The sequence below is a fragment of the Protopterus annectens genome, chromosome 1.part0, assembly GCF_019279795.1.
Source record: "Protopterus annectens isolate FY-2018-M chromosome 1.part0, PAN1.0, whole genome shotgun sequence".
Classification (NCBI taxonomy): Eukaryota; Metazoa; Chordata; order Ceratodontiformes; family Protopteridae; genus Protopterus; species Protopterus annectens.
In genome coordinates this window covers 1,210,531,349-1,210,603,437 of record NC_056725.1, presented here as the reverse complement: position 1 = coordinate 1,210,603,437, position 72,089 = coordinate 1,210,531,349, and positions in this window count along the sequence as shown.

The window sequence follows — 72,089 nt, the reverse complement described above, 5'->3', positions numbered from 1 at the left end:
GGTTCTGTGATGTTAAGACCTCCTGTTCAAGATCCCATTCCTCCCTGGGATCTAAATCTAGTCCTTTCTAAACTTACTTTGCCACCTTTTGAACCAGCCCATAGCTGTCAATTAAAATTTCTGTCGTGGAAGATTCTTTTTTTGGTGGTGATAACTTCAGCCAGACGAGTTTCCGAACTGCAAGCCCTATCAGTTAAACCTCCATACTTAATTTTTCACAAAGATAGGGTCTCTCTCCGGATGAATCCTTCCTTTATCCCCAAGGTCTGCTCCCATTTTCACTTGAATCAAACTATCGAATTGACAGTATTCTTCCCCAATCACACCAATAAAGCAGAGTATAGATTTCACCAATTAAATGTGCATAGGCAATTGCATTTCTATATCCACAGAACTAAAGGATTTAGAAAATCAGACCAGCTATTCATTTCCTTTGCTGAAACAAGAATGGGTTTGCCAGTTTCTAAGGTCACACTATCAAACTGGATCTCTAACTGCATCTCTTTCATTTATACTTCTGAGGGAAGAGAGTTACCCCTTAAAGTCAGAGCACATTCTACCAGATGATTTTCTACTTCTGCTGCCTTCCAAGCCAGGACACATATTGATAATATATGTGCAGCAGCAACATGGGCTACCCTCATATCTTCATTACCCATTACAAATTGGACCTAACTTCCAGGGGTAGGGCCTCATTTGGTTCCACGGTGCTCAGGAGTATTTTCCAGTGAGCCACCCATACAAGATGCTAGGGACGCTGTCCCACACATAATAATGGAGGCGAGATAGGACTACATAACATAAAGAAGTTATGTACTCACCATAATGTTCCATGTATGTAGTCCATCTTGCCGAACATTATTACGGACCCACCCACCAGCCCCCTTCCTGGAGGATCTGGAAACAGTTTTCTACGGTGGTTTATATCATAAAGGACACTTTTATTAGGGTTTATTTTTCCGAACCTTTGTTCTCATTTCTCCTTTTTCTCCTTATATAGACTAGGAGCAAACAAGATCTGGGGAGTGTGCTCATGCACCATGGGATACCTCCTAGCCACGAGCCAATCAGAAGTTTTCAGGCTTTCTAAAAGCGGCCGAGTTGGAGCCGAGGATTGGCTCCGAACCCACACGTAATAATGTTCGGCAAGATGGACTACATACATGGAACATTATGGTGAGTACATAACTTCTTTTTATGCCTGTTCTACATTTCTCGCCTTCTCATCTAATCGTTCACCTTATAATCTTTCTTTTTTTTTGTGGTACATCAGTTGCTGCCTGATTTTTGTGTGTTTTCTGCTTTGATTTGCATTCCCACTTGACACCAATATGCTTCTACTAAACTGAGCATGAAAGTCATCTTAGACTTGTTCTCCTCATGTTTTAAAACTTTCACTATGTTTGAATTTTGTGAGGTCAACAGATATGTATGCAGTCCAATGATTGCAGATCTGTATATGTAATCAGTTTCGAGGAAGCCCATACCTCCTTCAGAATGGGGAATGTATAATTTTGGAATACACTGATTTTTATAAATCATTTGATAAGTGTGAAGCAGTTCTCTTGTTTTCATGTCCAACTGATCCAGTACCTTTTGGGGCCAGTCAGCCACCCCAAAGCTGTAAGCTAGAACAGGAAGACCAAATTGGTTTACAGTTTGGACTTTGCTACTAGATGTCAGGGCTGTTTTCAGTATTAATTTTAGTCTTCTGAAATATTCCTTACTAAGTTTTGTTTGCATTTGTTCATGTTTCATTCCTTCATCAATTCCCAAATATTAATGCACTCTCTCCTGCTCCCTGTTACTTCATATCACATTCCTGTCCCAGACTGATATTTTCTTGGTGATGCAGCTTTCCTGCTTTAAAGGTTGCTTTTGCATATTTATTAAGACCAAATGGCAGTCTTATATCATCTGAGAAACTTTTGACCACTTGCAGTTGTGCTTTCAACTCCTCATCTGATGAACTATACAGTTTTGAATCATCCACAAAAAGAAGATGAGAAGTCTTTACACTTTGCTGTTGTCTGGGAGCTACATTGTAACTATGATCTCATCTGTTAAGTAGACAGTTTAATGGGTTAAGGGCAAGACAAAAGAGCAGCAGTGACAAAAGAGTCATTCTGGAATATCCCCCTTTGGATATTTATCTCTGGGATAAGAATTTGTCCTTAATCATGGCTCTGCTGCAGAATAGTTTGCCAGTATTTCATGGTCACTGTAATTAATCCAGGTAGATTATATTTTACACAACTGTTACCACTCCTTTATCCATGGATGTCAGATATTGTCAAATGCTTTTTTGTAATCTATACATGCCATACTTAGATTCTTTCCCTTTTTACAAATCTGCATTATGACTTTATTTAACAACAAATGATCCTTTGTTCCATATGACTTTCTTTTGTTACCATTTTATTCCATTGTCATGATTGAATTTTCTTCGAAATGATTATAAATTCTGTCAGTATTAATTCCAGTGTAGAGTTTATACATTGTCAGAAGGCAAGTTATTGGTCTATAGTTTTTTAGGATAGCTTGCAGGTTCACTGTTAAGGAGGAGTATTGTTTTTCCTGTTGTTAACCAGTTTGTGTTCATGGTGTGCTTATAATTAGTTCTTACTCAGTGCTGAAGCTTCATGTAACAATGTTAATATTTTTAGCCAGAAGTTAGGTATGGCATCTGGGCCTGGGGTTTTCGAGTTAGGAGCTTTTCTTAATTATGTTTCAGTTTCTCTGGCTGTTACTTCAACCAATTTCATATCCTGCACTTTTGACTTATTACAATTTATTTTGCTTCTTCTAGCCATTCAGCATCTTTGCTGTGTTACACAGGGTCTTCATAGATATTTCTCCAAAATGTGCCTAGTTCTTTTTTTGGTGTTGTTTCTATTCATTTTGCTTAGTTTCCCATGTTTTTGATCATTAATGAATTGCTTATTTTGTACTTTTGCTTTATATTTATCTACATATCTTTTAAGTTTTTCTGCCTGTACTGATGTCCTTAGTTTATTATTTGCAACAGTGCACAATAGTTACTGCTCTGTTCTAATACTGTGCATTGCTTTTACCATGTCTATCTTTCTAAGTATTTTTGTTGATCTGTTGCCTCTTCTATACTCTTCTAACAGTGACACTTCTTGTCTTAATTGTTTTATAGTTTTTTTCTGTTTGCTACTTCCATGGTGGCCTTTTATTTCTTCCCTTCCTTTCCCTTATTGCCCTGTGTTTTTGTGGTAAGACTTTATCTGTTATTAATTTTGCTGCACAGTAATACATCTTATTTACTTCTGTTATATCTCATGGATTTCTGTTAATAGTCTTGATTACTATTTTCATTTGTTTTATCAGACTTCTAACATTGTTGGGTCTTATTGACTTTCTGTAATCTATTTCTTTCATTGATCTTAATATATTTATCCATCTCTACTAAATCAAGCAACTCTTCCCTTAGATCTTTTCTAAACTGAGAGCATATTCTTTATTTTCTGTTTTCTGCGAGCATTCTACAGAAAGTTCCAAAACATCTTCCTGTGACATATTCTCTTCAGCTGCATCATGAGTCATCCGTTGCTCTTTCATATGGGAACTCACTGGCTTATCACTCCACAACATTGATTGCATCAGAGTTGCCACTATTTCCTGTTCCTTTCCTTACAGTGCAACTCCAACTGAACATTTGCACTTGTATCCTACTGAAGGCTACATATTTTCATGTAGCAGCTGAACAGAGGTTTCCCTTTCCACCTGTAGTATTACAGTGCAGTTATTTTGCAAAGTACAGTTATTTCAAAGAATATTTCACAAAGTACAGTTATTTCAAAGCATATTTCTCAGAGTACAGTATTTTCCCTTAATTTGGGGATTCACTATTCCATCATGCTGTGATGTTACCAGAGTTGGATTTTCTACACTAAATACTTCACTTCACTTCATAGGTAATCCATAACTTCAGATCTGATGATGTCAATTTTCATTCTGTCCTCAACTGATGGGTTCGAATCCGGGCCCTCAGATCTGACTTGGCCTCTGTAAAAGCTAGTGTCAATCTTGAACTGTCGAGTTTCTCCCTTACCCAGAATGCACCAGCCCTTATTACCTCAAATCTCTTTTGCCGTTTCCAGTGAAAAGGCGTGGTCCTTCGTTCTCTCGGGCTTGAAGTGATAAGTAGCTTTAAAACTTAATTTTTTACCTTTAATAACTTATAAAATCTCTTAACAAAAGTTTTTTTGTTAATTAATTATTTTTCTCCCTTACTCTTTTTCATCAAAATCTCTGTTTTCTCCTTTTTACCATTAGTGGTACTTCTAGTTACTATTGTTAGTAACTTCTCTCTTCCTTTCTGTTCTACAATTTGTCGTAATTTTGAGTACCATTGTTGGTACTTACTTTCCCTTTCTTTCCTTTTCTGCATTAAAAAAAAAAACTTTTTATTTGTTTAAAGTTGGAATTTTGATACTGAGTACGAAAAACCCAAAAAGAAAATACACCAAAAACACTAGGTGACCGGAAATAAGCAGCCCAAAAGCGATAGATAACTTTTTATTCTTTAATAAATTCTGGTACCTCGGCCTTTGCCTTCACAAGGAATGTTTACCATAAAAAAATCCAATGCTTATAAACCAACAGCCATAGTCAATTAAACAATTAAGTAATTAAACAATATATATTCATTTAGAAAAAATATACAATCATTTAAAGGAACCTAGTAATCATACATTACCTAACATTTTATTTCAAATACAAAATAAATTATATATTTTTTTATTAAATATTATAATTACTAAAAATACTTAATACAATATACCCCTAACATACCTACAAATATTAACAAATACATGCTTTAATTGATAAATATTAAATTTCTAAATTCAAACCATTGGGATATAAAGTATTAAATTTGATAATACATTCAGACTCCAAATTCAACAAACTCCTAGTAAAATTAATACTATTGGAATCTAACCCCCAGGGTTTGCCCAAAACACTAAAAATCAAACCATTATCTACTCCCCCATGTACTTCGTGAAAATGCCTGGCCACTGGGCTTTCTAATCTACCCCTCCTTATGTCACCAATGTGTTCAAGAATTCTTGATTTCACTCTTCTCCTGGTCTGGCCAATATACCATTTTTTTGGTGCACAATTACATCCCAGTATGTAAACAACACCCAAAGAGAGGCTGTTGGTTTATAAGCGTTGGATTTTTTTATGGTAAACATTCCTTGTGAAGGCGAAGGCCAAGGGACCAGAATTTTGATACTGATTTATCATCGTTGTTTTTGTTCTTGGTCTTTTGCTTTTGTGATGGCTGACAAGGAAAAGAGCCCGGCGGGATTCAGAAAATGTGGAAAATATGGTCAGAGTATTCCTGTCTGACTCGCACACTTTGTGTGTTTTTTGCTTAGGTCCTGTTCACCTCCAGGAGAACTGCACAATCTGCCATGCTTTTAACTCTAGAGCATTGGTTGACCACAGAAATAAGCTTATTCTAAAGGGACTTTTGCCTTCCTCCTTTGCTGAAGCTATATCTGGACCATCCAAGGAAAAAACAAAGAAGACATCTCTTACTTGATCAAGCACCTCTTCTGCATCCTCCAGGCCATTGGAAAAATCCATGAAAAGAACTTCTTCGGATCCAATAGTTCTTTCACATCCTATGAAGAAGAAACAAAAATTATCAGATTCAGCCCCTTCTTTGGATTTGTCGAAGTCCAAATACAAGTCCTTGGATCCAATGGCTTCTTTGGATCTGAAGTTTCTGAAGAGTAAAGATTTGTCAGATCCGAAGACCTTGGTCAAATATCTACCTTACTGACTGTGTCTAGAACAAGGTAATCTCCTTCACTGGACCCAGTTTCATCAAGAGTGCCTTCTCCCTTTTTGGAAAGACCAAAATCTCCATCAGCCATATCCACCTGGTCATCTAGAAGTCTCACTGAAGAAGCTGTAGAAAGGGTAGTGAGAAATATCCTCTTGCTGCAGACCCAGACAGCCTTTTTCTCGGCTCTTATCCCACCGGGTCAGGAGGCCCATGCATCCACAACTCCTTCACTACCAATTCCTCCTTTGACTCCTATCCAGGTTTCAGAGCCCTCGGATACGAGTTGTCCAGAGCCATCTACTTCGGAATGGAGGATCCCTATATCCTCAGATCCAAAACTTGCTCTGAGCTCTTTGGTCCAGTCGGATCTGGAGACCTCTCTGAGCCAATTCTTTCCAGTCAGGTCTGAGGTGCTGCATTTGACTCCAAGGGTTTTGGAGCAGCCAGTGCATCTCAGAGCCTCGGCAACGGTTAGCTGTGTTCCGACTTTGGCCTTGGTGGCTGTCCTCAGAGCAGGGTGAGATTAGGGATCAGAGGCTTGGCCTCTCAGATCCAGGTCCTTCACCCTCTCCAGGACAGTCTACCTTTAGGGTTTTGGAAACAACTCTGTCTCCACCTCATACCCAGGCAGTTCTTACTCCCTCAGATCCTATGTTGACTTCTGTTCCCCCTCTGTGCTTTGAGTCTCAACTACTCTCTTTACAGGAACAGACGATACCAGAACCACAGGCTTCCCTCCAGGGTATTTCCTCCTCTTCTGATACATCCCCAGAATATCCCACTGAGGAGCTCCCTAAGAAGAGGACATGCAAGAGGAAGCATATAGATTCCTCTGAATCGGTCACTGAGGACACAGATTTTGATGAGGGTGAGGAGTCCCCATGGTCAGCTGCTGAAGATGTCTCATTCAGAGGCATCCTTGAGATCCTGAAAGAGAGAGGTGGCTGAAAGCCAAGCAACCCTTTGTTGGAGGAATCTGTGCTACTGGAGGCTTTTGGTACTGACCCATCTACTTCCTCCGTGACCCTGCCCACCAACGAACTCCTGGAACTGGTCTTGCAGTGGGTATGGAAGGAACCTGACACCACTGAGCCCATTCCCAGGAAGCCAGAGAATATTATGACTCCCCTGCAGGGCAAACAGTTTCGCTCAAAAGGGTCCCCTGTTGATGCCATGTTAAGTGTTAATTATTAGTTTGTGTTTGTTTTAGTTAATTGACTAATGATATGATATTTGTTATTTAAATGTAGCTTGTGCTGCTGTGATGTTAACTCTGTGAAAGGCTTGCTAGCCAAAGCGCTGGAGTATTAAACAGTTTTGGATTTTATGCTTCTGCAGTTGGTGTTCTTCGCTTTCTCTGTGTTTTTTTATTTTTATTTTTTATTTTGTTGTTTAGTGAATATGGCCAGTGATTCACTTCTGCAGTTGCCTCGTTTATTTTGGGGATGATATTACTGATTCTGCACAGTCTTCTGCTCAGTCTTTCCTGAGGAATACTGTACAACCAGGTGCAGTGCTGGAAGGCACTTCAGCTCAGCTTGCAGAGCCTCCTGTGTCCTGGGAAAGATTTCTGGAGGAAGGTAGATCCAGGAGAGGTGACAGTCTATTTCAAAATGTTGGTGGACTTATGGCTGGTAATAATTTTTCCACTGAGGTTTGTAATAATATTAATTCCCTTGAGAGGCTGCTTAACAAAGAAAATGTTGAGATATTTAGATCTTGATATTACACCCAGGGGTCTGTGTTTTGCTAAATGCCCCACTACTCCTTTTAACTCTACTGATCCTGCTGATAAACAGTTTGAAAATAGATGTGTAGTGGCTGCCTATCATTGTGTTAAATAATGGATCCAAATTTTACTTGAAAGAGATGTTCTTAATGAAGAGTAAGGGAAGAAATTTCTGTCTCTTGTTCTACCCTTTCTGCACAAATTGGTACAGCTCGTTTTGAGCAATTGTTATGCTCAATGAATGCTTCACTTGAGGAGAATTCTGGTGACATCATTAAAAGGAATATTTACAAATTAGAAAGGGACCTCCTAGATTACAGCTCGGGGAACATTTTCAAGAAGACAGTTAAACAAAACACATATGGAGGCTCTGGAGCTACATCTGCTAAGTGGAAATAGCAAGTAAATGTTTCTTTTGCCTCTTCTGAAGTCAACAGTAGTGCTGTGGAATCTGACAATGAAACTAAGGCTTTTCCTCCCCTTCCACAGCCCCAACAGCCCAATTTATATGCAGAACAACTTTCAGAGTTGCAACAGACCAGGAACCAACAATAATAATCAAAAACGAGGATATTTCCAGAACAATAAGGAGGGACAGTACTTTAACAGTAAGAAAAGAAGATATTGACTATACTAATGTTCGTAATGTAGTAAAATCAATCAGTGTTACCAGTGGTGACAACTTGATTGTAAACTTTGCAGGTAATCCCTTGTCTTGTACAGAATTATCAATATTACAGTGTGGGTTAAAATTTATTCCCACATCTCTGCCATGATTATGTCTGTAAAATTGAATTGTTTAAGCTGTCTAGGAAACTACATTTGTTGGATTATTTTGAAAATAGTAAGATTGTGTCTCAGGATGCCCCCTTCATTGACACAGATGGAGAGGATGGGGAATGTGATTTTTTTCTGATGTAATTCATCAATGGATTCATATGATGACATTAATGCCTACTGTCTTTTAGATACTTCTAAGGTACCACATATTAGTAATTTCATTCCCCTTTTTGTCAATAATACCATCCAAGAGTTTTTATCTATGGTAAATTATGCTTTTGAGGTTAGTCTGAATACCTTTAAAAAAGAAAAAGCTAAAGTATGTTATAATTTGACTAAAGCTGAATAGAATGCACTGCAATGTCTTAGTACTAGGAGGGATATTGTTAACAAGCTCTCAAAGGTCAAACAATAGTTGTGTTGCACTGTATGCAATATTTTAATATGTGTATGGATCATCTTTCTGACAGTAATGTATATCGTGTGGCTAATGAACATGAATATTATGCAGCTATAGATAGCTTTAAAGATTTGCTACATAAGGGTTACAGACTTGATTACTTTTCCAAGCAAGATGTGGCAGTTAAATTTAAAGTGGAAGGCAGTTGTTTAGCAAAATTTTACTGCCTGCCAAAAATCCATAAGAAAGTTTTCCCCCTCCTGGAAGGCCAATTGTGTCAGCTGAGAATTATTTTTTACACGATATGGGTCTATTTCTTCATACTTATTTGTTTAGGTATGTTGTTGGTTTAGACTCTTATATAAGAGATTCTTTTCATTTTCTAAAAAATATTGAGTCCATCACTTGTCAAGAGTTACACATCAGGTGGGAGGTTTTTCCCAGGCACTAGCCCGGTTAGTACTTTTGTTATAGAATTGTTATATTTTAGTTTAACCCATAACTTTTTTAAATATAACAACTGCATCTATCAACATATGCAAGGTACAGCAACCGGTGCATCTTTTGCACCTGTGTATGCTAATTTGGTAATGGGTTTATTTGAGTTAGTTTCTTTATAAGTGTTGTAATAAGTATGTTGTTTTTTATGGGTCTGTATTATATTTTAGAAAGTTTCAAACATCGAACACCATATGGTCGACACCATATGAGCGATGTTTGAAATTTCGAAAATATAGTAAAAAAATAAAAATAAAAAACTATGCTTACCTAAACGCTGTAGACAGGGGGGCAAGCCCCCCTGCACCCCCACACCCCCGCTACTTAAATATTCCTACTCCGAGATTGCACTGCATTGAAGTAAAGGGAAAATATTCCCTATAGCGATTTCCGTGTTACCCACGCGATGTTTCGACTTTTCGACCAATCGGGTTCGCTCAATACGCGTTCGCCGTTTACAATTTTCGATCATGCGATAGGAACCCTTTTTTTATAATAGATTTATTGATTATTTCATTCTTTTATGTAAGGGTGGTGCATGGCTAGTGGATTCTTTTGTAGCTTCTCTCCAGGAAAACTGTTTTGGCTTACAATTTGATGGTGTACAAAAAGGCATTTCTGTTGTTTTTTTTTTTAGATTTGGAACTAAATATTGTTGATAATATGATTATTACAAAGATTCACAAAAAATTGATGATGGTACTCGTTTTTTAGATAGTAACAGCTGCCACCCCACCCCCTCCCATATTTTAAAGGCTTTGCCTTATAATGAGTTACTATGAGTTACTTAAATAGGCTGTGTAATAACATTCAGTCTGTCAAGGAAGAGATTTTGCATTCTTATACAGCCTTTAAACAAAAGGGATATAGTAATGAATTAATTATTAATTCTTTGAATAAATTGTGTTTGAGAAGGGATACCACTAGTATGGTTAATGTTCCAGATGATATGAAGTCTGTGAATAGATATAGGAGTCAGCAGGGAATATTAGTGATGAAAAGATATATTTTGTCACTACTTATAATATTTATAGTGTTGAGTTAGTAAAAATCTTAAGGTACTACTGGCCATTTTTACATAAGGGGAAGTCTGGGATTAAGAATTTACTTGACTCCTTCACTGTCTCCTATAAGAGAGCCAGAAATATAAAAGACATGGTTGTTCATAATTTGTTCTTTATGCCTACTGAAATTTTAACTATTCCTTTACAAAATTCTGGTACATTTCATTGTGGTAAATGCCCGATTTGTATTCACGTGGTTAGGACCTTTGACAAAATAAATGGCATTTTCTTTCAAGCTAGGGCTATTTTCTCCTGTGTGTCTAAGGGGAGTGGTTTACTGCCTCTTATGTGGTTTCTTCTTTATAGGAGAAACCAAAAGAATGTTTAAAGTCAGAGTACAAGAGCATGTTAGAGATATTAAGAATCAACATTTGGATAGCCCCGTGGCATCACATTTTCATGCAGTACACTTGGGATCTTGTACCAGTTTAAAAGCATGTATTTTAGAACACGTTTTGATCAAGGATGATGTTGCACTTAAAAACAAACTGTTATATAAAGAAGCAGTCTGTATTTTAAAATTTGGCACTTTGGTGCCTTATGGTTTAAACAAAGAACTTGAGTGGAAGGCTTTTCTGCATTAATTGTTAATCATTAGTTTGTGTTTAATTGTTTTAGTTAATTGATTAATGAAGTGATATGTGTTATTTAAGTGTAGAAAGATTCAGGAAGCATGTCTCTGCTTCAGCGACCTTTGCCTTACGGTCTCTGAATTATACGGCACATTTTACCAGACTACAGAGGGATCTGATTAAGAAACTTTCAGGTACCCTTACAGAAACTGTGTCTGAAGAGGTGAAAGATTCCGTCACTTCTCAGCTGGCGACCCTACAATCAATATCCAACTCATCCATGATGCTTATTTCTAATGTGGCCGAAGGAACCTCAAGGGCAGTGGGTTCAGGTGTAGCTATTAGAAGACACACCTGGATATGCTTGTGTGATTTTCTGGAGCCTTGTAAGTCTACGTTTGTCAATGCTCCTTTTGACAGCACCCCCCTTTTTGGCCCCAAAGTAAAAGATACATTGTACAGGTGTGAGAAGGATGAGAAGACCCTTTCTGCAGTGGGCATATGTTTTTCCACCCCCCCCAGAGATCCTTTTTGAGGAGTCACCGAGGTGGTGGAAAGATGTGGTTCAAGAAATCACAAGGATCTTTCCAGAACACTCGTGGAAGATCTTCCCCCAGAGGCAGAGGGGGAAGTTCAAATGGTAGACATCACCATCGCAGCAGAGGAGGCCTCAACATCAAAGGTCCAGAGAATCTTTCTTTGGCAAACCCTTCCAGCGCTCCTGAAAGGAAATCCAATTGTCCCCCTCTGGAGGCAATTTTGGATCATTTGTCCCTGCACTACAGAGCCTGGCTAGAAATAATAAAAGATACTTGGGTGCAGAGGATCGTATCCAGAGAATATATAATTCCATTTTGCCTTCTTCCTCTCAATTCCGGGAAAATCCTCAATGTTCCACCCAGTCAGAGGGAACAAGCAGGTATTCAAATGCAAAAGCTGCTAAACAAAAGAGTCATCCAAGAGGTCCCCCAGACCAGAAAGGATCTGTAACTTACTCAAGATTCTTTTTATTGCCAAAGAAAACTGGGGACTGGAGGCCAATTCTGGATCTCAGCAATTTGAACAACTTTGTTCAGAAGACAAAGTTCCAGATAGTCATGGTTCAATCCATTCTTCCAATTTTGGAAAAGGATAATGGGATGTGCTCAATAGAGCTCCAGGATGCATACTGTCATATAAAAGTGAACAGATGATCCAGGAAATTCTTACACTTCTGGGTGAGAGATGGTAATTACCAGTTCAGAGCACTGCCCTTTGGTCTCGCCACAGCCTCCAGGGTGGTCACCAAATGCATGGTAGTGGCAGCAGCTCACTTGAGACTGCAGAGATTCTAGGTGTTTCCTTACTTAGATAACTGGCTATTTTCCACCCCAGCCAGGCATAAACTCATCATAGCAAGAGAAGAAGTAATTCACACTTGTGCATGGTTAGGCATAACTATAAATTTTGAAAAATCACATCTTCAACCAACTCAAACTATAGAGTGCATAGGAGCACTACTCAACACAAGGTCAACAATAGCCTCCCTTCCTCTCTCCAGACATTGAACTTTAAGATTGCAAGTCAAACAAGATACTTTGCAGTACCACAGTCCCAGCTCGCCCAGTCCTACAGGCACTAGGTTTGATGGTGGCAGCAATAACCCTTGTTCTGCTGGCCAGATTCCACATGAGGATTCTTTATTGGATGCTAGCATCTCAATGGTCAATACTTCAGCTACCCTTATCTGCTTGAATAAGAATCACCAACTCATGCAAGAAAAATATAATGTGGTGGACCCAGTCAGAACAACTGCTACAGGGCCATTTATTTGTTTCTTCTCAACCCATGGCCATAGTGACCACTGATGCTTCCCAGCCAGGGCAGGGGGGGCATTACCTGGGAAAGACAGTCCAAGGCATTTGGTCCCCCAAAGGGGCACATTTGCATATAAACCTTCTGGAATTGAAAGCAGTGCTTTTAGCATTGCAAACCTTTCAGGATGCTGTCCCGCAAGGAACAATTGCAATACAAACAGACAATATGTCAGTGGAATGGCACATCAACAAACAAGGAGGAACCAAATCATGCCCCCTATATCAAGAAGCACCAAGGCTGTGGCAATGAGCAATCTCTTCCAACTGCTTTATCTTAGCAATGCACATTCTGGGGAAGTCCAACATCCTAGCAGACAAACTGAGCAGGTACATTCTGTTATCTCATGAATGGTCTGTCAACCAAAAAGTAGTGGAAATCATTTTCTGCAAGTGGGGCCAGCCTTGTGGTGATCTGTTTGCATCTCCCCTAAACAAGTGCAGAAGCTACTTTGCCCTCATCCTCCACAAAGGGAGTCACGACGGATGTTCTTCTCCGTGATTGGCCCCAGGTTGAAGAGCAAGATCATTCTCATTGCACCCTTTTGGCCTCAACAAATTTGGTTCCCCATCCTTTGGCCTCATTTGATCCGTCAACCCTGGATTCTGGATGCATCTTCAGACCTGCTGTCTCACCCGACAGATATGACTCATCCAGACCATCCAACTCTCAGGCTGACTGCTTGGTTTTTCCATTTCTAGTAATAGCCAGACAACCTATGCTCTTTTCCCCTGTCTGTCAGATTCTATTATCTTCACTCAAATTATCTACAAGGAAAGTTTATGCTAGAAAATGGAAAAGATTTGTACACTGGGCACTTCAAAATAACGTGAAACCCTTTTCTGCTCCAGGTCACACTATCCCAGAATTTTTGTTGTTGCTTTTTAATCAGGGGGCCAGTTCTTCCACAGTAAAGGTCCAATTAGCAGCGATTTCTAAATTCCATGTTGGTCTTGATGACTTTTCCCTTACTTCCCATAAACTTTGTAAGGCCTTTCTATGAAGAACACTTCTGTTGAGTCCCCCTGTTAAAGATCCTACTCCACCTTGGAACATAACATTAGTACTGCAAGCTTTGGTTCTTCTGCCCTTCGAACCCGCACATACTTGAGATCTAAAATTTCTGTCTTGGAAGACTTTGTTTCTGGTAGCCATTACCTCTGCCAGATGGATTTCAGAAATTCAGGCCCTATCAGTAAAACCACTATACCTAATTTTTTATATGGATAGAGTTACATTTCCAACAAATACATCCTTTTTGCCCAAAGTGATATCAGATTCCAACATTAACTAATTTATCAGTCTACCAGTTTTCTTCCAAAATTACACAAACAAAGGTGAATATTTGTTGCATTGTGCATAAGCAATTGCATTTCTATTTATACAGGACAAAAGACTTCAGAAATTTGGTTATTTGTTTCCTTTGCTGAAAGGAGATTGGACAAGTCTGTATTTAGAGTGTCCCTAGCCAAATGGCATCCTAATTGCATTTCCTTTATTTATGATAAGTTGAATTTGCCTTTAACTAAGCAGCTGCATGCTCATTCAGCAAGATTGATAGCTACTTATATGTTCATAGGTGTTTGCTAGGCTAACAACCACAAGGGTCTTTTTAAGCCTAGTCATGCATCTCAAATCTCTGACAAGTTCTGATACCCTTGATAAGTGTAAGCAGGGGTTTGGGAGATGAACCATTTACAGGTTACCTGTGTCCATTAGAGACATAGGTGCCAAACCTGGGATGAATCTCCGGTTTCCCATTCAGTTGTCCAAGTTGCACTTGAATTGGGTTAGGGAGGAACTCTGCTTCACATGAATGGGGAGTCTGTTCCATAGACGGGATAGTCTCTGGGGTACATACCTATCTCTCCAGCAGGATCTATTTATATCACAGGCAAGGTTTAAGTCTTTAGAATGGATAATTCTGGTGCTGTTTGTTTTGTGGATGTGCAGGAGGTCCATCAGAGTGGGATATGATAATACATTGTATGCCAGGCATAGATCTCCCCTCAAAAGCCTATGGGATACAGAATACAGAGATAGGGCTTTGAGGCGGTCTGCATAGGACATTTTACTTATGCCCTGTATTCTTTTAGTGAGAAGCCTCTGTGGACGTTCCAATTGTTGGATATGCCTGGTTAGGTACATACCAAATGGGGCATTGTACTCAATGATAGGTCTGATGAATGCCAAATACAGTGGAGCAATGACGTCCATGGCCTTAGATGCCATACCTTTGTTTATAAGTTGTGCAATATAGAATGTGTTCCTCATCACTGAAGACACATGATGGTCAAAGGCTAGATTACTATCTATGTGTGTCCCTAAATCACTGACTGCTGGGTCACCTGTGAAGGTTGTGTTGTCAGTGTGATAGTTACCAGGGATGGATGACTTCCCAAAGGATACTATTATGCATTTCTTGGCATTTAGTTTTAGTCCATGGTTCTGACACAAGTAGTTTGTCTGTGTCAACCCCTCCTGGAGAACATTTGTGTCACTGTGAGATGCAATGGCAGCTCCTAATTTGCAATCATCTGCAAATTTAGTCAGTCAGAAACCACTAACATTGGCCTTGACTTCTGAGAAGTAAATGACAAAAAGGAGCAGTCCAAGGACTGATCCCTGAGGGACTCCACTTGTGACTGCCCTCTTCATACAGGTGGACTCCCCAGTTCTAACTTCCTGAGTCATTTATGTGAGCCAGTTGGCTATCCACCAAGGGACATACGGGTTTGTACCTAACCTCTTGAGTTTGTCAACAATGTCAGAGTGGGGTATTGTGTCAAATGCCTTGGCCATGTCAAGGTAGGCAGTGTGAATGATTTTGCCCTCATCCATTGCTTTGGGTGACTTTTTAAAAGAAGTTCACCAGGTTGAGTAGGCATGATTTGCCCTTGACAAACCAAACTGGGTTGAAAGTTTACTATATCTCTATTGATCATCCCCATGATAATTCTTTTCATGGCTTTACATATAAGACTAGTGAGACTTATGGGTCTGCAGTTTCCAGGATCTGTAGATGGCCCATCTTTGTACAGAGGGATGACTGTTGCCTTTCTCCATTCATGAGGCACGAAACCTGTTTGGAGGCTATAGTTAAAAGAGTAATTCCAGAAGCCCTGATAGGTCATGTTTCATGCTATTTAGAAGGCATCCTGGGATATTGTCTGGGTCCATTGATGCAGCATACTTGATCTTAGAGAGAACGTTAAGGACCTTTTCCCTAGTGATAGCAGGGGGAGTTATATTTGATGATATTTCCTGAGGTAAGGTTAAGGGAAGAGGGGTAAAGTTGGAGCTGAATTTATCAGCCAGGAGGTTTGCTATGTCTTCTGGCTCAGTATAGGTGGCTCCATTTGCAACGACCTCTGCACACAATTGTGTATTGCCTTTGATGATGTGGACATAGCTAAAGAATGCTTTTTGGTTGTCCTTGGCCTGGGAGGCCAAACTTACCTCAAATTTGGGTTTGGTAGACTTTATTTATCCTCTGAGTTGTTTGTTTAGTTTGATGAGAGTGCTTTTATCCTGCTGGGTGCTGCACCTCCTAACTTTTGCCATGATTTCCTTCCTCCTGTTATACAGCCTATTGATTTTGTGATTTCACCAGGGTGGCTTGTTTTTTTGAGTTAGTTCTGTACTTCTTCCTGGTGAACTGCCTCTATGCATAGCCGGCCTTAGGCATAGGCCAACTAGGCAGCCGCCTAGGGCGCCGCTCTAGCAGGGGCACTTTTCCAGTATTTATTTGGTGTAGGTAGACCAGGATGGGGGCACCAGGTGGTGTGGGGGAGCGCCATGTAGCTCTTTTGCCTAGGGCACCAGTTGAACTAAGGCCGCTCCTGCCTCTATGCAGCTATTAACATGCTTGTACAGGGTTTCTGTGAACAGTTCTGTATAGGCATCAGTGTTCTCAGAGTTTATGAGGGGCTTGAAATTTTGCCAGGTTCTCACTTAATAGCAGGAGGTTAGCCTTAGAATAGTTCCTGAATATTCCAGGTTTATCTCAGGGTCCAGGTTTTATTTGTACTTCAAAGGAGACCATTTTGTGGTCTGACCTTATTAGGGAAGGCATTACAGTAGGGGGGTGTGTAACACTCTCCCATATTAGTGAGGACCAGATCCAGTATGGTTGCATCCCTGGTGGGTGTATGCATTATCTGATTCAGGGAGTTTGTGTTTACAAAATTCATAGGTTCAAAGGTTCATAGATTGGTACTAGACTATTGGCCCTAGGGCCTATACAAGCCTAGCCATAACCATTCCCTGGATATTTCTTCCCACAATATTTACTTCCCTGGACCCCTGTCTAGCAGGGTGACTGATGTGATCCCTGGGGTGAATTTCCTATCTCCCATCCAGTCAGGGTTCCTTTTGAAGAGGGCCAAGGAGGCACTCTGCTTGACATGTATAGGCAGTCTATTCCAGAGTATGGAGAGTCTCTGGGTCAGGAACTTTTCTCTCCAGTATGTTTTGTTCATTGTGATGACACGGTTTAGATCCCTGGAGGGTGTAGCTCTGAGGAATTGGGATTTCTTTAAGTGGAGCATGTCCAACAGCTCAAGGTTTGACATGGCCTTGTATGTTAAGCAGAGAGTGCCTCTGAGTAGACGATATGCCACAGAGTATAGCTGGAGTTTTTTTAGACGGTCAGCATAGGGTATCTGCTTTAGGCCTGTGATTCTTTTAGTGAGATATTTCTGCGGCCTTTCCAGCTGTTGCAGTTGTCTTGTGAGGTACATACCAAACAGGGCATTGTACTCTATAATGGGTCTAATGACTAATGAGTACAGTGGGACAATGACCTCCTTTTTTTCTGGATGAAAAGCCCTTAGTGATGAGGTGTGCCACATAGAAGGATTTCCTGACTGTTCTGGCGATGTGGTTAGCGAAGGTGAGACCACTGTCCACCTGTGTCCCTAAGTCTCTCATCACACTTTCAGTGTTTAGTGTACTGTCACCTATGTGGTAATACATGGTTTTCCCAAAGGGGATAACTACATTTCTTGGCATTAAGCTTGAGCCCATGGCTCTGGCACCAAGCATCTGTTTCTGTAAGGCCCTTTTGTAGAATATCCACATCATTTGGGGATTCAGTAATGGCTCCCAGTTTGCAGTCATCTGCAAACTTTGTTAGCCAGAGTCCCTTAGCGTTGGCTTGTACTTCAGAGAAGTAGATGCCAAACAGGAGCGGTCCCAGGACTGAACCCTGAGGTACTCCACTTGTCACTTGTCTGGACCTGGATTTGGATTCGGCTACTTTTTACAGTCTGGATTCTGTCAATAAGTCAGCTGGCAACCCATCGAGTGACATAGGGATGTATGCCCAACTCAGTAAGTTTATCAATGATTCCTGAGTGGGGGGTGGTGTTGAAGGCCTTGGCAAGGTCCAGATAGGCTGTGTGGACCACCTTACCCTCGTCCACAGCTCTGAAAATTCAGGAATCTTCACCCATGAATATGGTATTGGGTTGGATGGATAGTGTTCCTAATAAGTTTAAATACATGATATGGGTTTCCTGGGTCATACAGGGGGACCTATAGCTTGCATGGAAGTGGTATTCCATTTTGCCTATGGTGATTTGAACATGGAGCAGCTCAAGCACATTGTCCTGTTTGACCAGCCTTGAAGTATATTTTTCTTTGATGTAAATAGAGTCACGTCCACCTTTAGTCCCTGCCTGTGAAGTAGCTCACCTAAATGTGTGGAAGGCATTATAACCTAGCACTGCTGGTGTGCTCTCATCAGCTTTAAACCATGTCTCAGTGACTGCAGATATCAGCATTCTCTAGGGTAAAGAGAGCTTCTAAGGAGTGGAGTTTTTTGTTTAGACTCCTAGCACTGAGCAGTAATACTTTCTTGGTTCTGATTTGCTATGTCAGAAGTACTTTCAGTTTGGCATTGCCTAAAAAAGGCACTATGGAAAAAGACCATGTTTTAGCTAATATTCGAAAGCCTAGAGGGGAGAGCTGCAGGCCATCCCAGGCAAAGCAGCATGGTCTGTTGACCATCTCCTTCCATGCTGACAAATATTGCACCCCCTTAGAATGACACCAGAAACTAAGCCAATTATTAAAGTCAATCATTTTTTGTTCATATTGTGGCATCATCCTTGAAGAAGGCAAAATGCTGCTCAGTGCTAGGCTCATACCATCCTGAGAAACATATTCCGAGAGCTCCATGATGTCTCTCTTCATATAGTCTAGGGAGGTACATCTCAGGTCATTTACTCCCACATGGACTATGACTGAATCATATTGGTAATTGTGGTCCAATGATCTGAGTGCCTGCGTAATGTGGTGGATCCTAGCCTCTGATAAGCAATTGACTGTGACTTTCTCCAGCCTGGTGAGAAGGACATCAGTGTGCCTCATGATGAAGTCTGCAATGACTACAATGTTGGATTGTGTGGTGGCTTGCCTTATGGGCTTAGAGGTAGAGGCTCCATGAGATGTAGCTGTATGTGTTGATGTGGGTGTTCTTTTGAAAGAGTGCATTTGCAGCTGCTGAGGGTATTTGTTACATGTACTTCATCTAGGAGATCTTTGTGGTTTAGGAAGGTTACAGTTAAGTGCCTCAACATATGTGGGTTGATGTGTCTAATTTGAATTGTGCATGATGGGTGCAGCGTGTGTGCTACTGATAACCTTATTGACATTAGTACTTTTATGTGAGAGCTTTGCCTCCAGTGAGATTGTGTAAATACATCTCTCACATACCATATCAGTTTGTTTGAGAATTAACTGGTTGTCAGTAAACATGAGGCAATTTCTACATTGCCTCAGGATGCCCATATCCACCAAGCTGGTAACGGAGACAGTAGAAAAATTCATATGCATGGCAACAGACCCTTTTTTTTTGATTAGACAGTTGGATTGAGAATATCAGTCACTGTCAGGAGTATCCAATTTGCAACTCTTGGGACAGTGCTTGTCAGTGCAAACTAGTTGTCCTGTGTGCAACTAGGTATTGGAGAAATTTCAGTTGTGCTTTTTTACGAAAAATGTCACTCAAGGTGTCTGAGTCTATACAGAACATTGACAACCACATGAGGGTGAGGGGAAACTAATACGTAGACCCTGAAATTTAAGGATGAAGTATTTAGGCAGATATTCTGAAGTTAGAAACAAATCAAGCAGTACTTACTGAAAACAATAATTAATTTGTCAAGAATGATGAAAAGAGGGTAGCTGCATGAATGGCTACTGCCTGGATACTACTAACGCTGGTCTCTCCACAGCTTCACTCTGTTGGGATACAATGCTCCTTTGATTCTTCTCTCACCAGAAGCAAAATGTTAGCACCAGTCCCAAGATGAAAAGCAGGCCACAGCCTGTTTAGTGATCCACAGTCCTGTACCCAGATGATGCAAGGGTCTTTAGGCTTGTAGCCTTTTTGGTAGATGCCTTGAATAGCAACCAGACCAATCAGGAACTTTATGCACAGACACTCATTCTCCAACCAGAAACAGTCAGGAATCAATGCACTCTGCTTCTTCTGTCACCAGGACCTGAATATAAGCATAGATTCCAAGTTGTCATCTATAAAGCAGCTATTAGGCTTTTTGGTATTCAGCAGTCTCCAGGAAATAATGTCCCTGCCAGGCTAATACCACATAAGCCCACATCAAATTTCATCCCCTAAATTTTATAGTCTCCACATATACCCCACTCCCACTTGTTAACAACCTTCAGCTACCTACAATGAGTATAATTTGATAATTCCTTTTGTTTTCTAAGGGTATACACATGTACATGTATTAAAGTATACTCAAATGATCAACTAAAGATGGACCCCTGTCCTCAAAAAATATATATATATATTGTAATAACTTTCTCCTTTTCACTAAAGTGCCTATTGTATATTGTACTTTCTTTGTTGTCTCTAAATATTTCTGTTAAATTCTATGTAAAACTGACACTGTACCTGTCAATGTTGTTCTTGTTTTATTGGAGCTTTTCTCCCTGGGCCACCACTGAAAATGGGCTCACATCCAAAAGGACTACCCTGATCAACAAATGTAAAATAAATAAATAAATAAATCTACAGACCCTGGAAACTACAGACCCATAAGTCTCACTAGTCATATGTAAAGCCATTGAAAGAATTATCATGAAAATGATCAGTAGTGATATAGTAAACCTCCAGACACTGAACCCAGTTTGGTTTCATCAGGGGCAGATCATGCCTACCTGGTGGACTTCTTTGAGAAGGTTACCAAAGCAATGAATGAGGGCAAAATGGTTCACACTGCCTACCTTGACCTGGATAAGGCATTTGACACAATACCCCACTTGGGCATTGTTGACAACCTCAAGAGGTTAGATACAAACTCGCATGTCACCCGGTGGATAGCCAGTTGGATCACAGACAGGACCCAGGAATTTAGAACTGGAGAGTCCACCAGTACAAAGAGGTCTCACAAGTGGAGTCCCTCAAGGATCAGTCCTTGGACCATTTCTTTTTGGTATTAACTTCTCTGAACTCAAGGCCAATGTCACTGGTCTATGGCTGACTAAATTTGAAGATGATTGCAAATTAGGAGCTGTCATTGAATCCCACACTGACACAAATGTTCTTCAATATGGTCTGACACAGAGAAACAACTGGTGACAGAGCCTTGGACTAAAACTAAATGCCAGGAAATGCATAATAGTATCCTTCGGGAAGTCATCCACCCCCCTGGTGACTGTCATATTGACAACACACCCCTTAGAGTTGACCCAGTAGTCAGGGACTTAGGGACACACATAGATAGCAATCTAGCCTTGGACCATCATGTGTCTGTAGTAGCGAGGAAATCATTCTATGCATAAGGTATGGCATCTAAGTCCAAGGAAGTCATTGTTCTATTGTATTCTGCATTCATCAGACCTATCATTGAGTACAGCGCCCCTTTGGTATGTACCTAACCAGGCATATCCAACAATTGGAACATCCACAGAGGTTTCTCACTAAAAGAACAGAAGGCTTAAGTAAAATGTCCTGTTTAGACCACCTCAAGGCTCTATCCCTGTATTCTGTCTCTTACAGGCTTTTGAGGAGAGATCTATGCCTGACATACAGGATATTGTCAGACCCCACTATGATGGACCTCCTGCATATCCACAAAACAAACAGCACCAGAATTACCAATCCTAAGGCCTTGAACCTTGCCTGTGATATAAATAAGATCTGCTGGAGAGACAGGTACGTATTCCAGACATTACCCTGTCTCTGGAACATCCTCCCCATCCATGTAAAGCAGAGTTCCTCCCTATCCCGATTTGTAATAACAAAGTCCAGGAATCTTGTGCATTAGTGGTGGCATAGATTTCCAAGTCTATAGTTGGCTAGTTTAGATCACCTAGGAGAATGGAATTGGTTTTACTACTGAGAGATTCTAGATCCTGTTGATGAGTGTTGTGGCTTTCTTGTGTCATAGATGGGGGTCTGTGGCTATCTAATATAAGGTACTGGACCTTTCTGATTTTTTTTTGGACATGAGGTTTCTTTCTGGGGATAAACTCTTGGCTAGGCTTGTAAGGGCCCTAGGGCCATTAGCCTAGTAACCTCCTATAATACTATAAAGTGCAATTTGGACAAACTGGATGGGGAACAGGAAATTCATTCCTGGTTTGGCAATTATGTCTCTAATGGATATGGGCAATCTGTAAATGTTTCATCTCCTAAGCCCCTGTTTACACTTATCAAGGGTATCAGAACTTGTCAGAGATTTGGGATGCATGGCTAGCCTTAAAAAAGGTCCTTGTCGTTGTTAACTTAGTAAACACCTATGAACCATGGAATACTTTACCCTTAGATATCAAAACTACCTCCAAACTCAAGAATTTCAAAATTAAACTAAAAGATTTCCTTTACAGCTCTCGCTTATCTCCCTGTTCTAAATCAAGCTGATTGATACCCCATTCTACTCTACCCTAATTCTACTTCTCCACTGTTACTCTCTCCCCACCTTTTTCTTCTACATTTCCCTGAATAATGACAACCTCCTGTGCCTATTTCACCCACCCTCTCCCATCCTAGATCTCTTTCCTACCCTAATTAACTACCAACTCCCTATTCTGCTAAACCACACTATCTTCCTTATTGAATTTATATCCTAACTCCTCTATTCCTCCCCTCTCTTTCATCCTTACCTCCTTTATCTCCTACTGTAACCTTTTTCTGCTGCTTCCACTAACATGTAAAAATTTTCAACTTTTATACAAATATCCTGTCCTACTACACAGGCTCTCTTTTATTGTCTTTTACACCTATCTCTTCAACTTTCACATAATACTATCTTTCCCCTTTCTGTAACTTATCTGCCATGTTGGATCAAACGCCCTAAAATATATGCCCACAAATATAATTATTTAAACTTCTCTGCAAAATGTTATGTATGTTACTCTTTCTCAGATGTGCTCATTTATCTTCCATATAAAAATTGTATGTATATGCCTTTTTGATTCTTCTGTAAACTGACTACTCTCTTCTGTTTTAATCGTATAGTTAGTTATGTAATAGCTATATTTTTCTGTTACATTGTATTGGTGGTCTTCTCCCTGGGCCTCTGCTGAAAATGGGCTTCTCGTCCAGTTGGACTTTCCCCAGTAACCAAATGTCAGATAAATAAATAAGCACATGGAAGTCTTATATTGGTAAGTAGAAAAGATTTTCAGTTAGTGCCAAGCCAATAACTAGGGCCCAACATGTGAATTATGTACCATTGGTTCTGAAATATTTGTGAGAGTTACTTTTCTCTGGCTTGTCTTGCTCCTCTGTCAAGGTACATCTTGCCACCATTTCAGCATGTCTGCCCAGCCCATCTCTTCTCTGTTTTCAGTAAAACAGCTTCTTAAGGAGGTTTGCATATTAAGCCTCCTAGAAAACAGGTGGCTTCTTCCTGGGATCTTAAAATTGTGTTGGAAAAGTTAACTGTGCCTCCCTTTGAATCAGCTCATCAAGCTGATTTAAGGTTTATTACCCGGAAGACTCTTCTTATTGCTCTGATATCTACAAGAAGAGTATCTGTTGCAAGCTGTCATAATGGGTAAACCATATCTGGTTTTCCACAGGGAGAGGATCTCATTAAGAATTAACCCCTCATTCCCAAAGTTGTTTTAGAGGTTACTTTGAAAGCCATCAATCTCTCAGTGTTCTAACCAGACCCTCAAAACCAGGAAGAAAGGATTCCACATACTCTGTATGCAGCTGAGGTACTATCTTGACAGGAGTAAGTCCTTTAGAAAAGCAAGCAACTATTTATTTCTTATGAGTGGACTAAGAAAGACAATCCATGTCAAATTCAGACTATTTTGAAGTGGTTGTCCTCAGCTATTACCTTTTGTTACATCCACCATGGTAAATCAGTTCCAGGTAGTATAATGCCACATTCTGCTACAGCCTTAACATTTACAATGGCATATTGGAAAGGGAAAACTCTAGAAGCATTCTAGAAGCTGCATCTTTGTCCTCTGTACATACTTTTACAAAACATTACAAACTGTATTCCTTTTCCAGGTACAGCTCTGGCTGTGCTAGGACAATTATCCAGGGGTTAGCTTTGCTAACAATCAACCCATATATCCAAAAGGCTACTGCTGCAGTGAGAATGATGAACATAGTACAGTTGTAGAAGTTGTACTTACCATAACTGGAGGTGTTTGAATTCCTCACTGCCGCACCCCCCCCCTTATATGTATAGTTATTTGCTGAGATATAAAGTTGTTTGATTACTTTTTATATCATTTAGAAGTTCAGGACGAGTAAGCTGTCTGCTCTGACTGCTGATTTCCTTCCTCTGGGCTGTCCAGTCAGCAGTCAGAAAGAAGAAGTGTAACCAAGACAGAGCTTTGTGAAGCTGGCCAGCTGTACCCTAGGCAGGATTCAACCCATATAACCAAAAAAGCTACTGCAGCAGTGAAGAATTTGAACAGCTACTGTTATGGTAAGTGCAACTGACTCAACTGTACTTTCTTTCTCAATCTAAGCTATGTTATAAAATCTCTCATCTTCTATTGCCTGTAGCCAGGAGAGCACTCCGTAAAATGTTCTGCTACCCTAACTTGAATATGGCCTACCCTTCACCATCTCCACACACCGCCTACAACACACAAAGGATTCAGACTGTATAATACAAAACATTAAGACTCGCCCTCCTGGCAAACTCACAAACCAGCCGCTGCATCCTCATTGGAAATCTTCATTGTCTACCTGTAGCTGCCAGGGCTTCTTATCTGTTCCACTGCCTTCTCTTCAAAGTATTAAAACTGGACCACTGCCTACCTCTAGGCAACAAATTACCATTAAGGGTGCAAACCTACTTTCTAAGAAACAGTCAGTATAATGATAATACAATGGTCAGACCACCTTTCCAATGTAAAATAGGAGAAAAGACATTTTCCTCACTAGGACCTGCCTCGTGGAATCATTTACCTATTGAAATCAAAGCAAAAGGTCTCTAAGAAAGCATCATATAGATGAATCCAGCTGCAAGTGCTATAGGGACAATGGATAACTATCCTCCCAATTTATTAACACTGTAGTGACACATCAATAGCAAACTGTAAAGTCTGCATATAAATTGTACTACCTTATGATGTAATGATTGTTTAAATTCTTTCATGTTATCTTGTATTATATAATATCTACATCTAATGTAGCTGCATCAGTTTGCTTAATTCTTTTTATTTGTGTTTTATGCTCTGGCTTATCTGTTAATTTCAGTATGTATGTATGCTCTGTTTTTGGAGCATAGGTCATGGCTGAAAAGGGTCACAAATAGTAAGTAAATAAATAAATAAATAACACTGTTATAAACAGCTCAGTATTTGGTGAGCTGGTTAGTGCAGTGCATGGCTTTCAGTGCTAGTGAGTCAGAGCTGGGAATGAAGCTAGTCTACTAAAGCACTGGGTGGGTATGGTCTAGCCTTAAACAGAGGCTCAAAAGATGACAACACAACTGAAAGGAAGGTACAACAAATGTCATTCTGAGAGCTCTGATATCTTTGCAGACTGCTTCTAAACAAGCAAGCAAAGTCAAAGTAAACTTTATTGTCATTTAGAACTACACACATGTAGCCTAAACAAAATTTCATGCATCAGCTCAATTCTTCAGATTACGAAGGAAAGTGAAACAATACATACAAATAAAGGAATAAACATAACTAACAAATACAACACTACTCCCGATACATGCAAGAAAGAGCAGAGACATTTACCAACACTCATATACGAAAAAAATACCCTCCCCTCATTTAAATGAACTACCCTATTTAAAGAAATACCAAACACACAACAGATTGAAATGCCTAAGTTATTTGTCTAATATTGCACTTCAGTGTGTTAAATAATACTGACTATGGGTATAATAAATATACACTATTGTTTCATTCTAATAATGGTCGGTCAATGCAGTCAATGCAACCCAACAGCATATGCACAGTGCCACTTGCTTCATTACTGATAACATTATAATTTTCCTACATAGGGAGAGAGCCTGACCAGCAGTGTGTTAGGCTAATATTTTTCTGTAAGCAAGCAATGAGACATCAATGGTGATGGGTTTAGGTACTGGAACATTTGATTAGAATGGCAAGCTAATTCAAAAGTGTGGCAACAGGATATCTGCCCATGCTGGCGATGACCTAAGTTCATTTAGTGACTAAATGCCAGTGGTTTGGCTGGAAAGGGATTAAGCAGCCCATGGTGCGAGCATCTCCTAAGAATGGAGGGGCTTCTGTATCTCCATCATTAGCACCTACAGTGAAGACTGAAGGGCCTAGTGAAGGTGAAATGCTTAATGAGGGAAGCACCACCACAGAGGTATGAAGAAGTCTTCAGAGAAGTCTGTGCCAGATCTCATGCACACTACCACAGTGGAAAGATTTTTTTTGTCTTCAGTCTCCTCAATGGCTGTAAAGCCCACCACTCCCAGCCATCCCCAGTGAGTCCATTCATTCCCTGAGTCAATTTCTTCTCCAACTAACTAGGAGTGGAAGCTACCATATGTGCATAAGCAATGGGATTTTTGCTATAAGCTGTACCACCCCAATGCACATGCTAGTTGACGTCCAAGGGAGTGGTGCGCAGTGGACCTTCATGATACATACCAATCCTTCCATGTGTGTGTTTGTGTGCATATGTGTATGTGCGTCATCAAGTGGTCCTGACCCCCTCTTTGTAAATGAGCTCCTCCATGCAATTCTCAGCCTATAGTGGGGATTCATCCATGTATAGAGTGCTTCAAGCTCCTGTAACCACCCTCTCCTGTAAAGAGAGGGATGATCAGGCTAAACCTTATTGTTCTTCTCCTCCTAGCTCCTCCCAAGAGTCAGGTGAGAAAGCTAAAACACATCATTCCTCTCCTCACTAATACCAACTCCAGTAGATGCCCAAGCTCCTAATGTACTCCAGATGAGTGAAGTGCAGTACTGATGGAATGTCATAGCAAACACATAAATAACAGCCACACCCGTATATCATGGAAGACTGCCCTCATCACCCCTGTCTCTCTCAATAATAACAGAATAAATAGGCAATGTGTAAAGAAATGGAGGAAGACACCTGCCGGAAAGCTTGCAAGCTGGCAAAGAGGGAAGCTAACAAGAGTCAAAATAAAATGAACAGCACACCAGATGGATAGCTAGTTAAAGTGAAAAGGCTCTCTGTTTAATAACAGTTGGTAAGAAACAAATGTCTCGTCTGTTTTACAGAGGCAGAAACTCAAGACAGCAGCAGATGGACTTCAATTCATGTAAGCAATGCAACAGAATGAATTTCCACTTGTTTGGCACTGTTGCTAAAAAACAGTGGTGCCAGCCAATAACATATTCCTAAGAAGATGTTTTTTACCTTTACTATATGCTTACATGAATAAGCATATTGTTGTGGAGGGGGGTGAGAAGGTCATCATGTTTAGTTTAGGGCAGGGCACTTTAGAAGAGGCATATCACTGACACATTGTTCTGCAGACAAAGTCAAATAAAACAGTAGAGCAGGCCAGTGGCTCAGGATTCTTTTTTTGTTGTTGTTGTTAATTTGAAAACTCATCCTAGAGCTAAACACCGTGATGAGTGCAGCCATTGTTTATTATTTTCTGTATGTACTCACTTATCCTGCTTTCAACTTTACCTGCTGTATTATAATATCAGGGATTGGGCTTTTTTCTTACAAGGTCTGCTGTTTACCTGTGGAAATCTAATTTTTATGAGGGACACATTAAACATTTATTACAAAACTAAAGATGTCCTTGTAAATTAGGAACAGTCAAGAGGCATATATTCATCTTGTCTTTTACATTTCATGAGTATCTTTTGTAGGAATTCAGACAGGTGATATACTTTATAATAACAGAACCAAACCAATGTCAGTCAGTAGTACTGTTCACGCCACCAATACCACCAAAAAGAAATAAAATAAGTAATACCACTAGCGACAACAGCCACAAATCACAGACGAAATGCAGATAAAAGGATTTATTGCACTTAGCACTTCGGCTCCCAATCCTTCACAGAGTAAAACACACTACCAAAGAACAAGTTTAAATACATAAATTCAGTAAAAACTGGACAGTCCATCCTACTGCTAATCCACTCCTGATATCTCTAGAAAGAAAAAATATCACTTACCAAAGAATGTTTGCTGTTTTTACAAGCTTAGCCTTTACCTCAGATAATAATGGGTCAACTTCCAGTGGCCATTTGTTGTTTCTCAGACCACTCCTTTATCTCTCCAGCTTCCTCTGGTGTAGTCCTTTTGGTCAACATGTCTCGGCGGTCAGCCAAGTCCTCTTCGGCTGTTCTAGTGTCTGGTATGGGCATGGGTATGGTCCTTCCTAGAGCTAGGAGACACACCAGAAGATTTTTCAAGGGGTATCAGAGGCAAGAGACCATTAGACTAGTCAGACATTAATCCTTTAAGTTGGTGTTTTTTCTGCAGGAATTCCTATAAAGAAAAAAAAAACAAAAGATTAAATATTGTTTACGTCAAGATGTAATTGCAGTTAAGAAAGCATGCATTACAGGCTTTGAATCTTGGTTTCCAGAAGCCATTACAGATGACCATTCCTGTGAAAAAATTCCCAAGGAAACAGTCTAATGTGTCTGATTTTGACAAAGATGCGGTTTATTCCATTGAAGATTCATATGCCCAATTTTCTGACTGTGATGAAAATTCTAATTCCTTTCTTTTAATCAGAAGATAAATGAATGAGGTATTTTGGAGAGAACAAACTGAGAAGTTATGTGATTTCTTACAAATGGTTATTCATCATTCCTTACCCATCTTTGCTATTCTGCAGGTCTTGAATAATGTGTTGAATGTTGGCTATAAGCATCCTGATACCCAGCCATCAGTTCCTAAAAAAGCATGTATAAAGTCCCTCAGACTGGGAAATTTCTTTTCTCCCATCTAAGATATACTATTTCTCCTGCTGGGAGCAGATTGGTATTGAGAACTAACCCCCTTGCCTGGTGATAAGGAAGGTACGGTGTTGGACTGCCTTGGTAAAATAAAGTTTTCCTCTTCCACTTCAGCTTTCAGAATCATTAATTATCAGGCCTATATGTGGATGTTTATTCTTTGTTATATGGATAGTGTGTGCAAACTTGCTATTTCACTACAACTGAAGTAAATTATTTTTTGAATCAAACTATTTTAACTTTGGCCCAGGTATCTAAATATGCTTTGAAGAGTGTGTATGATTGTGCAGATACTGGGTCTAGGGCCCTGCTATTGATACAGTGTTGAAAAGATATGATTGAGTACATAACCAAAAGTTTACTAATGAGGCGAAGTCTGAAATCTTAGAGTCTGCCTTAGACAATGATGTATTATTTGGTTCATCTGCTACCCAGGGTCTCAGACAATTTGATGAAAGAGGGAAAATGGTTCTGGGAGTATCTAAGATTTTTTTTTTCACAGTACAGATCTTATAAGCCACCCTCAAAGAAGCCAAACAAGCAAAATCAGTCTTTTTCTGGCAACCAAGGTGCAAAAAAAAAAAAGGATGGCCAGAGAGAAATAATAAGAAACAGGTGTCATTTCAGATACAAAATGGCTATACCAGCATTCTCCAGTCCACCTCCCTCCCTCTGGTCGGTATCTCTACAAATCTGGCCTTCAACATCCCCCTTTGGCAAAAAATTGTTTCAGGCTCTTGGATGTTAAAAGTGGAGATGGAGGGTTACAGATGGCACTGGTACAAAAACCTCCTTTCAGGAGAATTTCTTCCCACCCTCTGAACCAAAAAGAATATTTTCCTTAGGTTCTTAAGTCTATAAACACCCAAGATGTCATAGAAACAGTGCCTTTAAATCAAAGGGCAAGGGCTTCTAATCCAGACTTTTCTGATACAAAAGAATGAGGTCTCTTGGAGAATAGTGCTAGATCTTTCCTTTCTAAAACTTATGTGAAAGTACCAAAATTCAAAATGTTGACCCTGTAGAACCTGTTACCCCTCATTCCTCCCATGAACTTCATGGTAACACTAGAGTTGAAAGATGCTTATGACCATATTCCCATAGCCACAGGTTTCAGAAAATAATTAAAGTTCTCTGTTTATGGGTTACTTTATCAGTTCTCTGCTTTACCCTTTGGATTTTCTACAGCTCTGTGGGTATTCATGAAATGCCTATGTCTAGTCATAGCTCACTGCAGACTAAATGGCATTCATATTTTTTCTTATTTAGATGACTTATTAATCTTGTTAGAGTCTTTATCCAGATGTCGAGTCATTAACATGGCTTATGTCTCTTTTGACCAGTCTGGGCTTCCAGATAAATATTGCAAAATCCACCTTGACTATGTCTCAAAGGATTGTGTTTCTGGGTTGCCTGTTAGAGACTTCTCTTCAAAAAGTCTTTTTGACTCAAGAGAAGGTGGATTTTTATCTGGAATCTTTCCCCCTCTTCTCCAGTTAGTCAAACACAGAAGTAATGAGATACTGGGGTTCATGGCTTACATGATGCTCATGAATCCCCTAGCCAGGTTGTACAAGCGAAAGATGCAAAGTTTTTAAAAAAAAAAAACACAGCATTTGCATCCTCTTAAACATCAAATTCCAGTTTTAAGCTTTCTGAAATTGTAATTGCATTTCTGGAGACTCCAAATTCAGTTGAATCCAGGTCTCCCTTTCTCTCCTCGGACCCCAAACCCATCTGTCACTACAGATGTGTTACATTTTGCTTGGGGAGCAGTTTCCATGGGGGTAAAGGTGCAAGGCTTGTGGAGTCATTCAAACAGATCAGAGAACACCATCATAAAGGAGATGTTGGCTGTGATCCATGCCTTAAAATTTCTCAATCACCTGTGGTCTCCTGGACTTCTACAAGTGATTACAGACAATACCACAGACATATGGTACATAAACAAGCAAGGGGGTATAAGGTTGTACCCCATGCAAGCTAGCTGTGATTGCTTGGGAGTTAGCTCTTCAGCATTCTTTAAACCTCCAAACATCTTACATTCCATTAGAGCAAAATATAGTGGTAGACAAGCTGGGCAGAACCATGACAGACCCTCACAAATGGAAAATGAACAAGGAGGTCTTCCAGGAACTGATTTAATTGCCGGAACATGTTAAATAGATCTGTTTGTCTCCTTTCAAAACAGGCAACTCAAAACATTTTGCTGCAGGGCTGCTTGCAAGCAAGCCTGGAAAATAGATGTGTTTTCATCCCATTGGAAAGGAATGTCCCTTTGTGCTTTTCCACCCTTTCCACTGATGTCCAGGGTAATTCTGAAAATTCAGAAGGATTCCCCAAAAACAACTGCAATGACTCCCTTTTACCCAGAGAACCATTGTTTCTTCCTACTTATGGAACTGGCCAAGGGCAATTACCACAAGCTTCCTCACAGACTGGATCTATTCACACAAGACAGGGGGAGTTTGATACACCTCATTCTCAGTCAACTTCAACTGATTGCCTAGATTATTAAATTCTTATACTTTTCAGCACCTTATTTCATGAAAATGTGCAGCAGATACTAAAGGAGGCAAGAAAGTCTGCTACTAGAATATCATATATTGGTAAGTGAAAGTGATTTTCTAACTGCTGTCTAACCAATAACCAGGAGCCCATCAGGGGATTTTGTACTACTGGTGGTTAAATATTAATGCCAGTTACTTTCCTCTGGCTTCTCTTATTCCTCTATAAATGTTAATTTTGCAGCCATTTCAGAATGTCTTCCTATGGATCCTCCTCTTTCTTCTTGGTTTGTGGTAAAACAGTTTAAACCTGAGAACTCCTTCTAAATGGAGTGGTCTTCCTTGGGATCTCAACTTTGTGCTGGGAGAACTATGTCACATTTTGAACTTACTCATTAAGCTGATTTAAGTTTTTTTTTTTTTTTACTTGGAAAACTATACTCATCATTGCCCTGGCATCTACCACAAAAGTATCTGAGATGCATACTCTCGTGGCGGGTGAATCTTAACCCCATTTCCCACAGAAGTAGGTTCATATTATGCACAAACCCTTCATTCATGCCCATTGTGATTTCAAGAGTTATGCTTTGTTAAGCCATCAGTCTCCCACTTTTCTATGTGGATCTTGAAAACCAGGGAGAAAAGATTCTACATAGACTGGATGTGCATAGGAAGCTCAGGTATTATCTTGACAGAACTAAGTCTTTTAGAAAAGCTCATCAGCTATTTACTTTTTATCAAGGGACAAAAATTGAACATCCTTTGTCTAAACAGATATTTTCCTAGTAGTTGTCCTCAGCTATTGATTTTTGTTATTCTCACCGTGGCAAATACATTCCAGGCAGTATCTAGGCAAATTCTACCATAGCCTTGTCTTCTTCAGTGGCATAGTGGTACGTAGAGGGTTCTAGAAGCATTCTAGAGGTGGCTACAAGGTTCTCTGTACATACTTTTACAAAGCATTGCAAACTGGATTCCTTTTCTAAGTTCAGAGCCATCTTTGCTAGGAACATTCTACATGGGTTCCTGAATCCATATCCTTCCTCCTCCCAGGTTAGGACAGGCTTTGCTAGTCTATGCATATAGCTTAAAGACTACTGAAACAGTGAAAATGGTGAACATAGTACAGTTGTGTAAACTGTTCTTACCCATAACAGTAAATGTTCAAATACCTCACTGCTGCAGTAGCTGCGCCTTTCTTCCACCCCCCTTTCTAATATATATAGTTGTTGTTTGGAGATATAAACAAGGTCTTTGTGTGATTCCACTTTATATTTTTTCCTTGTTGTTAATATTTTATTGGTTCAGGATTGTTAGACCCTTCTCTCACTATGTACGAACAAGAGAGTACTGAAGAAATCTTCAGTCTGACTGCTGACTGAGGCTGGGAAATCAGCAGTCAGAGTAAAGGTGTTGGTGTGTGTGTGTGTGGGGGGCAGAGCTTTGTGAAACTGTCGGTTGTTATGTCCTAGGCAGGGAAACAACCCATATAGCCCTAAAGGCTATTGCAGCAGTGAGAATTCAAAACTGTACTGTTATGGGTAAATGCAACTTACATGGCCTGATGCTTAGATTTTAGCTAGAATCAGTAACTTACCTTTACCCAATTACTTTGTTTATGAAAGGCTCCAAAATAGATTTAACTATCTGCGGGTAAACACAAGAGGCAACACCACCACAATTGAAGCTGACCGTTTATTTAAATACAACAAGCAACAATAAAAACAAGTGAGCGCGTTCATGTTCAACAGAACGCTTCTTCAGACTTAATGAGTGTACAAGAAATGCTCTCAATTAAATACAAGTGAATGACCTGTGAATAGCCAATCAAAATCGGCATTCAGTTAAAAAATAAATAAATAAGATCAAGCCTTCCCATTCAAGTAAAATAACTTCCTAACATAACAGCTTAATCAATTGAATAACATATATATATCATGGAAAGCTTCTAAAACAGTATCAGACTTGTTAAAATGGTAAAAAATAAATAGTAAGCACTAAAAGGAGGCATAACAGCATTACTATGCTCTCTGAATAACAGCATATGTGAATCATAATATATATAATAAAACACTAAAAATCTATGTTAAAAACTACATAAAGACTACGTAAAAATCAGACTACCATTGTGAGCATTAAAATAGCAACATATATATATAAAATAAATAAATAAAAATAAAACTCATTGTGCATGTTCCACTAAACTGAACATGTAAAGAACACCAAGTGAAATGTTCACTATTTAGACTATCTAATGAACAAAGGGTCGTTCGGCCAATAAAGGTTTCAGGGAGACTTTATCATTTAGCCCATGGGCTTTATCTGCTTGTAACTTCATGATCCACCTGCTCTCTTGCTTCTCAGTTTGTTTGTGTCTTTCGGCTTTTCCCGGTTAGGGTCGCCACAGCGGAACTCCGGTCCGCTAATGATTGGCAGTAGAGTTTTACGTGCTGGCTTGCCGGGCCTAATGCACAACCTTCAACAAAGGAACGCCCGTTCACGCAAGTCGCCACACAGAAGACGCTCTAACTGAGAATCGAACGGGCAACGTCTAACTGTGAGGCCTCAGTATAGTTTCTAATATCTCCTAATCTAAGCGTCTTATTAATCAACTCTACTGCAAGGAAGGTAAACCTATGGGTTGTATCATTATTTATAATGTGCTTAGCTAACCCATTGCTTATTATCTTCTCTATTAATGGCGTATATATGTTCCCTAACCCACTCTCTTAGGGTTCTGTTGGTTTTCCCCACATAAAAAGAGGTATATTTCTGGCATAACACTAAATATATCAGATCCCTTGACCTGCAATCTGCATAATGATCAAAGGTGTATATATTTCCTGTATCTGGGTGTACAACCAAGCACAGACTTCCAATTTTAGAAAATTACATGCCAATAAAACAAACTCAATAAAACAACATAACCAGTAATATTTCATCTAGGCATAAGAAAATGATGGCATAATGCAAGAAAGTGTAAATGATTTACCATTTAATACCTCTAAAGCAAGTCAAGCATAGCTAAATGCTAATGAGACTTCATGTAATTAAGTCCCTAAGGTTTAGGATTTTTGCATGGATATTTTTGCATAAATATTTTTATATCCCAGTCAGACGTCAGAGAACTTTTCCTCAGGTAGATAGTAAATGCTGGAGGTGTGATGGAAAAGTGAGAGATTATTGGGAACGTTTTTGGGAATGTAACAAACTGGAACATTTTAAGAATTTCCTATAGACTAATTTGTCAGAAATGTAGGGAGAGCAGATTATTCCAACTAATGAAATGTTTCTTTTAATCAGAATTACATTGACGTAGTAAAGCCTTACTAAGCTTAATGCTATTGGCTGCCAAAAAAAGCAATTACTAGGAAATGGAAATCAAAATCTAAACCACCTGAAGTTGAAGTACTGAATATTGTAAAAGAGTCAAAAAAACTGGAGGAGGTATCTTCAGAAGAGGGAACAATACATGCAGAATAATCTTCAGAATGAGGCATGAGGTGCAAGGGAAGGCAGATAATGAACAATTTATGTAATGTTAGAATGAACAGTAGTTAATAAATGAAAACGTATGTATACTGCAGGAAAATAATGATGAAAAAATGTTACTGTGATTTTTTTTCTTTCTATTAATGTATGGGTACCCAAGTAATTGTTTAAACGGGGTAGTTTGAAACATCAAAGTACACAAACATCAATCAATTAGCCGAAACAATGAAACAACAAAACACTTATGTTTTCTGCAGTGCGGGCAAGCCCCCTGCTCCACCGTGTGGGGACCTGCATCCCAATACCCCTGCTAATTATATATATTAACTCCAAGATAGCTCACCAGTGGGGAAAGAGCAAATCCCTGATCCCACTGTGCACAATCTTACACGGACTTAACACTGGCAGAAGCAATCAAATGACTTCCGATCACTTCTGCTGGTGCTAAACACATTCGACATTACGAGCATTCAGTTATATGGAGTGTTCTCATTTAAAGTGATTTAATAAGGACATTTAAAATGCTAATCAGATTTTCAGTATGGTATATAACCCTTGTATCTGATCCAAGAAATATTCCCCTGTGTTTTACTGAGGTCATCCATAAGATATAAAACTAGAGAGCAGAGCATCTCTCTATACCTCCAACTGCAACATATCTGCTGTCCTCAGAAAGTCATTTTGACCTGCTTTGGTACCAAATTATGTATTAAACAAGGAGGTCTAATGCACCTGTAGGCACTTTTGTTGCCTTGACTCCTTTGCTTTGCCCACATATCAAATTACCCTGCCTCTGCCAGGTTTGCGTACTTTAACAATGTGCACATGTATGATTCTCATATAAAAAAGGATGTCTGGCTTAATCAAAGACCATTTGAATGAAGATCGTTTTTTTTCTCTCAGGGTCCCTGTCAACACAAACCACTCATGCACAAAAAAAAAAAAAAAAAAACAATGAAACATAAACCACTAGAACCCTTTCTCAAAAAATAGCATATGTAGTCCAAAAAAGGTAAAGACTGTCAGCTGGTGCCACTTTTTAATGGGTTGCAGCAAACTTGCAGATGATTAAGCAAACATATACAATCCATAATGAAAGTCCAGCCATGAATCATTCTCATATTCTACTACTGTGCATAATATAAATTAATTATTCAGCATACTACTAAAAATATTATGCCTTTTGTTTGCAAACCTTGCAAAATGATGGAAGGTAGAAGAAAAAAATAAGAAATGCCATGTTGGTCTACTAACAGAAAGCACAGACACTGGAGCACAGATATGATTTAATACCTTTTACTTGGCCCAATAGGTTTTGCAGAGTCAGTCAATAAGTATAATGTTTCTCCAATTAACATCCCCCCACAAATCCCTTAGCTAACTCCTTGTTAACATTCTCTCCCTCCTAATAGATACCCAAGGTAGTCAGGAATAAAATTGGGTTGGGCTGTATAGCTAGGCTTATAAAGGCCCTAGTGGTTGTTAGCCTAGTAACAATCTATGAAGCTATGAATGCTTAGCTTCCCTTACACTTGTCCTGGGGATGTAAAAAAAGGGGTGGGTATGGAAGGGTTTTTTGTTTGCGGTTTGTACAGTTATATACTGACAAGCAGTAGTTGAAATACTACCTTACGTCTCCCCTGAAGAGAGATCTCCAGCCTAGTGGGACTAACCCAGTCAAAAAAAGATAAATAAATTCAAAATAAAAACATAAATACATTCTGCTGGCTGGCACGTGCAGATAATTTATGGTATCCTACCAGGGAGAAATTTTTTATTTATTCCTTGGCACAAGAGGACATCTCATATAGTATGTCACCAGGATTACATTTTCAACTCATTAATTGGTATAAGAGGGTACCTTCAGATTTACTCATGAAGCACCATGCAGACTTTTCCTTGACAGATATGGGCCATAGTAGTACACTTTCCACAGTGACAAAAATTATTCTTCATGAAATCTGAGGTATGCCTAATTACTTACCCCATGGTTAGTTGTGTGAAAACACTGTACAACATTGGAGTGTCTGTAACTTCCAATCATCATTTAAATCTTTTAGGGATAAGGCTGCACATTTTAAAATTTGCTTCATGAGCTGACTGAAGCAGCTCTGAAGCAAGAAATGACTAACAGAGTATACTGAACCATTACCGACTGAGCAAACAACCTGAAGAGACAGCAACACAAAAACATGGTAAATTGAAATCTGAGTTTTAAAAGCCTCCCACATTTATATTCTAACAATAAGGTTGTATTGCTTAGAGCAGGGGAAAATAACTGGCTTCCACTCTCTCAAAGATAATGCATCACCAAAAGCAGAATATAAAGAAGGTGGAAGAATTTATGTCTGTATCTTCCTGTTATTTTATGCATTCAGCATGAGCTGTTAAACATATCAGTATGGATGTTGTGCAGTATTCAGTGTGGTATGTTTGTGATTCTTTGTTTCATCTTCACTTGGATGAAGTAACAAAACTTATAAACTATACTATGTTTTGATTAATTGATATACTTTCAGTTCTAGATTTATGATATCATCTTTAATTAGTAAGAGAACAATTCTTAACTAACCAAAGACACTCCATGTTGGTTAAACAAATACATTGATAGTCTACTTAAAGGAAAACTCCACCCTCCAACTAAAACAACATGGATTTTTCAGTCTATCTTTGTTTCCCGACCTATTTTAACACCTCAAAATCACTCTAAGTGCTTTATTTGTAATTTTAGCCTGTTTACCACAACATGGCTACCGATGGGGCTTGATACGTCAACGTGATCGTCTTCTGCTTCAAGCCTTTCTCTTTCCCATAAAGCATTTCTTGTCTTCTTTCTGTGACTCATGCCAGACATAAGGAAGTAACTGTGAATTCCCTTGCCATTGACATATAATGGGAAATCTGTGACTCACTCTCAGTTTGTATTCCTTCTGTGTTAGGCCTGCTTCTTTACTGTTGCTAATCACCCTCATTTATGTTTAGATCAGAGCTTGCTTTACAGTATAATTTGAAGTTATCCAGCAGCAGACAGAGTAGTAGCTAAACTGGATGACTTTGTTCTAAGTGTTCTTTTGTAGTCCAACATGAATTGACAGTCCTCTCCTCCCACACTACTGCAGAGGTGTGAAAACTGTCACTGCAACTGACAGCTCAGAATTGAAAGGAAGGGAGTGCCATTTCAAATGTCTTCCCCTCTGCCTGCAGAATCATTTAGCTATTTACTTGGTTTGGCAGATCCGCAGTGGTGCAGCGGTAGTGTTGTTGCCTCACAGCAAGAGGTTATCCCGTTCGATTCTCAGCTGGAGTGTGGGGAGTGCCTTCTGTGTGAAGTCTGTATGTCCTCCCCGTGGTTGGGTTGGCGTTCGAAAGACATGTAAATGGATGTGTCTTCGTTGAAGGTTGAACGTTGAGCTGGCACCTCGGTGTTCGTCAAAATCTACTGCCAAGCATTAGCGGACCGGAGTTCCGCTGTGGCGACCCCTAACCGAGAAAAGCTGAAAGACAACAACAACTTGGTTTGGCAGCAGCAGAAAGACTTCATTAAAAAATTTTTGATTTCTTTGTCTTGATTTTTTATTTCCACCTATTTCTACAAGACATTATTATGTTAAAATTATTTTTGCTTGCCAATTTCTGAGTAACATCAGTCTCCTTACATCCTGTTTCTGTACTTTTCCTTGACATTTGCATCATCTCCACATATTTAAAATAACTACAAAACAATACTTTGCAAACCTGTGTCTATGATGCTGGCACGGTAAATGAATGTACTGAAAACTCATATTCTAGAGACCAAGCAGTGGTTTATTTAGTTATTTATTTATTTTACAGCTGGTGGGGGGGAGGGGGTACTGAATATTTTGTGAAAGTAAGTATCACTGGCATAATGCAGATAACTGATGCATTTTTGGAGCTTAATATGTTCTGTAATTCAGCTTAAACTATTTAGTAATCCTCTATTCCTTTAACCAGATTAGTAAATTTGCTTTGAGGCACTCCCTGTCTTTGTGCACATTTCCAGTCTTACTGCTAAACTGGTCATATATTGAGCTGTTAATTAGCAGCTAACACTACTCAGCCAAATGCAGTAGTTCTTATTTTTCATGTGACAAAGTTTGCTTTCATCTCTTTAAAAGAACAACAGTGTGCAGTTTGCACAAAACACCACTGAGGAGGGTTTACAAACTTCAGTAAATTAACGTTTGCAGCATCCAGTTTGCAGTTGTACTAACTAAACTTGTCAGGTATGGCAGTAAGCACACAGGATTGGAATGATACTGTCAGTGTCATAAGTACAGAATGACAATTTTGCCTACATAATTTTCATGTCTACCTTATTATAAGTTTTTGTACCATGCCGTGTTGTGCGGCCTTTTGGAATATTCCACATCTTACTCCAAATTCTAAATACTACTGCCAGAGATCAAAAACCACACTTCACAGCACTCTCCATCTTTGTGCAAATGTCTGCCGTCAATCCAAGTTACGTAATAATACCTAAAATACATGTATCCCATCCAGGGCCGGCCTTAGCCAAAATGACGCCCTAGGCGAAGTAGTGCTCCGGCGCCCCTTAAGCCCCACCCACGCCACAGTCATGAAACACCCCTATTTGAGCCACACCCACAGGGTCACTCCCCAAGAAAGCCACTCCAGTCATTTCCTTAAATTATTTAAATGCATAGGAAGAATAACTAAATTACAAGGTATCTTTAACTACAACTACTTCTGCATAGTATTTTCTACTTTAAATACCAGATCCAGATCACAGTCAAATAGGGCCCTAGGCAGGGTAATAGACTGCCACCCAGAGCAGCCGCTTCTGCTGCAACCCCCTCCCCCTAGCAGCAGCTCCCATTCCAGTGTTCCATTATTTGGTTATTTCCCACCAGTTACCATGCATACTGTTCTCTTATTTGCTTCTATAGTCATTACAGATATTGATATAAAATAGCACAAACACAGGTAGCCATTTGCTAAACAATACAGTCTCGCAATGAAAGCAGACTTGGCATAAGCAGTAAACTTCTCTGCCCTTGAAACTCACATTCCTTGAAATGGAAAAATTCATATTCATTGAAACGGCATAAAAACCCATACTCATAGAAAATGCATCTGGCCAGTGAAGAATTAAGTTTATCTTTGGGCTGTTTTCAAAACAGAGTCCTTGCACACAATTTTTAGGCCATACTTCCGTGTATTTGTTCTTTGATTCACCTTCCTGATTACATTGAATTATATTCCTTGTATAATACAGCACCACTTGTTAGAAAGTGTTTTAATTTGTAGTTTTAAACATTCTTTTAATAAGCAGTGAAACAAAATGTATGAACCAATAACTACCCATTTCAGAAATTTTCAACCATAAAAGTCAAGTCAAGACTTCTGTCATTATAATCCACCAATATTACTCCATACTCGCAATCTCTGCTGATGTAAAATCATCTGAATTCCACATTAAAGAAATCCATACCTAATGAAGAGGTTGCTACCGGCAAAACAACTTCACATATCAATGTTTTATCTACAAATTCAGTGCCTGCTTTCCTTGAAGAATTAATTGCCTATATTGCATTAAAAAAATTGATAAGTTGGTAATATTGCAATAGGAAATGACCAACAAGTTCATAGTCACTAGGCATCTCATACAAAAGGACATACTCAGGAGTGTAGAACCCCTATCCCCCTTATAATGCACCAAATAATCAACAATTATATGGGCAATGCAATATCAGCACGCCATCTACATGGTGTGGGAGTAGAATCTACAACCTTCTGCACCAAAGGCAATTATACTACTAACACTGCTTTCAGATTTTACAACACAGTGTGCCATTTGATAAACAAAAAACAGCTAGTTGCACATAGAAACATTTACACTTATTATAGTAGGTTTTAAATTTGTAGTTTTGAAAATTTTTCCAGTAAGCAATGAAACAAAATGTATGAACCAATAATGACAAAACTACCCATTTCAGAAGAGTTTAACCATAAAAGGCCCCTCAATCATCTGTCATTACATCCTACCATGCATTTTCTGAAGGGAATGAAGGCTGAAACTCAAATGCATGACATTTAGTTATTTAAATCTTCAGTGATTTGCCAGAAAACCACACATTTTATGAGGAATAGGCCAGAAATATGAGGCAAAAATCTGGATAGTTGAGATGTATGCATACCTCTCAACCTTACTGCAAGAAATCTGGACAGGATGTGGATGCAATGACCATAAAAATAGGGATAGATTTTAAATATTACACTTTTTAACTTAAAGTTGATAGAACAACAGGATTTGTGTTAACTTGCATTTCCGAAGGATATGAAGTATGTTAAGAAACTCTTATTTTAATTCCTGTGAAAATATGGGGTTGGGAGGGTGACCTAATGGTTAAGGTGTTTGCCTTACAAACACAAGGTACAGGGTTTGAATCTCACAGGGGATAATTGGTTAGGCTTAAAATGTCTCGTAAGGGCAGTTAGCCTAGCACTAATCTATCTATGAACCTATGCCATGCCATTGTCCTGCTCAGCAAATTAGAATAAGCTTCAGTTAGTTGAGCATTGAAATCCCATTATAAATGTATATGCAATCAGTTAACCTACTTTTTTGCTAAAATTAAAGTGAAACATTCCCACATTAAAAATATCAACCCTAAAATTGCACGTGGTTGGGTTTTACAGGGATGGTAGTGATAGCAGTTTTTGGCCATATTCAACAAATAGTTTTCATAAACCTTGTGGGATTGAAATTTACTTAGTCTCCAAACTACAATTCCCAAATAGAATGCGACCTGTTCCTCATGTAGTTACCTGCCAAACCAAAGAGTAGGGGTTAGATGTGCATACATTTTTTACAGTTATATGAGCCCAGATGATAAATACAGAATGGAGTGGTATACTGCTGAAATCATTTTTGTATGCCTGTAACTTAGGAACACTTAATTTTTTAGCTCATCACTGTAAACTGGGGAGATGCTGTGTGACTTTGTGTAGCAAGTTTACATCTTTAAAGCTGAGCTCTGTAATACCTGATTGGAAAGGAGCTGTGAAAGCAGATCTCATTCTGGTAATAACACTTTTCAACTTGTCTTTAAACCCCCCCTCCCCCACCCCCTCCACATTCCACTGACTATTGCACAGAATTACAGATACAATTTAAAGTTGGTGAAATAGCTTAACACAACAGGTTTATGAGCGGTGCGCATTTTGTATGAATGGTTCCTATAGCTGATAAAATAATAATACTTGGTATCGCATGTCCGCTACGCTCCTCAAATGTAACACATAATCATGTAGTATTCCACACACCTACTCTCTCATACAACACACAGACACGCACCTTCTCTCTCATATACACACACCTACTCTTTCAAATAGTATGTATCACATGCACTTATCTCTCATACAAACAGAACGACTAATTAAAATTCCATATACACACACACTTTCTCTCACATACAGGCCAGTTTAAACTACACAGACACACACATACACTTACCTTCTTTTTAATCCGAATAGCCGCACGCGTACATATGGAGTTAACCTGTATCTTAAAGTGCTAGCTTGATTTCTGCGTGCAACTTTACAAATATCTTTACATCCACGATGGCGTGCGTGGATGTGACGCATGCATGTTCCTATTAAAAGGAGCAGACTCCGCTACCATGGAGTGAAGTTTTTTTTTTTTTTTTTGTTAATTCTTGAAAGCCTCCAGGCCAACCTGCTGCTGTAAAAGTGGGAGGGCGCTCACTTCCCACTCCTTGCTCTATGATTCCGGTGCCCTATTGTTTATTTATTTTAATGAATTTACTTTTCTTATTAAGAAAAGTAAATTCATTAAAATAAATAAATAAACACAAATTGCGCCCTTTACAAAGCTGGCCTCTATGGCGCCCTAGGCAGTCGCCTAGTTCGCCTATGCCTAAGGCCGGCCGTGATCCCATCACACAAACCCCTTTGCCATCAGCTTTGTGACAGCTGCATCATCTAACACTGTCTCACACTGTGCATCAGACTGCAGTACATGGTCACACAAGTTACAGTGTGTCAAGGTTACCAGCCATCATCATCTGCACAGGTGACAGGGATCACACTACACAACGGTTTGGACTATAAACACTGTTAGGAGGGCATAACTGCTGCACAGGCTTTTGAACATTGTGATGCTTGTGCCATATCACCACACACTTGCTAATCAGGCCCATGTCTTAACTGGCTTTTCAAACATTGTCCAAAAGTGTCTATGGAAATTGGTTACTGCTAGTTACACATGCTCAATGTTTTTTTTTGCGTTACAGCACATACTTCATACATACAAACTGGGTTTGCAGAGACATTATTTTCTTTACCTCTGTCCATGGCCTTATGAAATTCAGTGCCTACTGCAACTAACATACTCTTTAAGAGTAAAGTCTTTTGAAAAAAAATAATTATGCAACTACATATATGACATTGTCCTGCACACATATAAAACTAATAATTCTACCATGCTTGAACAGCACTCTACATATCCTATAGGTGTGCCTGCATTTAGTGTCCCAACTTTTGGTTACAAGACTTCCAATGACATTAACTTTGTGCATGAATGTTTACTATAAGACATAGTAATTCATCTACAGCACGTCCACTAATTAGTAGCATTGACCACCCACTGCTTCTCATTTGTGTTACTAGCAGTGCGTCCACCCAATAGTGTGTTTCCCATCACTTAGCACATCAAACATTCTTAATAGTCTCACAACACCATGACTTTGTCAGCAGAACATAACCATTGCGTTTCCCTTACCCTTACAATACCCAATATGAGTGACTGTCACACCACCCCTCACGTCAAGTTACCCGACAATGACCATTACAACTAAGTGTTTCCATTTCACCATCACAAAACTTAATCAGCTGACTGCTACTGAACCCTCTGAATCCATCTCCCTTGTAAGTGCATCATGGAACAGGCACAGTTTCAACAACCATACCTGTCATGGGGTCACAGTCTCAGTGTCCATCATCCTAGGTACAGCATGCCTCTGCAGTGTTCCTGTCCAGCAATATGTAGTGAGCTGATATCTGTTCTACCTGGTATTCCTGACTGATGTTATCTCTATACATTTTATCTTTGCACTGTAAACTCGTGTAATACGGCAACCTAGAACCAATGACACTCTTACTCAAGGCTACTTCCTTCGCCATCAAGAAACAGAAAATGTATAACACACTATCAAGACATTTCCTTTCAGCAACCAGTAAACTATTGTTTACCTTTCAAACTTGCTTATGAGTTGTCACCGGTGCTTCAATGCCTATCAACATTAACTTCATCACACTTACCTTGGCTGTAAAAATGTCCTTTGTGAAATATTTACCATGCCTACTCTGCCAGTACTTTCACTTCATTCAGGTTATATTTCTTCAGTTGACATCTACACATTCACATCACCTGTAATGAACATCAGTAACACATACTGTTAGGTTACAGATAAAAACAAGTATGTATGACTTAATGCTTACTTCTTGCATGCTGTAAAGTAACACAAGTCATACCCACCTTTGCTATCACCGAGGTAATTCTGGCATCCATGTCAAATATGATTTCCATTGTCAGTTGGACGTTAGTCTCCAGAAATGTCCAGGACAGTTACTTTGCATTACCGGGAAATGGATTACACAACTTTCAGATCAGTTTTTCTCAAGCACCAGCACTCGTACACGAGAGAGAACCATAAGAAAAATTTACACAATTATATACATACACACACTTTACATGTTTCAACTGTTGCTCTGTATTTATTAATACCCACTCATAAAACTCATTTTCAGCTACTACACACTAACATGTACCCCAAATGTCACACCTTTGCATATTAGCTGAGACCACTCCCTATACTGTCAACCACAACAACCATGGTCAAAGTGATACAAGCAATCACCCTAAATGCGTGCAAAACTGGATAGAAACCAAGACTAACTTCAGCTGCTACAGTGCACATCATACAAATTGAATGTCCCATCCCATCCAGCAGCTTCATTAAACTTTAATAAATGAGCTACCAGCTTCTGTAACTGCTTAAACATGACTGTCTCACTTTCAAAGGACATATAAACCTTGAGGGACTCGACCTTTTCCAAAATTTTTACTAGTAATGTTTCTACATGCATTTTAATGTACTTCACAATGCTATTCAGACAGGTCGCTGCGGTCTAAGTCTTGCAGACTGACACTGTTTCTCACATAATATTTAAACATCGCACTGCCTAACATTTTCTGCATGTGACAGATATGGAATGGCCCATTCCATCCAACAGCTACTTTACACTTTCATGAATGAGTTAACATCAGCTTCTGTAACTGATTAAACATGACCGTCTCACTTTCAAAAGAAATATGAAGCTTTAGGGACTGTACCATTGGCCAAGAAATGGTCTTAGGTCAACTGGTGCCCTAGGTAAAAGGGCTCCACGGCACCCCCCACCACACCATCTGGTGCCCCCATCCTAGTTTACCTACACCAAATAAATACTGGAAAAGTGCCCCTACTAGAGCGGCGCCCTAGGCGGCTGCCTAGTTGGCCTATGCCTAAGGCTGGCCATGCCATTGGCACAGAGGTACAGAGATTGTACCTTAGGGATAAAATTGATCAGTCACAGCTTGTAGTTATGGGAAAGAGTAGTGGAAGTTAGGTTAAGAAGGGAGGTGATGATTAGTGATCAGCAGTATGGTTTCATGCCAGGAAAGAGCACTACAGATGCAATATTTGCTCTGAGAGTGTTGTTGGAGAAATACAGAGAAAGTCAGAAGGAGTTGCATTGTGTCTTTGTGGACTTAGAGAAAGCATATGACAAGGTACCTAGAGAGGAGTTGTGGTATTGTATGAGGAAGTCAGGAGTGGCATAGAAGTATGTAAGAGTGGTACAGGATATGTACGAGGGTAGTGTGACATTGGTGAGGACTGCGGTGGGAGTGACAGATACATTTAAGGTGGAGGTGGGATTACATCAAGGATCAGCTCTGAGCCCTTTCTTATTTGCAATAGTGATGGACAGGTTGACAGATGAGATCAGACAGGAGGCCCCGTGGACTATGATGTTTGCAGATGACATTATGATATGTACTGAGAGTAGGGACCAGGTTGAGGAGACCCTAGAGAGGTGGATATATGCTTTAGAGAGGAGAGGAATGAAGGTCAGCAGGGCTAAAACAGAATATATATGTGGAAATATGAGGGAGGGTAGAGGAATGGTGAGGATGCAGGGAGTAGAGTTGGTAAAGGTGGATGAGTTTAAATACTTGGGATCAACAGTTCAGAGTAATGGTGAGTGTGGAAGAGAGGTGATGAAGAGAGTACAGGCAGGATGGAATGGGTGGAGAAGAGTGTCAGGAGTGATTTGTGACAGACGGGTACCAGTAAGAGTGAAAGGGAAGATCTACAAGAGGGTAGTGAGACCAGCTATGTTATATGGGTTGGAGACGGTGGCATTGACTAAAAGGCAGGAGTCAGAGCTGGCTGTGGCAGAGTTAAAGATGTTAAGATTTGCACTGGGTGTGACTAGGATGGACAGGATTAGGAATCAGTATATTAGAGGGTCAGCTCAGGTTGGACAGTTTGGAGACAAAGCAAGAGAGGCGAGATTGCGTTGGTTTGGACATGTGCTGAGGAGGGATGCTGGGTATATTGGGAAAAGGATGCTAAGGATGGAGCTGCCAGGTAAGAGGAAAAGAGGAAGGCCTAAGATAAGGTTTATGGATGTGGTGAGAGAGGACATGCAGGCGGTTGGTGTGAAAGAGCATGATGCAGAGGACAGGAAGAAATGGAAACAGAAGATCCGCTGTGGCGACCCCTAATGGGAACAGCCGAAAGAGATTGATGAGGGACTGTACCATTGGTCAAATGTCCACTATTAATGCTTCTACCTGCATTTTTTTCAGAACTGAGTGACAGTAGTCAGATTGGTTGCTGTCAAAGTCTCACAGACTATCTGACACTATCTTGCGTACTATAAAACAATTGCACTGCTTACAATTTCAGCTCCTTTGGCATACACACACGACAGCCAGCTGATCCATAATTTATACTGGACTCAACTTGGCAAGTAGTCTCAACTATACATTTTTTATGTGTACTTGACTACTTACTGCCGAAGTGGGACTGAAACTGTGCAATCACAGTATTTTTCTCTGGCCGCTCCGATCGAGCTATGTTTCGGGGCAGTTCTGGTACTTCCATTGGCTCCACACTCAGACTACCTGTCTTGGCAGACACTACGTTCATCATGAGGTCATAGATGTAGTCATACTTCCTACCTTCAAATATAGGCTTTGCTATCCACTCCTGCTTCTCCTTGGAATACACTATTCCATATCTCTTTCACCAATTGGCCCAGAGCTGCTAGAGGGGCATCTAATAACTGAATGTTCCCTATTTGGATTTGCATTGTGGTCCAAGATAGCTAACATTGTTCTTGCTTTCATCCCTCCATAGCTAAAGTGTTCTAACTTTGGACAGTAACGACACAGCAATGCATGGAATACCTCCAAATTGCCAGTATGACAAAACTTTGTAGTCTGCTTTAGATCTTTTAGCAGCAATGTGTTATTTACAATCTTCTGCAGGGCACTGTGGCATTCCCCTCCTTCCTCTAGCCATTTTTTATCAGTCCCACGAAGGACTGGTACTTCATGTGGGCATTTCACATATTTGGTAGCTCACCCCCAGCTATGTTGGTCAATCACATGATATGACGGGGACAACCATTTCTCCATATGTAATACTGGATCACCCTCACACGTTGCTGTACACCACCACAAATGATTACAAATACTGTGACACCATGCAAGTAAATCCTCTTGTCCTTTCTGTTTGGCAGCCAGCATAATTTTTTTATGAATGCTTTTGCACATGTGCCAAATGTCAAACTGATGTTCTATCTGAGCAAATTCAGTACGCATTAATGATGCTATATCTCGATCCCTATCTGTTGCCACTAATCCGATACTCACACCCGTACTAATTAAATTTCTCATGCACCTTTCTAAACCGATCTTCTCAAGTCCCACTGATGACACCCCTTCACTGACCTGCTCCACTGCAAAATCTACTATGCATCCTGTGTCTAAATCCATCATACTGTAAGTACAGTATATAGCTGAAAATCCTGGATTGTCACACTGTCCATCTCCACCTAACTTTATCAATCTCCCTTCAAGGTCCTTCAACAGGTTCTTCTGATGCTCATGCCAATGGAATTGCACAACTGGGAAGAGATATTGACTCTGTATGTCATAGTATGTCATCTTTCCAATGAATTCTACACCTAGGTAAGCACAAAACCTTGATGTATGTGCGTAAGTAGTACCGCTGAACAGTACTGCAGCAGCACTCATTAGGTTGCCTGCTGGCATTTGACCAAGCAGTGGTTGGCTTTCCCAACTTAGAATTTCATGTCCATTAAAACAGGACACTTTCACACAAACAAAAGTTCCAAGTATGGTCTTCTTCTTAATTTCACAAGCTGGTCTCCTGCACACTGGACATGTAAGTTTCAACAACAACTTATCGAGGCATGTTTCAAAAACAATGAATTTTTTTTTGTCCAACAACTACCTCCTCCTCTGAAAACTCCTGGAATGAATCATCCGCATCAGACTGAGACATACTGATTGAGGATTCACCCCAATCTGGGTCTTCCTGATTCTCGTTCCTCTCATTTCCTCTACTTCCCTCAGACATACAATCGTCACTACTGTTGTCACTATACATGCTACCCTCATCATGCACTGGTTCAGTGCCAGAGTGTACCACTGAATGATGATTACTAGCACCCTCTAAAGAATTACTGTGACCTACGTCCTCCTCTGTGCTTGGATGCACATCATTTAAGGTCTGTGTGTATTTTGATTCCTTACTGTAGTTGTGCTGTATAAATGGTTGCACTATTGTTTCTGGGAATTGAATAGCAACATCATGGCTTTCGCTAAACTTAACCTTAGATGTGTTACTACTAGTTTCAGGTATCTTTGCCTGTATTCCGACACTTACTGCAGTAGCCATATTTTGCGCCTGGCAGGATTTGTTCTTTAACTTACCTGTTTGTCTGAATCTGCTAGTCATTACCTCACTGTTGTCCACAATGACTCTGTGCGAACTGGTACAAGTTCCATCTCCACCTGTTTAGAATCCAAAGTATAGTCATCCTTAGCAGTACTTCTCAAAACTGATTGTCATACATTACAATTAGCATACACAGTAAGGTTGATGCCCATAAAAAGCCTTGCAGCATTTTCATGACCAAAAAAGAAGCATTTCAATGACACAGGTCAGTGTCTCATGTCATGTCTTAATGGCTCATGAATCATGACAATCAATGTTAAGAACAGATCTGTTGTGACAATAATTTGAGGGGCCTTCATGGTTTTAATGCTTGTGCTATGGTAGCCAATTAAAAATAAAACACAGAAACTGAGCCTCATATTACATGTCTGTATTGATGGTCTTTCAAACGGGGTCATTCAAACACCTGCACTTTTGTTTGCATATCGCATCTGACTTATAATATCTGCTTAGCCTTCCTTACACTAGTCTGCCATGTCCTCTGATGGACATTGTGGCCTACAAGCAAAACAATTGCAGGACAAATACACGTTTAAAATTGGTATTGTAAATACATCGGACACATGCACCTATGCTTCACACTCTTCCCTGCCAATTCCATTCCACATTTTGGCACTCTGTGCATTCTGACTTCCTGGACAAGCTGACCATCAACAAGAAGCTACAATGATGACCTCAGCTGCCAAAGGGTGTAATCCAAAAGTTGACTGCAAATCCAGAAACCGACTATGGTCATTATTGAATCACAACACAAAGGAATCACTGTACACTGATATCATCTGCTATTTAACTGATGGACTGAGTAGTACATGTTACTTACATAAGTAGTATGAATGCCCGAGTCTGTATACACACTGGTATTCTGCTCACTATCGTCCATCCGGGTGCCCTCAAGACAATCATCCCGCTCCATAACTGTTGCATGCTGCTATTAATCCAAAATGAGAAGAAATGAGTTAGACATTGATGTATGCATCTCTATCTATTTATGTATACACACCCTTGACTTTTGTTGAATGTGTCACTGGCCACCAGTCAAGTGCCCTCTTCTCACCATGGGACCATACTGAATATTTTTCCAAAGTAGTGGGAATTTGTACCCAGGTTGATGTAACTTCACCTTTCAGATACATTTTATTCAGCATGAGCTCTTCACACGACCCCAGTCATACAGACCCTTCTGTTTCAATTAGCTCTACTGAAAAAAGTACATTACAGGCAGATGTTAGTGGCAGGACTCTTAGTCCGTAACTTTTGATTTGGTTCTGCTTTAACAGTGCTTTCACGGTTTGTGTGATGACAACATCCATCCTGTAAATGCCCTCATTAATAACATTATACTACTCATACTTCCAAGCCTGTGTGTGGCGTAACTGATACTCGCTGAGGCCTGTAAATGCCCACCTCACTAACATTATACTACTCATACGTCCAAGCATGTGTGTGGAGTAACTGATACTCGCTGAGGCCTGTAAATGCCCTCCTTACTAACTACTCATACTTCCAAGCATGTGTGTGGAGTAACTGATACTCGCTGAGGCCTGTAAATGCCCACCTTACTAACATTATACTACTCATACTTCCAAGCCTGTGTGTGGCATAACTGATACTCGCTGAGGCCTGGAAATGCCCTCTTTACTAACATTATACTACTCATACTTCAAAGCCTGTGTGTGGAGTAACTGATACTCGCTGAGGCCTATAAATGCCCACCTTACTAACATTATACTACTCATACTTCCAAGCCTGTGTGGTGTAACTGATACTCGCTGAGGCCTGTAAATTCCCACCTTACTAACATTATACTACTCATACTTCCAAGCCTGTGTGTGGTGTAGGTGATACTCGCTGAGGCCTGTAAATGCCCTACTTACTAACATTATACTACTCATACTTCCAAGCCTGTGTGTGGAGTAACTTCTACTCACTGAGGTGTACAACTGTTAGTCTAATGCACAGCAGTTATTCACATATTTTCCAGTTATCTACCCTTGAAATTACACAATATAATCTCAGTACAAATGTAATTATGCATTGCAAATAAAGCCTTAATTGTACACCATTCTGCACAAATTGCCAAATGGAGTGCATAGGCTACTTTCAAGTTTACTTTTGACTGATGCAACCTATTTGATTTACCTGCATAATACTGCTTCTGGATGGCTCCTCCAAATGCTGTTGTACGAGCTGTGGTTCTGACAGAAGGTCCTTCACAAGCTGGAAAATAGAGGAAAAAAACTTCATGTACTACATTGTAACCTTCAATTGACCCAGTGATGGTGATGCATTTGCAAGTGCATGTACAACAGTAATGTTTGTGTACACCACTGATGTAGTACAAATACAGTCCAATACTTAAGACCCTTCTCTGTATCTCCACCTTAATTTAAACTACAGATAATGTGTTACTGCACATGAACTTCACTATGTTACTCTTAAGGGACATCACCCTTACAGTGACTATATACAACCCTCGTATTGCTTAATGGTTTATAACCTTGATTTCCTCTCAAGTGACATCACCCTTACAGTGACTATATACAACCCTCGTATTGCTTAATGGTTTATAACCTTGATTTCCCAATATTGGTAGTACTGCACGACTGTCCTGACATCATTTAATAGGGAGTTGTAAAAGCATACATACCTTTTCGTTGCATATTCCGATCGATACATTGCACTGAAGTATTCCGTATGCGATTGTGACCAAAGTCAAAGAGTGTTGGAAGTGCATTCTCCTTCAAAATGCGATGAGGTCTACGTGGTTTCATGTTTTCTGGCATCAATTCAAATCGATAGTCCAGCTCGAACATGTCTTCTTCAAAATGATGTGAACATAAGTAACGCTTTGGGGGATTGCACACTATCTCCTCCTTGACAAATTTTCGAATGTCACCTACATCGGTTCCACATCGACGCACCCACAATATGCACTGTTGTGCATTGCATGGAAATCTGTGGAATGACATGCCTTCGGAAGTGCGACCTCTTCTGGTCTGGCAGCCATAGGCCAAGCACTGTGGCATTCTTACCAATCCTTGTGTAGAATAGTGATTAACCTGAAAAAAAAACAAAGACAAAAGAAAAGAACATGTAGTTATTGATTGAAATGTTTCACACAAATCTCCTGTAATACAGTACATATCTGCTGCATCAAAGACATTTTATTCAAAATATATTTCAGAGGCACAGCAAAATAATGGGTATAGTTCCCCATAAAGTAATGTGAAGCCACAGTAAAACTATGGGCTAGGCTTGTAAATGCCCTCGGGCAGATAGCCTAGTATGAACCTATGAACCTATGAACCTATGAGTGCTACAGTGCAACATATAGTTAGCTGTAAATAGAAATAGAAACTTGATTTCGATCTGTGCACGTTTCTCCCAAAAAGAATGCAGTGGCACTGACTGAAAAAAGTTTATCAAAAGCTTCACTTTGCCTGTGCAAGTATGCATGCAATACATCCTGTAGAAACATAGTAAATTGTTACAAGGATATAGGACAATTCCATATTTACCATTCCAGTCCATCTGTCATTGACACAGTCTGTCTCAAATATGGATAAGACCAAACCATTTCAAAAGAATCAAAACTTTTATTGCTATACAAAAGCACATGACATGACATATTACACTTTTATACATCCTTATAGCAGAGAATCATGATCATCGGCTGTCCTTTTCAGATACTGAATTGTCATTCCAGTACCTGTACACCTATGTATGTCAATTACTCAGGGTATACCCATATCCCTTCGAAAGGCAGGAAGCCAACATATTCATTGTCGTCTGCAGGAAAATGTATACGTGAGACTACACATGCCGGAATGACAACTCGGTTCCCGCGTCCCAGTCTCCGGTTTTCAAAAATCCATAGCACATACGCCCGGTATGCCACCATCCGGTACAACCTGTCAAATCACGACATATTGTTAAGCAACTTACACCTCATCATGCATTAATCACAGTTATCATGAACCAGTACTTTCCCCCATTCCTAGGTAGGAGTATGTAGTATTACACATGTGTGTGTTCAGACTGCTGCAAACATTGGCCAACATATAACTGTTTAATAGCACAGGAGTCATGATTACGGATAATCTACTGCTCACAAAGTTCTACTGTGGCTTCAATTTTACACCTTTCGGCATTCAACTCCCAATGTGTCAGCACAAACTACTCATTTTGCTATGGCAGCCAGAAAGCAAGTAACCATGCCCTACTATGGCTACAAAAGTCAACCACAAAGTAATTAAACATGCTTTAGTCTGGTCACAGCAGTTAAACTGCACATAAATTGCGGGTGTTTGAAAAAGTAATGTTCATACTGTGCAAGGTAAGACTTACCACCCACTTCAATTTCTACTGAGAGGATCTCCATGTTGTAACAGCAACCCTCTTGGAAATTCCTTACTGATCCCTTATCTACTGGTCCACCATATGTTGCGTGATCACCATCTAACATAGTGCATTGCATGCAGAACCAATTTGAGTACAACAGGGATTAGGCACGCCATTTCAAAGTCGATGTGATCAGTGATGCACAGGTGCTGGATGGAGAATTCAAGCTGAGCAATTTTACCACGTGCTCGATGGGATGATACACAGCAGTAGCATTCACGAGGAGTGTTCATTAGAACACACTTTTGACAAGTGCACCAACTCATGCTCTCTCTATTCTCTTCATGTGCTTCAGCATCACTGCTTTCACTGCTACCTCAGTGGTGATTTGGTCTTCGTTCTCCTGGGGCATATTTAGGCTCAAAACTGAAAGGGACTGGTCCCTGCATATTCATCACGATCACGTCAAAAACTTCTGTGAAATGCAGAAAGCAAAACATTGTCCAGTAAAACATGACATCAGTCCAGTTGCAGAACATAGATGCATGCATTTCCAAATTTAAAACACTGCTAAAGAGTACCTCATTTGAAGCTGGCGCAGAGATCCATGACATGGGTCATGTCATGCAACATGTGACAAAAGTTTTATGCACTCTGCAAGTCAAGGCGTAGACAAGTAGACTGTGTCTATAGTTTGACTTCACATTTTTCAAATACATGTAGTGACCACACAGCACAATTCAGATAGTTATACTAACATTTTGACCTTAAAGCACTAACACCACTCAGCTGAAGGTTACTTACTGACATGCTTGTACTGCAGCTAAAATAATTTTTTTCTGTTCTAAAATAATACTTCATGGAGTTAATCCTCAACTTGCACCACAGCTTTCCTCAGCTTTCCACAGCCACATTAGCCATGACAACCGAGAGATCCAAGACTACATTATGTGTTTTTTATATTAGACATTTTATTTATTTATTTTATTTTACCTTTGTTGACCGGGCTGGTCCAACTGGATACATTTCCATTTTCAGTGGAGGCCCTGGGAGAAAAGCTCCACACTACAAAATAGTATTTACAAGACATAAGTACATTGTAAGTTTTAGCTATTATAGAGGTATTTCCTATTGTCATATTAGTAGGATGATTCTTACTGAATAGAGCTATGAATATAGGTACAAAGATGAATAAGAAGATGTAGCACAACATTGGTAGTATAGTAATACAGGGGAATGTTTAAAACTATGTAAGACAACAATGCACACTATTGAGCAATAAAGTCACACCAATATAGTTTGCTAGTAGGCTAAGTTAGCTAGAATAACACAATACAGCAATCAAGTCTCTGATTATAAACCAATACCAAAGTTAGTTATAAAAGTCACCCATATGATGTTTGTTAGTAATTCAATTAGTTATTAAATAGTTCACTATTAATAGGTATATTGATATGCACACAATTATAAGTAAGAGGTAATTTTGCTTGTGCTGGTATGTAGAGAGGTGTCATCATATAAAGACTGGTGTTTAGTCTGGATTAGCACAAGGGCATAACCAGTGAGATTTGAGGTATGTTTTAAGTTTGGTTTTAAATAGGGGAGCTGAGGAAATGGATGTAAGGTGATCTGGGAGGGAGTTCCAGGTTTTTCCCACTGCGTTGGAGAACAGAGAGTCGCCAGCCAGATTGTTGGTTTTATTTATTTGCACTAGTAATTTGTTTGATGAGCGTAGGATCTTTAGGTTATAGTAGGGGAACATTAGGTTGGTGAGTATGGGAGTCTTTGAAGGTTGGTATAGTATCTTTTGGACTATTGTTAGTTGGTTGAGTAAAATTAGATTTGACAGTTCTAACCAGCCTAGTTGTTTAAGATTGTTGCAGTGATGGGTTCTGTAGGTTGAGCCAGTTGCAAATCTTGCTATATTATTGTAGGCGATGGAAAGTTTGTTCATATTGCTTTTGCATAGTTTAGTGTAGATAGGGGATGCGTATGTAAGGGTTGAGATTAAATGGGTACGGGCAATAGTGGACCTGTCTTTGGGGGTTAGAAAGGGTTTGATTCTGTAGAGGGGAACCTAGTTTTTTGTTAATAGTTTTTATAGTGTTATTAATATGGGGCTCAAAGGAGAGGTTGTTATCAATTAGAACCCCAAGTAGTCTTGTGGTTGGTTCTGGAGATATTTCTGTACCATTAGTTGAGGTGACACTGAAGTATATTGGGGAAGTTCTGCTTGTGGGTCTGAATAATAGCATTTTTGGTTTTTTTTGGATTGAGAATGAGGCAACGGTCGATGAGCCATTTCTCAACTATGTTAAATATGTTTTGTGTTAGAGACTGAAGTAGTGATTGTGTCTTGGCTGAGCATACTAATGTGGAATCATCTGCATACTGAATACAGGTGGCTTGAGGTATGACTTTGTGCAGGTCATTTGTGAAGATTGAAAAGAGGAGGGGACCGAGTATGGAGCCTTGAGGAACTCCGAGGGTTATTGGGAGGTGGGAAGATAGGCTATTCTGCCATAATACGGCTTGTTGTCTGTTTTGTAGGTAAGATTGAAACCACTGTATAGTCGGAGGAGCTAGTGACAAGTGTTTGAGAAAGTTTATGAGTAGCTGGTGATTGACCATGTCAAAAGCTTTTGACAGATCAGTAAAGAGAGCTGAGGATAGTGTATCGTTGTTACGATTTTTGTTGATGCAGTTGGTGAAGGATAACAGAGCAGAGGTGGTGCTGTGAGATGGTCTAAAGCCATGTTGACAGCTAGCTAGCAAGTTGTTTTCAAGTAAGTGTTTTAAGAACTGCTTATGAATGCACCTCTCCATGATTTTTGCTAGGGGGATAATATGGCGATGGGTCTGTAATTAGATAGATCATTGGAGTTGCCACCTTTGTGAAGGGGAATAATATGAGGAATTTTCCAGAGTGATGGGATGGTACCCTCAGAGATAGTTCTATTGATGAGAATAGTTATGGGGTAGGCTATAGCTTTAGCAGCTTTTTGAAGGTATTCTGCAGGTAGTAGGTCTGCAGCGAGTGGTGGGTTTTAGTTTTTGAATTAGGGTGCGGACAAGGGATGTGGGGACAGGTTGAAATTTGAATAGTGGTGGGTTGATAGTGTTATGAGAGGATGTAGGACCAGGTTGGAATAAAGGTAGTGATGGATTGTTAGTATTATGGGAAGAAGAAGTTGTGTTGGGTGACAACTGATTGGCAAGAGATTGAATGGTCTCTGTAAAAAAGGAATTGAAGGAATTGGCAATTTGGTTGGGTGTATTGTCTTCCGAGCCATTGGGTGTGGGTGTGACTGAGCGGCCTGGGTGAATCAGTTTATTGATGCCAGCCCAGAATTTTTGCGGTTTATTTTGGTGGGTTCGTTGCAGATGACAGTAAAAGTTTCTTTTATCTGATAGAATGGCTTTTTTGGTTTCGTTTCTTATTTTATACTTTACTTGATCTGCGGGGCATTTAGTGGTAAGCCAGGTGGTTCTGAGTTTATTTTTTTGGAGGATCTTTTGTTTGGTGATTTTGGTAAGCCATGGGGCTGGTTTTGATCTACATCTAATTGTCCGAGTAGGGGCATGGTAATAGTGCTCACTATATCAAAAAATCAGATGTTCTGAAAGCGAACATATATATTCAGACATCTACAGGCAGTCTAAGAGATAATTTAAGTAGGTGGTGGGAAGTATTGGAAAGGGGCTTCAAATTCTACATAAGAAGTGTGTGTGTGTTGTATTTTGGGCATATGTCCCCATATACTACCACTATGCACCTCCCACATTTTTTATATTTGGTAAGATTTGAATGTAATAGCAGTTGTTGCGCCGGGACTACAGACACATATCACTCATCCAAGCCACAAAACACTCGAAAAAGCCAACACATTTTTAATACATAAAAAGGGAAGGCAGAATCTGCTTCTACAAATTTGACACACAGTTTTTGAGCTCACATCTCTTATTACTCATTGCCTTAGAATCGCCAATACTATTCAGTATGCCAGTACATGAGGTTATCAGCACTTATCTGTACTGTATTTGTCTATGAATGCAAACCCCTTGTGTTAATAAACTACCCAGGTACCGATTGGTTAGAATTAATTAAAAAAAAAAAAAAAAGAAAAAGGACACCACAGTAATAAGCCGATCTATACACTGTTGTTGTCTGCTCTTGTCATCCTTTCCTCCACAATCCCTTTATCCCATTGTTGCACATGGGGTCAGCATGTCCCATCAGTGGTGACACTCATCTTGAGACAATGTTCACACTGCTGGGTGCATGGAGTTAGCATCCCACCTGACATTTCATTACTGGTGACATGTAATACAGCCAGGGACATATCTGCACTTTATTAATTATCACAGTGTCAGTACTGCAACAGGTAGCACACTTACCTTTTATGCTATCAAATGCAGGTTCTATTTCCAGTCTAGTCTAGGTCTTTGAATTGCTGATGGGCGGCCACGGTGGTGCAGCTGTTAGCATTGTCGCCTCACACCAAGAGGTTTTCCGGTTCGATCCTCGGCTGGGGTGCCTTCTGTGCAGAGTCTGCATGTCCTCCCTGTAGTGGCGTGGGGTTCCTCCGGGTGCTCCAGTTACCTCCCACATCCCAAAGACATGCTGTAGGTGGATTGTACACTCTCAGTTGGCCCTAGGCATGAGTGTGTGTGTGTGTGTGTGTGTGTGTGTGTGTGTGTGTGTGTGTGTGTGTGTGTGTGTGTGTGTGCCCTCCATGGAAGGTTGGGTGCCGGGCTGGCAACTCGACACCATAAAAACTCTACTGCCAATCATGAGCGGACAGGTTATCCTCTGTGGCAACCCCTAACTGGGAAAAGCCTAAAGAAGAAGAAGTCTTTGGATTGCTGACACTAGTGTATTGTCCTTTGGATGAGATGTTAAACTGAGGTAGCTCAGGTGAATATGTAAAACAACACATGGGTCCTCCTATTAACAACAGTAGAGGAAGTTTTGTTATTTATGTATTCATTAATTAACATTCAATTACTGTGAAAGCCTAACTGGGTAGGACCCCGTTTTCAGCAATGGTCTGGGGAGAACAGCTCCAAAGTATTACAAAATATTACAAGAACAAAGTTTTTGTGATGTCCCCTAGCCAATTTTACCTAAGTAGTATAAATACCTTTGCTTGAAATGCTACATAGGCAAATATACAAGAGAAAAAAATTAACAACATTTAGTAGTATCGATGTTAAAACTTGTAAACAACATACACTATTGAGCATAAAGTCAACAAAAGTTATACAATTAGCTAGAAAACAAATACACATAAGTTATTAAAACATACAAATTTATAAAAGAAAGATGGTTATATTAATTTATTAAAAGTCACTATTAATAGTTATTGATATGCAAATTAATAGGTTTTTCTTTCTGGAGGAGTTCACAATAGTTTTTGGTCATACAAGGTCTGAGTTTGGTTGTTTAAATGGAAAGGGAGCTGAAAATGACAATAATAATCAGTTTTCCACTCTTGAAGAATCGAAGTTTTTTTTTTTATGCACTATAATTTGATGAAGTCTTTGGTTAAAGGAAAAAATGGAAAAGGGTATAAGAATGATAATGTAAAATATATTGACATTCTACACCTAGTGTTTTTTGCATAGTCTAGGACCAGCAAAAATATGAGTTACAAGGTCATCTTTGCATGTTTAGTGTAGATAGGACCTTGGTTGATTAAGGCACCAATTCCTTCTTGGGAGAAAGGTGATCGTAAGAACCATTTTGTAAAGTAAGTGTTATTAAAGCTCAGAAGGTGTTACAAAGACCATGCCCTGGTTAAAAGGAGAAATTAATTAGTGAGGTAAGTAATGAAGTCTGCGTTGAATAAAGCATTTTGTTTGGTTACATGAGGCAACTCAGCCATTCCACATGTTATACGTTTGGTAAGACTAAAAATGTTTCTGAGCATCTAAATATCTGCTCGATACATGCTGAAACTGTGCTCATTGAATGACAAAGAGGACATTGATCTAGAATGAATAAATAAAAAGGCTATTCTCATAATACGCTTTGCTTTGAGGTAGATTAACCCTGTTAGTCAAAAGCGTGACAAGTTTGATTAGTAGCTTGATTACAGCAAAAGAAAATGGACCAGTAATAAGCCAAAATACATGTAACAATTTTTACAGTTGTAGATCGACCCGGTCTCAATGTCTAAGCATGAAAAGCAAAAGCAAAGGTTTAAATGCTTGAACACCTTCTGATTGTAGGATATACCATGCTCTGCTTTTAAGACAATTCTACCTTTTAACAAAGTGAAATTTCCAGATAGAACCTCGAAATTATGATGAGCTTATTATGTGTAAGCTCTGCGCTTAAGGATCCAGAGTCGCCGAAGGGGAAAAAAAATTGAATAGAAAGGGGATGGATACAATGTAATTGATATGTGGTATACCCAGAGTTCCATCAGTTTGGAATAAGATAAAAAGGATGTTATTTTGGGCATAAGTAGATTGCCAGATACTGATGCAACAGATAATCACAAAACAACCAACATTGCATTTGATGTGAAAAACACAATTTGGCACAATAGCCGGTTATTAAAATCAGCCAACTGTTTGATAACTGCTTGCTGCAGATACATAGTCTTTCACTGATTCAGCTTTGACACATGAATACTTTCTAAACATGCAATGAAACCAGGTGGTTATAAGATCTTGGTACAATTTGTAACAAACAAATTGTCTGCATGGACCATTCAAAATTGAAAAGATTTATCTCCAGGAATTTAAGTATCATCAAGGAAGTTTGTAAGTTGTGGTAAATTGTTTATATCTACAGTGTTATTTAGAAACACCTATACCTGATAAGATTGTAGTGTGATGTAAAGACGTACTAACTGTTACTGGTGACTGAGACTTACATATAGCACCACATTCATAATACGGAGTTCCGAATGCTTCAGACATTTATTACTATGGACTAGTAGCTGATAGCACAGACAGACCAACTACAATAAATTGTCACGTCATGGAGGATGCATATGGAAACTCTGATACCATTATGATGTATGTAACAGATCCGACAGTCAGCCACATAAGCTATGCAGCAAGTTCAAGCCTTAAGCACATGCACTCCAGCAACTTGAGATATCTGACCAACATAGATTAGATAGACACATGTAAGCATCTAACTAAAATTTCTGTTTTGTTCAGTCAACAATGAGGCTGGGTAGTTAACCAAAGATAAAGTTTGTTTGGTTTTTGCAGACCGATTTCCAAGATAGACTTCCCTAAGTCTTCCAAAATATTTCTGATATTTTCAGTTTTGTGCTCCTATAATAGCCTTGATGACATACAATATTGCCATACTACTGGAGGTTCTGTTCAACAGTTTACTAGATATGCATTTACATACTGGACCATTATGCAGAAAACTGAACCACATAACATGTAAGACACTTCATTCAGCTATGACGTGCATGCTAGTATAATACCACATGAATTCCTGCCTAAATAAAACAGCAAATTAAGAATTATAAACTTTAAAGGACCTAAAAGAGCTAATCATTCAAACATTAAATTTACAAATTTAACTAAAAAATTTTCCTTAATAGAAATACACTATCCCAAATGAATTTTGAATTCATATTCTCATCCAAATCAAAGAATCAGAGTAATAGAAACACTACTATACCAATACATTCACATTTTGACTCATTGTCTGAAAATGATTTCATCTTCTGTGGACTCTCTCAAAAAGACATCTTTCACCGTCTCACAATAAACAAATTTGTCCTAAACCTCAGCTAAATTCCTGACTTTAACCTCTGCAGATCTCATACCACCATGTGTTTACAACATATATGATCCTTCTCTGTTCCTATCAATCTTGCTAGGAGAACTGAATATCCATAGCTTTTATCACATTAAATCACTGTATACACCCACTTAATCACTTTAGCTCATTTGGATTCCACATCTTTGCCTTTCTATCCATGCTCTCTGCTGTCTTATCACACAACAACATATTTGCTTGTGCTGACCCTCAAAGCTTCATATGGTCTCTAACTTCTGAACTGGAATGTCCACTTGAACCTTAAATTCACATGTTGACTTCTGAGATCTAACAGAGTCCAGTAGCTCACAGTAACACTATGGGTACATCACTGCCCTTTCTCAATTTAAACTGTTTTCTACTCAACACTCAGTCATTGAACTCATTTTTGTGTTCGCTATCAGCTGAACTTCTACCATCTATCTTTAACAGCAAAAGTTGGTGCTTTCCTTAACCAACTAATATTACATTTTCCAACCTAATCACTTTTATGTGTCTAGGAATAACATGAACGCTCCGCTAAATCTATGTTCACATAATTAAAGCTCAAACCATTGTAAATCACTGTTTAATGAATGCCTCAAATTAAGCCCTACTACATCAACCAGGGATGTTGAGAAGTCTCTTATTATATGCCATTTTAAACCTTCAAAATACCTTCAGACTCAAGCACCACGATTGAGGTTCCACAGACCCATTTTCCATTGTTTTAAAATTGAGGCTTGACTCAATCTGATTCTCAAAATAGTACCTTAAGTTCTCAATTACAATACACATAAAAAATTTCCTTAAGAATCTACTTTGAGCTAACTTACTAGTGCCAACGTCAAAAGTACTCTGACAAACCATTTAAATGGAATAAAACGACACTTTGGCCAGCCATTGTCACACAAAAGAACTTATCTAATCTATGGCCTTAACTTGACTCACTTCCATCCCTTTGTATGATACCCCTACTCTATTATTAGACCACCATGTAAGCAGTCTATACAAAATTTGCATGATTTTCCCTTTCAGATCAACAAGAGGGCATGTGGTTAGGTCATTTCCTCCCAGATGCAGTATTACAATATTTGGTTCTTCACTGCAGACATATTTCTCCCACAGCAGGCATAGCAGACCTTCCCAGTGCAAGCCTCTTTTTCCGACCCAGGACACCCTAATTTCGGACTCACTTTGCCACAGATTTTGTGCTCCTATTTCAATAGCTCTTTTTGATGACCAGTGCACATAAGAATGGCCACATATCCTCACCTGGAGAGGTCTCTGAGGGATACCTAGACCAACACAGATGAAAGGATTAACAACCCACTACTGTGACCATTAGACTCCCAGCAGTAAAAAACTGAAACCACCATAACACACACTGTATATAATACCGACCTTCCATCTGCAGGCCTTGATGCACTGTGCATTTGTCTAGTTCCATCACAGTACCCACACTGAAATTAAAATGAATACTGTTACAATGTATTCTGTAAGTATGTCCATGACAAATTATGCCATACCTTTAGTGGCACACTGCTTTGTCAACGCAGACATGCACTCTGATCACTTACGGTTAATACATGAGGCATTCCTACACATGAAAATGATTAGCTGATGTCACAACGGTGACAAGAAAAAGCAGAAACCCAAAAAAAAAACCTCATTCAAAGCCTGCAGTTACACACTACATCCCACAGTAGTAATACTCAGGTTACGCCGCCAGCAGCCATTTATCAACAGTAGATCAGCCACGGCCAGTTGTAAATCACTGGTGTCTGCTACAGCCAAAGCACTGTCTTGTCTCACCGAGTAAGTTAGTGAGATATGAGTCCATATGTATGCATTCAGCTTTTTACATCAGATCCTGATCATGCATGCCTACTGCATAGCTCTAAAAGGTACTCTGCAGTCACGTTAAACTGACAGATGTCTCATCATCACATGCATTAACACATGCAGGTATGGGTGTATGCTAATGTTTATACACATAGTGTTGGGGGGCCATGTACATCAGGACATATACACATTTGCAATACAGGAACCAGAAATATTGTTTTCACATAATTTCAATACAGGAGTTAGCATAAAGAATATAACGACCCGTTAAAGATAAATCTTGGTAGTCACCTGATGTGGCACTGGAATCTAAAAGATATTTCTGTGGTGTTGGAGCTTCATAGCAATATGGAGATATTTGGAGACCTATTACGGAGATAGTAGTCTTAAGTCTATCTGACAATTTTCTAGGTTATTTCTATCACCCACTGCCTGCTAGACATCACCCGTCCTGTAGTAAACCCGCTTCCACCGCTGGTGGAGGTAAGCAAAAGCACCAACAATCTGCATCGGCAAATTAGGTATTCCAAAAACATCTTACCAAATTTACTTTGAGACTTTTTACAGGGGGAAGCCAGCGACTACCTCCTATGGGGGTGGCAAAACCACACCCACAATTTATATATACCAACTCCATCATTGCACAAAATTCTGTTACCACTCATTCAATCATGTCTGCATTAATCAATGTGTTCAAAAGTTCACAAGACAACATAAGTACTACTTGACAAGTGTCACACTTTCACTGTGTAATAATTGGTCCATTACTTTACACAGCTATAAGTAGTTATTGCAGTATGATGCTAACTATAATCTGTGCACCATATGGGGTTACTTGTTGAAGCTCTTTTGCATCACACATACGACTAATTTGCACAAAGCTTTTCAGGAATACATAGCTGCACATTTGACACACATGATATTCTTTCAGACCCAGTTATGATCAGTAGCTGCAAATGGACTGGCAAGGAACAATTCTTGCTTAGCATGAGAACAGATGTATACACATGGTAGCCATACTCTAGCAATCAAGGTGCAAAAAAGATGACCTGAGTTAAATAATGAATGGGTCTATTCAGAAAAAAGGAAGAGCCCAGCAGACTAAACTGACTCTGCTATCATCATTTCTCAATGTCTCTCTTGGGCAGAAGATTGTCACAGACATTGGGATGTAAAAAGTGGTACAGGAGGGTTACAGGTGGCACTGGAGGTAAAACCTCTTTCATTTCTACCACAGCAACCAAAGGAAATATTATCATCAGGTTGAGTCTTTACTTGCATAAGGAGTTGGCGAACCACTGCCTCAAAGTCAAAGATGCAAAAGGCTTTGTTTCAAATTGTTTTTGGAATCAAACAAAGAGGTATCTTGGAGACCAGTACCATATCTTTGATTCCTAAACATGTATGTCATGGTCACTTCCCAGTGCCTTCTGTTATTAACTGGGTCAACTTGGGCAATCCGAGGCAATGTAGTGACTGCCTGATGTACACCTAAAAAGTATCGCCCCTTACCATACCGACACTCAGACTTGCAAGAGATGCAGTTATATATCCAAATAGTAAGCCACACACTATCGAGGCAAGAACAATTTATTTTTATTTATTTTACATTTGTTGACCGGGATGGTCTAACTGGATGCATGTCCATTTTCAGTAGAATCCCGGGGAGATAAGCTCCAGGAAGTTACATTAGTACAACTATTCAAGTAAAGGTTAATTTATATAGATACAAAGTTTCAACAGTTCAAAAATTTACACAGTTTCAAAATAAATTTAGGTAACAAGTTGTGGTACAGATACATAGTTAAAATTTCAGCAATTGTAAAAAAAACAACTTGCACAGTTTGTATCGAAATTGTTGGAAGCATTAGATGGGGTAGTTTTTTACTGTATTATAGCTTGTCAAGATTAACAATAGCTGGTCAAGAACAGAAGGTCAACACTTGCAGCACACCACAGGGAGCACAGCCCTCCAGAACACACACCATCACTGCCTTCACATAAAAACACAAACCACACACCCACCTTTGTGCAGGCTCTCAATCAATATCTATCCTGAAATCAGTGCCCTACAAGGCAGAAATACACTCAACCACCAAAACACAACAGTAATCATGAGACACATTACTCTCTAAACAGTGTGCCATGCAACCAAAGCCCCCAAGGCACAAAAGCATGCCCAACAACGCTAGTCATAGGTCACTCAATAGTGAGGCACACTGATGTCCGATTCACTCAGCTGAATAACGATAAAGTAACATCCATCTGCGTGTCAGGGGCTATGATACGCCACCTAACACACGCACTAAGGGCCCTCAACTGAAAATTATATAACTCCGTCATTCTACATGCGGGTCTGAAGAGTAGCTCATGCCTGCTCAACTCGGTTGACTTCTTTGAGTTCATCACTAGAGGTGTGGATGAAGGCAAGGTGGTTCATACAGCCTACCTTCATCTGGCCAAGGCCTTTGACACCATTCCCCACTCAGGAATCTACTTCTCTGAAGTCCAGGACAAGAGCAAGGGACTCTGGCTGACAAAGCTGGTAGATATTATTAACTCGCCAAGTGATGTTAACATCTTACAGACAGGCCTCACTGAGACCAATGACTGGAGTCAGAACCATGCTCCATTTGGCATGTACCTCAACAGACACCTGCAACAACTGGATAGGCCACAAAAGTACCTCACAAAGAGGATGCTATGACTTAAACACTTGGCCTTTATGGACAGACTCAAAAAACCCCAGCTATTCTCTGTTCATATCGCCTACTTAGAGGCGATCTCTGCTTGACTTAGCAAGCCATGTATGACGCAGCTCGGTTGGAAACGATACATTTAAATAAATGCCAATGCCTCCACACCACATGCTCCAGAGACCTCATCCTCATTGCCACAATCAACAGAACATGCAGGAGAGACAGGTTCATAACCCCGAGACTGCTCATGCTATGGAATAGACTTTACATACATGTCAAGCAGAGCATAGAGGCATTGTTAAATAAGGGTAGGTGTCATGATGCCAGGGTAATACCATGGGCTAGGCTTGTAAAGGCTGCAAGGCCATGAACCTAGTACACACTTATGAACCTAAAAAAACTTTCTTATCCTGGTACTTTTTCACCTCAATAACTCTTGATAAATACTATTTTGCTATATAGCCCTTTCCTGTCTACATAGTCACTGCCTAAATCTGCTTTAATCTGCTCTCACTTTGCAAATAATAGACACTTCTCCGGGACAGTCACCTAAGAAAATATCTCTGACTTGTACTTTTCTAATGTTTCTACGGAATGTCTTAAAACATAAAAATCAAAGGGAACTTATTATGTTCATTGTTTAATTAATATTTTCTATCATTCTGTTTCATTTTGTACTTGTAACTATTGTCTGTGCTACGCCTTGCAATACTGGAGCTTTTGTTGTCTGGTCAATGTTGAAAAAAGGCCTTTGTCCTGTCAGACCAACCCCGGACACAAATGTCAGTTAAACGAATTGATCGCTAAATGTCATGAAAATCCTAGTAGGACAAATTCCATTTATTTCTGGTTAATGTGAGTCTCCCTACTTGATGACAGGTGTGTACCCAAGAAGCCTGAATGGTGTAATTAAGGCAAAAGGGGCTTCAACACAGTATTAGCTTAAGGGTGTGCACGGTTATGCAACCCGCTTAGTGTACGTTTTTTATTTTTTTATATTTGTGCCACCAAACAGATTTGTTTTTCTATTGAATTAACACTGTTATAGGTCACATTACAGGTGGGAAACGTGTTGGCATGATTTACTGTGGCCTCATTTGTTTTATATACCGGAAATGTGGTATGGTAACTGGAGTGTATACACTAGTTATATCAACTTTAAATGTATGCATATATAAATTAAAATGTGTATATATATATATATATATATATATATATATATATATATATATATATATATATATATATATATATATATATACATACAGTTGATAGTTGCAGAAGTGAGCATGTACTATAGCCAAGCATCCAATTCCATTATGAATTGAATCTATATTTTTCCGTTGGTTCTGTCCACCACACAATCTGTATGCTCTGCGTGTCACCAAGATCTAGAGTATCATGAAAAAGACCTGTTTGTATGGGGAAGGGGTTGCTCTGCTAGAAAAAAAAAATACATGCATTGAGGTGTAAATCTGTCCTTTAATTTTATGACACATTCACTTAACCATCAGTGCATATTAAATAGAAAACTTTCAGTATTGGTTCTTGTTTACATTTTGAAATGTTTAATTTTCATCACTTCTTACGGTCCCTTACTAAATGAGTCAATGCTGAGAAAGCCTTTTCATATGCGAAATATCGCATTTATGTTAAAGCAGAGACTGACAACTATCAAGTGAACCAGAATCAGAAAGGACTGAATACCAGGAAGATATTTAGGAAGGTGAGAAAGGTCTTTCATGTGGAAATATTCAACCATAGACAGACAACAATAAAGCCAAGATAACTGTGAAATTACTGAATAACAAAGAAGAACGACTATCCAGCTAAGGTGACTCTGAAAGAATTGAATACCAGGAAGCCAGTTACGAAGGTGAGAGAGGCCTTTCATGTGTAAATAATCAACTGGAGACAGATAACTCTAAAGAAAGGAGGAGCATTTGGCTTTTCTTCACTTCAAAGCATTAAGCACAGTCAGGGGTTGAAGGAGAGCTAACATCTCTTGACTAGTTATCATTTTGCCCTAAGCTTCATATGTAATTGTGTAGTAAACGCTTTCTCAGCAGATTAGCAGTCTTTGAATAGTACTTCACAGCAGGAAACTGATAGCAAGTCAAGAAGATGCATGTGTCTGCAGACTGTGGCCCAGCATGTTATTGTCTGTGGCTTTAGACTAAATGCAATTTGAATTTCCTTAAATAATGATATGCATGATAAAAGGTAAATGCCAGTAACAGCTATAACAATTTCAGAGGTGTTGAGATCTGTGGTTCCATTGTCGGTGTTGCTGTGTCTCAAGAGGGATTCCGAAAAAATTATGATGCAACATAAGGAACCTGCATACTTTGTCATGACTGGCAACATGTGGACAAATGCCAGGTCTGAAATTGATGTTCACCCAGATGAAATCAAACATGTGGTAGTCACAGGTATGTCCAATTGTACAGATCTTCATGTACCACTCGCCCTGGCTGAACAATAGGGCCACGATCGGCTGTATGCACACTGCCAACATGTGTCACATTGTAAACATACTCAAGTGTCTCTCCAGCAGGCAGTGTTATGAGGTGATCGATGAAATGAGCCCAGAAACTACAAGCCTATGAGTCTGAGTAGTCTAATATGCAAAGCAATAGACTGAATTCACAGGGAAATGTTCTGTTCAAAGACACTGGACACACATTGAATTTGCCCTAGTTAAGAGAAGGCTATGTCTACTTAACTTGTTGCACTTTTTTCTGAAATGCACTTAGGCAATGCATGCGGGGGAAATGGTGCACACAGTAACACCAACCTGGAACTGGCTAAGACATTTGATGCAATATCCCACTCAGGTTAAGCTGACAAAATCAATGACTTGGCCATAAACCGCTACATATCTCACTGGATTGCAAGCTTTCTCACAGACAGGACTCAGGAAATCACAATTGTTGATACCATGTCCAGTAAATGACCATTCACAAGCTAGGTACCTCAGGGCTCCATGTTGAGATCACTCCTATTTGTCGTACACTTCTGAGAGGTAAAGTCTGAGCATGTTTGCAGATGACTGGATAATTGGGACATATAACAGATTCTCCCACGACACAAACATCTTACAAGCGGGTTTACCACAACTAACTCGTTCCAAAGCCATGTACTATAACTCATTGGCAAGAAGTGCAATATAGTGCTTTTTGGCTAAACTGCTACCCAGGCTAAGTACTCCTTGACTAAGAAATCCCTAACAGATGACACAGTATCTAAGAATCTGGGAACATATAGATAATAACATGGCCTTTGATCAACCTGTGTCCACAACAGTAAGGCAATCTTCCTATGTCGCCACTTAGAAGTTAGGGCATGGCATCCAGGTCAAATTAAGTCATAGTCGCACCATTTTATGACCTTATTAGACCGATCATTGAGTATAATGCCCCCTTTGACATGTACCTGATCAGACATATGCAACAGTTGGAATGCCCCCAAAGGGTGACATGAATAAGACATGTTGGTGAGACAGATGTGTCTCACAGAATCTCCATGCTCTGTAACAGGATGCCCCTCAATGTGAAGCAGAGTGTCTCCAACCTAACACCACTGTAAGTATTCAGCTGTGGTACCACCTTTATCTTTTATCCAACCGGTGGATACATTGTTATAAGAAAAGAGCAGTCCGGTTCTGAACTGTCTGCAAACACAAACAGCTAAAGTTAACTTTGAGTATGTGTTTACCGGTTTGAGCGAATATTCATTATCCCCTGGAGAGCAGTCTGCTTTGGCTTGTAAGCAGCCCCCCCCACACACACACACACACACTCATCTTACATACTACCAAAACTCCATAATTTCCCCGCTCAACCACTACCACTGTACTACTACTCACACCACCACTCATGTCTCACCCTCACTTAGCTCCCCTCCCACCAATTCAAGAACCATCCCTATGCACCCCCCACATATTCTATCAACTAAATTACTCAAACAAAAAGCATCCTACAACTCAACATAGTAGCCCTCCCACCATACCTGTTACCCACATAGCACATATCATAAAATTTCCCTAATAAACAAACACATTCAAAAACTGAGAAACTAATAACCTCATGCATATCAAAACTAGCCCTAAGTGTAGACATCCACTCCAACACTGGCCCTACCATCTCCAAAGACACTGCTCATAATCAGACTAGAAACCACATTTTCTCCCAAATCACAGCCAGTAGAAAGCCAAGTGACTTCTTTCTACTAAGCGTAAATATTAGAAGTATATCCAACAAGGTCCATGAACTCCATGCCACCATACACTTGTACTCCCCAGATATAGTCATCCTGACAGAAACCTGGCTAAAACCTCAGATTAACAGTGAGCAAATACTCCCTACAGGTTACGGCATACTAAGAGAAGACCGGCTAAACAAGAAAGGAGGCGCTGTAGCTATAATATTTAAACAGCATCTAAACATCCAGATCTTAAATCCATCAGCTCCACAAATAGGCAATGAAGAAATAATATATACCAACCTCAAAATAAACGAAAACAAAACCATCAACATAATTGGATGCTACTTCCCACCTGGCCAGAACATCAATCCACTAGAAAAACTCCTCAGCTGGCCTACCCACCATCTCCCCCAAGAAACTATAATTTTAGGTGATTTCAATACTGACTGGCAATCATGTTCTGGCAACCAGCCAACCCATCACTTTAACCTTCACGGCTTCACCCAACTAGTCCAGTCACCAACCAGGAAAAATAAAAACCCCAACAAGCACACTAACCTGGACTGGGTACTAGTCAGTAAGAGCCCCCAGTCATATATAACAGGCAGCTTATCAGATAGCCTCAGTGATCACTCCACAACATTCCTACTCAAAAAACACCTATATAAAGCTAAACCTGCCATCTACCGTAATTTACGTCAAAAAATAAACTTTAACCCACTCACATTAATCTCATCCCTCAAAGAATGTAACTGGCATCCTCTGAAGTACCTCAGTCTTGATTACGCAGTGGAATTTTTTAATACTACCTTCCTGAGCCTCCGTAATTACCACGTCCACATAATACTTTCCAGAACCAAAGCACAACCCTCCCCATGGCTACAGAAAATCACTAAGTCAATATGAAATACAGGGATAAAGCCAGGGAGCATGGCCTGAAAACCAAAACACCCTCAACTAGACAGAAAGTCCTAGAAATATTCTATAGAGTCAAAAAGCTAATAAATCAGGACAAATTCCAATACTACCAGTCCGATCTAGACTCCTCCCAACACAGCCCCAAACCATTCTGGTCCTCCATAACCTCTATCCTCCACCAGATAAAGTCAGTACCCTTCCTACTAACATCCCTCACTCCTCCGAAAATATTGCTACCTCATTCAACACACACTTCACACAAACCATACTATCACTAGCTAAACAACACAACCCCCCTCACCTCCAATCCACACCTTCAACTTGTAATCTCCCCACTGTCTTCTCTTTTTCTCCTATTCCTACCTCCAACATAAAAAAAACTCTTTACTAAATTAATCCCACCAAATTAGCAGCAGACAACCTCCCAAGTGAATACCTACAAATCGCAGCTGATGCTCTGGCCTACCTAGTACACATATTGATTAACCGAGCTCTGTCATAAAGTTACATTCATACACTATGGAAAGTATCACATATAATTCCCCACCATAAAGGTGGCCCCTCCACAGAACTAACCAATTACCGCCCCATAGCTATTCTCTCTCCACTCTCCAAAATAATAGAGAGATGCATTCACTCTCAGGTCTCAAACTACCTCCTTACAAACAACCTCCATTATCCAATACTCAGCATGCTTTCTGACCAAACCATAGCACCACCACTGCCTTACTCGCCTTTACTAACACTATCCTTCAGCATAAAAACAATGGCTATCTCTCCTCTGCTCCTTTCCTAGACCTATCTAAAGCATTTGATATGGTCCCACACAAACAACTCATCTCTGTCCTCAATAGCCTATCTTTCTCTCAATCAGTCACCAACTGGTTTCAGTTACCTGTCTGACCGCCAACAATCCGTTGTATGGCAGAATGACATATCTCCCCAACTACCTGTCTCTATCGGGGTTCCCCAAGAATACATCCTTGGACCCCTACTCTTCTCTCTTTGCACTAGTAATATACCTCTGCCAGAAAAAATGGCACAATCATACAATACGCAGATGACTCA